The sequence below is a fragment of the Antechinus flavipes genome, chromosome 1 (genome assembly GCF_016432865.1).
Source record: "Antechinus flavipes isolate AdamAnt ecotype Samford, QLD, Australia chromosome 1, AdamAnt_v2, whole genome shotgun sequence".
Classification (NCBI taxonomy): Eukaryota; Metazoa; Chordata; class Mammalia; order Dasyuromorphia; family Dasyuridae; genus Antechinus; species Antechinus flavipes.
This window is the reverse complement of record NC_067398.1, coordinates 514,168,080-514,240,168: the sequence shown is the minus strand read 5'-3', so window position 1 is coordinate 514,240,168 and position 72,089 is coordinate 514,168,080. Positions and strand designations below refer to the sequence as shown.

At 34.5% G+C, this 72,089-nt stretch overlaps 1 long non-coding RNA gene and 1 pseudogene across 1 annotated transcript; one reads left to right on the top strand and one right to left on the bottom strand.

The window, feature by feature from the left end:
- Nucleotides 1–28,004: 28,004 nt before the first annotated feature.
- On the top strand, nucleotides 28,005–34,226 carry LOC127546984 (F-box only protein 30-like; annotated as a pseudogene).
- Nucleotides 34,227–42,028: 7,802 nt separating this feature from the next.
- Nucleotides 42,029–47,202, bottom strand: LOC127544056 (uncharacterized). Its single transcript, XR_007949365.1, has 2 exons — nucleotides 46,890–47,202; nucleotides 42,029–42,412 (listed from the first exon to the last, which is right to left on the bottom strand). It is a non-coding gene; the product is annotated as an uncharacterized LOC127544056 (long non-coding RNA).
- Nucleotides 47,203–72,089: the final 24,887 nt, after the last annotated feature.

Genomic DNA, 72,089 nt, shown 5'->3' with positions numbered 1-72,089 from the left:
AAAGAATATGCAGAATTTAGAGAATGACATAGGTGAGAGTGGACATAGGATGAGAAAATTTGACTAATCTGTGAGCTGCACCATTAGAAGGAGCACTTATATAGGTGAGATCACATATCTATTTAAAGCACAGAGGATGAAATAGTAAAAGGAAGAGAAAAGAAAATATAATTGAAGTAATTTCTTCAAGCAATAAAGCAATCTTTTGAAGGTTTTCTTTAAAAAATATTCCTCTTTTGACTAATTGGATTTTTTAATTAACCTTGGGCTTACTGAAACACATTGTAACAAACCTTTTTTCTCTCTCTCTCTTATTTTTTGTCATCTACAGGCCAGCTAAGGTCAAACCTAGCCAAAAGCATACTGATAACCTACTGGGATGATCATTAACAGTTTAATGAGTAAGTAAATATGCATGTGTCTTGAGAAAAAGAAAAAATGAATAGACTTTATTTTGTATGTGTGTGCTAAGTAAAGACCAGTTTGATCTGATATCAATAAACAAATTAAAATTAATAGAAAATTAGAGTGGCTCTAAAGTTATTTACCAGCTGTTGCCAAGACCTATTATTTCACCTTTGCAACATCTATCATTTGATACTTCTTTCCACTCTATTTTGGTACTATAGTCTTCATCAGCTCATATCTGGATTATTGCAATAGTCTGCCGATAGGTCTGTCTGCCTCAAATCTCTCCCTACTCTAATTTATCTTCCATTCTGCCACCCAAGTGATTTTCCTAAAGCCCAAGTCCAATTATGTCACTCCCTTACTCAATAAACTCCACTGGCTTTCTATTTCCTCCAGAATTGAAAATAATTTTTTTTTTTTGGAATTAAAATCCTTGTATGTCCTATCTTCCTCCACACACATTAACATACCCCTTTCCAGTTTTCTTACATCTTACTCCCTAACAAGTAGACTTTGATCCAATGATACGGGCCTCCTTACTGTCTCATAAACAATACTCCATGTCTAGGTTTAGATATTTTAGTTGGCTGTCTCCCCTGACTAGAATGCTCTCCTTCTTCTGCCCTACCTACTGACTTTCCTGGTTTCCTTTAAGTCCCAATTAAAATTCCATGTTTAATAGAAAGCCTTTCCCAACTCTTCTTAATTTCAGTACCTATCCCCTGTTTTTTTTTTCATATTTACAAGTATATAGTTCTCTCTCTCTCTCTCTCTCTCTCTCTCTCTCTCTCTCTCTCTCTCTCTCTCTCTCTTTCCATATAGATAGATAGATAGATATATGTGTGTGTATGTGTGTGTATGTATGTGTATAGACAAATATATACATGTATATATGTGTGTGTGTTGTCTACCCCATTAGACTATGTATTTCTTGGGATCTGGAGCTACCTTTTGCTTAGCACTTATGCTAGTACTAAGCGTATGATCAATGCTTCAAGATTCATGATCTTATGAATAATAAGTCTAAGGTCCTGTGACTAGATGTTTCCTTTATATCTGTTTAAAATATTGAGAAAATCAAGTTTTACTAAATATCACATATAAGACTCAATTATCTTTTTTATTTAGATATACACATTATAGTTAACTTTAAGCCTCCCGCTATATAAACAAATGAATGGTTATTGTTAACAAGAGAAATCACCAACTAATCAGTTCTTTAATGGGGTACATTGCCATGGTTCAATTGTGTCATCCATGTGTGATTCTTCCAGACTCCATTTGGGGCTCTCTTGACAAAAATAATGGAGTAGTTTGCCATCTCCTCCAGGTTTTTTTTTGTTTGTTTGTTGTTGTTTTTGTTTTTTTGTTTGTTTGTTTTTTAACAAATGATGAAACTTTGGAAAACAGGTTGAAGTAAATTGTCCAGAATCACACAGCTAGTAAATGTCTGAGTCCAGATTTGAATTCATTTCTTCCTGACTCCAGCTTTAGCACTCCATCTTCTGCACCAATTAGCTGTACCTTGGATGACATTGACCATAACAGAACTATCTTTATAATTTTTGTTTTTGTTTTCAGTTTCTGATATTTTCCCCCTCCCCAGATGTAGACTGTGTTTGTGAGTTTGGAGGGAGGAATGACTGTTCGAGGCAGCATATTTTTTTCTGCTTTATTCTATATAATTTCCTAAAAATGGAAATTTATATAATAGATAAATAATGTGAATATGTGAAAAATATGCATTGATTTTGAGATAATTTTTGCCTAATTTATTAATCAATAAACACTAAGGTACATAAATGTGCACAAGAAGGGAATTTAAATCAGTTTACATAATTTAATCTTTCAATTTACTTGATAATATGCAAAAAGCTGATAATAGTACAAGTTCATACAGCTTTTTTTTTCACTAATGAAAGCAAGATTGTACATTCTGTGTTAATCACACATGCCCTTGAGCTGTGGTTTGAAAACATTTACACCTCTGAAATGTATGTGTGAAGTGGAGAATTATACCACATTGCTACTAGTTTCCATCCTACCATATGTACAACAGACTTTATTTTTTAAAATAACTCTTTCTTTTTCTATCTGTTTTAGTCCTTACCTAGCCTTGTTTTTTAGTGCAGAAATAAACAAGTGAACATGGAGTTTGCCTCAAGCGAGTGTCAGGGTAAGTAGAGTGATTTGAGGGGCATTGAAAATGTGATTTTCCCCCAAGATATCTCTCCCCTCATGCCCCTGAAATGCTATATTCAATTCAATTATTTTGGTTCAACAACCAATTAGGTTCAAGAAACTGTTAGCTACATCAGACAAAAGAAACATGCAGTTTTGGCCTTCAAGAAGCTATTTCTCCCTTTAGATACTAGCCATTTCTAAAAGAAATGTGTGGTTCACTATTAAAGAGTCATTCCTTTGGGTGAAGAAATCCCCGTTAAAATGCCAGTACTCTTGAGATAGCAAGTACATGTGCGTGTATTGGGGAACGCATGTGATGGATTTCAAGTGACACTTGAGGTGTCGTTGGAGCAACAACTACCTGCATTAAATTAATATCTTTAATTTCTTCAAGCATAGGACAAATAAGCTGTCCAACTAATTAAGTTGCTGCTTGATAAGTGACAGTGGCTTTGCCCTTATGAAAAGTGCCCAAATGTACCAAAGCTTGGGCAAGAAAAGGTTTGGCCAAAAAAGGAAGTCTTTGTTCCATGGTTCTGCATTCTAGAGGCATGAGAAATGAAAATTTATTTTATATTGTTGGGAAAGTATAAACTCATACCTATGATTCTATAGCTCCATAACTATTTGGGATTTCATTGTTCTATTATGATCCACTATATTTACAGTATCATACTTCATTAACTTCTTTCCTTCCTCACAGTATCATTACTTTCTAAACCCTCCTTTTTGCTTTTATTTCTCTCTTTGAATGTCAATGGGAAGATAATTGATTATATATAGTTTAGATCTTTAATATAGCGAGAATGATACAAGGAAGTGGATCTTCTGCTAACTGCTAAGGTCTTATGGCAGCTTCCAGTTCAACCCCAATAAGATACTATCCTTGTTACACTTTCTGATCTTCTCTGAAGATCATAAAAATCTAAATGATAGGCCTATCAAGTCATTGTTTTCAGCTCCTTTTGCCAATACTTGTCTCAACTAAATTATAGGATAGCAAAGTGGGCTACCTTAGTAGTCACATAACATCTTTGTTCTTCATTTTACTTTCGTTTTCTTCTCCCAAACAAATGGCTATTCTTGAATAAAGATTTGAATCTCCATGGTAGAATACAGGAAGAAAACTAATAATACATTTGTGTACTAAGCATAATTTTGACTCCATTATCTTTAAGTTCTTTGGTCCTCAGATTTCACTGCATTCTGGCCATCTTCTTGCCATACTCCAACCCACCAACTCCTACTCTCCCTCTCCATGCTTTGGAAACAGCAATAAAAAGCAATTCAAATATTTCTAGAAAATATATCAATTGGAGCAACTACATGGTACAGTGGATAGAGCACTTGAGTTCAGGAGGACTAAGTTCAAATCTGACTTCAGACACTTAACACTTCCTAGCTGTGTGACCCTGGGCAAGTCACTTAATCCCAATTACCTCAGCAAAAAAAAAAAAAAAAAAAAAGAAAGAAAGAAAGAAAGAAAGATAGATAGATAGATAGATATCAATCAACTAAGTTATGACTATACATCACCTTTATAAGGCCAAAGTGCTCCTTAATGGTATCCCCTTTTCCCTATGTAGAATCTTCTTTTTTAGTAATAACATTGAGAGCAGCTACTATCTTACTTTTTGTAACTGTATTTCCAATGCTTAGCACAATATCATATATCTAGTATATGGAATAAGTTCCTTTTCATTTATTCATTCATCTATCCATTCATTGTGACTTTTGGCTCAAATTTGTATACATCTCCCCTGTTCTCTTGCTCTCTCCTATGATTTATGCCATAATAAGTGGAAGATAATGGTCACAGTCAAAGACCAAACTTCTAGAGAATGTGAGAAGTAGGTAGTGAATGATAGAGTGAGTTTTAATACCTATGTCATTTCAATTTTTTTCAAGTCATTTGTATTTTCCTCCAAGTATATGAGAAAGCAAATATTTGGGACCACTTTGCAGCTCCAAAGGGTGCCCTATGTTGAATTTAAAAATTCATAAATTTAGATCGGGAAGGGACCTGAAGTGCCTTCTAGTCTAATATTCTCATTTTACAAATAACTTGCCCAACGTCTGGTAGTTAACAACTGTTTGAGGTGAAATTTGAATTCGGAGCTACCTAATTCCAAATCTAGTCCACTTTCTATTATAGCAGAGGTTTTAGACCTACAACATCCTATGGCTGAAACAGATTAAAATGTAATTAGTAAATATTTAGTGAAAAAGTTAAATGTAATAAAACATAGATAACATTAATATGTTGTGGAGTACAGGCTAGCTCCCTGGAGGGCTTCAGAGTCAGCCAGAATCAGGATGAATTAAAGTCCTTGGTCTTTAGGGGGAGAAGTGAAGGAGACAGCCAAGCAAAATCCTGGATTCTGGAGTCCTGAGTTACCAGCCTCTCTCCTCCTTATCTTGCCACCAAGTGCTGGCCCCTCTCCTTTTGCCCTCCAATCTTTGCCTATCATTATCTTAACACCAAACATTCAGCAAGCACTAATGGTGAGGAGAGCCATTATCCAAATATATGCTAATAGAGTCATTGTCTCCCATCAAATACGTAATTAGCCTAAGTGCTTGGTTGTTTGATTCAAGCATACCTTTTTGGAGTTTCAACCTTCTACAATAAGTGGTTTTCAAAATCAACATGCAGCCCATGGATTTCCTATTTATGTTTAGTGGCCCCCATTTTAATTTTTTTGTTTTTGCTTTTATTTATTTTGAATATACATTGCTTTGTAAATTATGTGTGGAGAGGAAAATCAGAACAAAGGGGGAAAACCATAGGAGGGGAAAACAACAGAAATAAAGAAATGAACATATCATGTGTTGACTTACATTGAATCTCCTTAGTTCTTTTTCTGGATTCAGATGGCACTTCCTGTTCAAAGTATATTGGGATTATCTTGGATCACTGAACACTAAGAAGTCTTTCATAGTTGATTATCACACATTTTTGTTTTTGTTGTTGTATACAATGTATTTCTGGTTCTGCTTGTTTAATTCAGAATTAGCACTAGTAATTCTTTCCAGACTTTTCTAAAATCAGCTTGTTCATCATTTTTTAATAGAAAAATAATATTCCATTATCTTCACACACCACAACTTGTTCAAGCCATTTCCCAATTATTGGACATCTACTCATTTTCCAATTCTTTGTTACCACAGAAAGAACTGCTACAAACATTTTTGCACATGTGGGTCCTTTTCCCTCCTTTATGATTTCCTTGGAATATAAATCCACTAGTAGCATTGCTGGGTCAAAGGGATTGCACAATTTGATAATTCTTGGGGCATAGTTCCACATTGCTCTCCAGAATGGCTGAATCATTTCACAACTCCATACATTGCATTAGTCCCAGTTTTCCCACATTCCCTCCAACATTTATCATTATCATTATTATTGTCATCTTAGCCCCATTTCTATTTGAGATTGACAGCACTGCATTTCATCATGTGACCTCTCTAAATAGTGTTCCTTTTTTTGTACAGATGAGGAAAATAAGTCTCAAACAGGTAAAGTGACTTGTGTTGGCTACATAGCTAGTAAGTATCAGAACCAGGATTTGAACCAAACTCAGTGATCTTTCTCCTACACTATAATCAGAAGGGAGGGTGGGGGGGACAAGAGGGACACTGGTTTAACAAGTTTTCAAAAAAATATCATGCAGAACACATTTTTAAGCTTAATCTGCCTCATTAACATTTTATACACTACTTTATTAAGTCTAACTTCCAAGCAATCAAAAAACTGTAAAGCAAATGATGATGTGGCACCTGTGACACTGAAAATTTAACAATTGGTTTTTAAGAAGCTGTACAAGCAGGTTTATATGCTCTTCATTCATTTCTGAGTGTTAATTAACTTAATAAATCTCATCCTTCCTCCCCCCCCCAACCCAATTAGATTTGATAAAAAGAGCATGTGAACACTGAATGGATAGATAAAAGAATAAAGCTTTTATTTAGCACTTATGTGCAAAGCACTGCACTAAGTGCAAGGAGATAGACAGAAAAATAAGACAGTTTTTGGTCTGAAAGGACATAATATAATAAGGGAGTTAACATGTATGTGGGTGTAAATGAAATTGCAGGGATGTCCATCATTTGAAGAATGACTAAGTTTTGAAATATAATTGTAAGGAATACTATTGTGCTAAAAAGAAATTATGAGCTCAATCATCTTTTTAAAAAGAAGAAAGATGGAAAATCATGAATATAATGTCTTTTAATATAAATGTTTTCTTTAAATGGAAATTTTTTGTTACATATTTTGCATCCTCTCTGATGTTCTGCTTGGCACATGACAATGTTTTGTTTTATCTTTTTCCTTTTTTTCTTTCTTTTTCTTTCTTCCCCTTATTTTATATTTAGTTGTAAATAAGTAAATATTTTTAAACGGTAGAAAGACTTGCACAAAATAATGAAGAGTGGAATAAGCAGAACCAAAAGAATAGTGTATACAATAATAGCACTATCATTTTGACTATTATGAATATCCAAATTAATTATAAAAGACATATAAGGAAAGATACTATCTGCATACAAAGGAAGAATTGATAAGGAGATATTTGTATAGAATAATTGTATGTGGGTTAGTGTGCGTGTGTGTGTATGTGTATGTGTGTGTGTGTATACTGGTGTTCATCTGAAGGGGAAGGAAAAAATTATATGATAACTTTATTATATATTTAAAATAATAGCAAATTTTACATAATAGATTTGCAGTTTCATGTATAATAATCCATTTTGTTATATTGTGTTATGGAAATGCTTGTTTTATTCCATAAATTAAAACTAAAATAAATAAATGTGGGGAAACACCCCACATACAATGAAACTTTTACTATAAGTCAGATGGAAAAATTACGTGGTCCTTAGAGTACAGTGATAAAACAGATGGTTAATTCACCCTGTTCAGTTAAACTGGGTACCTGAAATGTGGTAGAAGTGGCCATGAGGGGAACATGGAAGCTAAGAATGCTACCCAGGTGGCAAATAGGGACAGGAAGAAGACAGAAGACAAACCCCACCTACTTAATACCCTGCCCCTTAGTTCTTTCTTTCTGCACTCACAAAGGAAATACTGTAAACTGTGTCTTTATCATTCCACCCTGGCAAGACCAACTATCACAGTTTAAAACATATAACTGCTAGCTGCCAATGTGGTGGATTTCTCAGTAAAAATATCCATTCTTCAATAAAGCAATAAAGAAAATTGAAGTGAGATGCAACCACTTTGTGACTGTTGGGAGGTTTGTGCACTGCCCACATCCCCTGCAGGTTCTCCTGCTGTGCCTGCCTATTGGTCTTTTCATTGCTCATTAGCACTCCTATTCAAAAAAATAATAATAAAAGGCTGGTGATTCCCTTGTCTTGTATCTTGTATTAGCCACATTATAGCAATGAATGTTTTAGGCAAGGTTCCTGACTTTGATTCCACAAAAATGTCCATATCTATTTGAAAATTTTAAATGGCATTCATGAGCACAATTCAGTACATCAAATTTAAGAACAATTAAATTCTGTTCAAATCTAGCATTTCTTAATTGTCTATTATGTACAAGGCACAGAGGTATATGATCAACAAACTGATTAAGTACTTACTATGGGACAGACATTGAATTATATGCTTGCAACAAGAAGAAAGGTAAAACCAATCCTTACCCTGGAGGAGGTCATATTCTCTCATATTCTCTCCATTAACTGGAAAGGGACTGGCTGTGCCCGGGATTTCATTGGTAGAGTAAGTGGGTATAGGAGTTTTCCCACACAATAGTGAGAAAACTAATCAATCAATACAATTAGGCACCTTCTCTGAAACTGAGTCTTAGAGAATTGTCTAGAGAATTGTGATTAAATAGTGTCCCCAAAATCTCATAATCAGTATGTGTAAAAAAAAAAAATGGACTTATCATGGCTTTAATGTCAGTTTTTTACTCATCATGCCAAACTTCTTCATCTAAGAAGACACAAAGACAATAGGTTCATAGCATAGGTATAGAGATGTATAGATATAGATATAGGTAGATAGACGATAAATGGAGAGACAGTCAGACAGGGGAGAGAGAGACAGATAGAGACACAGAGAGACAGAGAGAGACAGAAACAGGAGAGACAGAGAGATGGAGGGAGGGAGAGACAGAAAGACAGAGAGAGAGAGAGAGAGAGAGAGAGAGAGAGAGAGAGAGAGAGACAGAGACAGAGACAGAGACAGAGACAGAGACAGAGAGACAGACAGAGAGATGGAAAGCTGGGAAAGCATTAACAACCTGGTACTCTGGAAAGAATTTCTAGCTGACAAAAGAAAAATCAGTCCTGTTGCTCCTCAGTTTCAGAAGGTGAGTCTACAAGTATAAACAAATGAAAAATAATTTGAGGAGAGGGAACATTGGCAAGAAAAAGAAATCTAGGAAGGTTTCCCATAGGAGGTGGTGCCTGAATTGAACCTTAAAGAAAGCTAAGTATTTGTAACAAACACTCCAGTACATTGACATTCTGTCCCGGTTTCATCTGGTTGGTATTCTGAGATTCATTATGAGTTAGAGAAAGGCAAGCAAAAACATAATGACAGGTAACATGGAGATGAGACAGCACAGGCATTGGGAATGGTCCATATAGCTGGATATGAAAATGGAAATTGACAGGAGGCCTTCCAACTCTTGCCCTTAAGCCTCTTACATTTTCTGAGATTTTAGTAGCTTGAACATTACCCTTTGGGAGAATAAGCAAATAAGGGATGGAGTGTAACCAACTAAGAAGAAAGAAATGTGCCTGGAGGACAGTGACTAGTAGTAGAGGCAATAATTGAATGGATTAGAGACTATATTTCAGGTGGATAAGAAGCACAAGGTTCACTGAATAGAGAAACCAGAAGCAGATGATTCACAGAATTTAGTTCCTATGACAAGGCTGAAGAATTCCCAGAGCAGACAGATATGGTGTATTATGAAGTGGAGGGAGGAAGAGTGATGTCCAGGACAAGTGAATCTTCAAAATTCTGGCTGCTTGAGAGTTGAATCTGAGCAAGGTGATATGGAATTAGAGATTATAATTGTCATTGAGGGAATGAAGAAGTAATCCTCATTTATATCAAGAAAAGTCATATTTGTTACTACTATTATTATATATTTATTATTTTGATTGAAAATATATTATAACTTTGCATAGAAATAGAAAAATTAAGAAACACAAAAGGAAATGAAAGAGAGAGAAGCTAGCACATATTAAGCACTTGTATTGTTACAGCAGTTTTATGGGATGGGAGTCTTAATATATGGTTAGGTAACATATTAATTTAAACCCTATATCAACAAATTAAGCAAAAACCTTACACACACACACACACACACACACACACACACACACACACACACACACATAGAATTCATGGGATAAAAAAGCCCAATCATTGAGTTATAGAACTTGGTAGTTATGCATAAGCAATACTTGTTGGGTGGTAATTAAGGCACTTGAGGATAAACATTTGGTTATTAATAAGATCATAAATTTCTAGGTGAAGAAGAATTTAGAAGCCAAGTGCAAATCCCTTCTTTTAAAGATGAGGAAACTGAGGCTAATAGAGTTTAAATGACTTGCCCAGGATCACAAAGCTTATACGTGTCTGAAGCAGCATTTGAATTCAGGTCTTCCTGATTCTGAGTTCACCTTTCTATCTACTGTGCCACCTAGATGCTTTCTGATTCTTTCTATAAAACAGCATAAATTAGTAATTATTAGTACCACTTGACTTAAAATTATTCTCAAATAAGGAAATGAGAAGATAGTGCATTTCAGGCATATAAGGCAAGTTGCAAACACATAGAAGGCAGGAGTGCAAAAAAGCTCTTCAAACATTTTTGCACATATAGGTTTAGTTGTTATTGTTGTTTTGCTCTATGAAGCAAAGGATGGATCAATTCTCTGCTGCCTGTGTATATATGTATATGAATGTATTTGTGTAAATATGTATATTTAGCTTTAAGATTATAAATAACTTTAGTTATAATCTCATTTTTTCCTTCACAATACTCTGTAAGGATCTGCTATGACTTTTTCAATCGAAGAAACTGAGGCAGGGAAGATAAATGATTTGCTGAGGACAGACAGCTAATGAATGTCTGGGTGGATATTTGAACTCAGATCTTTCTTATTTCAAATCCATTACTTTATCCATGACTTCAGCACATTTTGAATGTATCTTCTGCATATACCTACAATACCTACAAAGTCAATCCTAATTATAAACAGAATAGGAAGACAAATATTTAGAGTAATTTTAAGTATACTGAAGTATCGATTGCCATGTCTAGAAGTACTAACAGAATAACTAAAAGTTCTTCTTAGGGTTAAAATACTATCTCCAAAATGTGTTAGCTGGGAAGTTCATATATTAATCTTAAAGTACAGGTTCAAATATCAATATGGATTAGTTTGACATATTATATAGCTGTCACTTACATTAAAATAAATGGTACATAGGGCTGGCAAACAAAGGAAAGAGCATCTGACTTTGATTCAGATGATAGTATTTCAAATTCCAGATCTGATACTATTAGACCTTCGAAAAATCATTAACCCTCCCCTAGACTTTGATTTTTCTCATCTGTAAAATGAAGGGGTAGAATTTGATGACTTCTGAAGTCCCTTCCATAATGAACTATGAAATTCGACCATAATGAGTGATAGGATAGAGAGGAAGAGAGAAAGACCAATAACATTTACTCCTCTACTAGTTGTGCTTCTTTCTTTATGGACTTAAATAATAGGAGTCAACTAAAGTCTCACTCTAGAAACTCCTTCAACACCTGAGGTCTCCTCATTCTGAAATAACTATCATTCTCTTAAGCTTTCTCATTTAGCAACATCCTTACAATTTGTTAGCCTCTTTTTCATTTTGGAAAGTTTCTTCCAATGCCTTCTTTTTGGGGAGAAGCTTAGGTCATTCCACTTTCACTCCCCGAATGGATGTGCTTTTGATTTTCTGGACTTCAGCCCCTATCTTCTTATGAATACTTTCATCCACTGCCATTTTCAGCTGCCTTTTGTGTATTGTCTTCTTGCTTTAGAATGAAAGTCTCTTGAGAGCAGAAATTATCTTTCCTTGTGTTTGTATCCACAGTACTTATTACAGTTTCCAACATGTAATAATGGCTTTGCCTTATCTTATGATGGAGAAAAGAATCCTGCAATGTGGTGTGTAGAGCAGCATAATGCAACTATCAAGGCAAAAGACATTCCTAAAACTGGAAGGAGCTAATGAAGAACTGGGACAAGGAGAGATAAAGCAACCTCTTCATTCTAACTATGTATATTCAGCTTTAAGATTATTAAAAAACTTTAGTTATAATCTCATTTTTTCCTTCACAATACTCTGTAAGGATGTTTGACTTTTTCAGTTGAAGAAACTGAGACAGGGAAGATAAATGATTTGCTGAGGACAGATAGCTAATGAATGTCTGGGTGGATATTTGAACTCAGATCTTTCTTATTTCAAATCCATCACTTTATCCATGACTTCTAACTTTCCTGAGCACTGACCAGGCCTGTGAAATTAATAGAAAGGTACAGATATAATCAAGTGTTATCAAATCCGAGCATCCTGTGAGGAGAATATTTATTTACACATCACTTCAACTTCTCACAATTATTCTTCATGTGGTCAATACTCACAGTAATTGAATCATTCATTTAGTTACTATGATTAAAGGTATAAAGCTTACTCTACTTCTGGAAGTTCATTTCTTTACACATAAGATCTCTTATTTACTTTTCTTTTGTGTCTGCCTCATGAATTTTGAGAAGAATGAAAGGATCTCTTGTAAAATTCATTGCTGCACCTTTGAAAAATGACTAAATATAAAGGTGAGAAAAGGAATTTTCACCAATAGAAAAACATAAGGTCAATTCTGTAGGAAGAATGTGAGAAGAAAAAAAATATCAAAGTGATTTTTTTCATTCCACAATAGCTGTCAGACTGGAAGTTCCACTTTTCTGATATTGAATGAAGAGTTTTTTCAAGGATTGCTAAGATTTGCAAGGTTGACCTTCAGACATCCATAATTCTCTCTTTCATAAAAGAACACAGTGTTTAATTTTCCATCAAGTGGAGGTGAATACTGATTTGAATTTTATCAGTAGATACTTGATAAATGACTGTGGAATAGATGAACTAACAAATGTGTAATGGAAACTGGTTGATAGGGGCTTAATCCTTAGAGCATCTGCTTGGTGCCAAATAATATAGAGACTTGGTGAAACTGCATCCAGAAATGTGTGATGGAAAGCCTAGAGCTCTTTCCCTGCTAGATTCAGAGCATTTAGAAGTATTCTGATTGTTTCCTTTCAAGTTACTTTAAGGAGACAAAAAAACCTTTTAATTGATTACTGAGCCAGAATTGATTTGCATACAAAAGGATCAAACAGTGAAAATTTCTCTTCCTGGTAATCCAGACAAAAAAAAAAAAAAAAAAAAAGCTGCCTTCCCCTGGATAAAGGAGGAACCTTAGTCCTTTAGCTAGGCACTAAGGAATAGTGAAGGCATGTCACTAAGTGTTTCACTGTGTTGTATTTATTCTTTCCTAAGGCATCAGAGACAGGTCTTTAAAGTTTTGACCTAGTCTTCTGTGAAAGTTTGGGAAGCTAGATATCTGAATAGAATCCATAGCAAAGTCATAGTCAAGAGCACATGAATTGTGTGACAATCCAGCCCAGAGGAAGAACTTGTCTGTACTCAGCCAGTGAATTGGCCCAGAAACTGAGACACTATATTCTGCAATCAAGGGAGCTATTCATTCAGTAGCTCTGCCACACCAAGAAGGGAACATTGTAGGGAGATTATTTATTAATAGTATTTAGTCACATTGAGTTCAAGTACACTCTGCACAGAAATCTTAGTGGTCTGAGAAGAGTGCATTCCAAGTTTCAGAGGCTTTTGTATTTTAGTCCTTGCTATATTTTCTCAAAAAAATAATGTTTTATAGCAGCTACTTGATATTTTTATTAATTGACATTTAAGGGAAATCAATTGTTCAGATTAATATTGAGGAGATATTATGTATTGCTATTAGGGAAAATATAGCAGACAGGGACTTATACTCCATAGTATTAAAGAATCCTCTAGGCCTTCAGAGTTATCCCTAGAATTCTGTGGAAAAACCTTAGTTTTTTCTAGAGATTAAATCTGCTAGTTAAAGTGTGGTTGGAAGAGTGAGCTCTGAATCAATTAATTACAAATGATTGATTAAATGAATGAAAGAAAAATGAATACAGGAAACTGTCTCATATTCACCAATCTGGAAACTTGTCATTCTAGATTCTATATAGTGAATAATATGCCAATTCACAGTTTCTTCCAGGACAATAAGTCTATTTGATTCAGCAATCTTGGGATGCTAAACTACTTGCAAAGGTGAGGGCCATCTGTGCAAGATGGATGAGGTAGATAAAAGGTATGAAGAAATGATGTGTATAGCAATCCTAATTCCATATATGTTTACCTTATGATACATTGTTTAGTGGAAGAGACAGATACTAATGGAAAATATTGTTCTTCTTCTCTATCTCTGCCCTTATGCAAACCCCATCAATAATAGATGTTATAGATTATAGGACTAATATTGTTAAATATGCATATTAGCTGAAGGTTTAAGCCTATTGATTTTATGAGGTGTTCCAGTGAAAAATTTTTTCCTCTTTCATTATGGTCATGTACCCCTGTCCATTTTTTGGGAGGTGACAACAGGGAAATTGATATTATATACTACATATTTCAATCATATTTTTTTTAAAATTAGGGTGAAAATTTTAGGCATAAAGGATGATAGCATAAGCAAATTAGGAAAGCAAGGAATAGTTTATCTGTCAGATCTATGGAGAAGGGAAAAATGTTTGGCCAAATAAGAGACAGAGAGCATCACAACAAGTAAAGTAGATAATTTTGACTATATTAAAATTTAAAAGTTTACAGCTAGATAGCACAGTGAATAGAGTACCAGCCCTGAAGTCAGGGGGACTCACGTTCAAATTTGGTCTCAGACAATTAACACTTAGCAGTTGTGTGACACTGAAGTCACACAGGGTGTAACTTAGTCACTTAACCCCAATTGCCTCAGAAAAAAAAAAAAATTAGCAAATATCTCTGATAAAGGCTTCATTTCTCAGATATATAGAGAACTGGGTCAAATTTATAAGAAAGCAAGTCATTCTTCAGTTGATAATAGATCAAAAGATATGAATAGAAGTTTTCAGCTGAAGGAATCAAAGCTATCTATGATAATATAAACGTGTTCTAAATAACTATCAATAGAGAAATTCAAATTAAAACAATTTTGAAGTACGCTTGTCATACCTATTGGATTGGCCAATATGACAAAAAAAAAAAAGAAAATAATAAATCTTGGAGAGAATTTGGGACATTTGGGACACTCCTGCACTGTTGGGGAAGTTGTGAACTAATCCAACCATTCTGGAGAGCAATTTGAAACTATGTCCAAAGGGGACTCAAACCATACAAGCCCTTTTATCCAGCAACACCAAAACTAGATTGTATCCCAAAGAAATCATAAAAAAGCTGTACATGCACAAAAATATTCATAACAGCACTTTTTGTGGTGCCAAAGAATTGGAAAATGAACAGATGTCCACCAATTGGGGAATGACTAACTAAGTTGTAATATATGAATACAATGGAATACTATTGTGCTATAAGAGATGATGAGCAGGTAGACTTCAGAAAAAAAACAGGGCAGACTTATATGAATTGATGCAAAGCAAAGTGAGTAGAATTAGGAGAACATGATATACAGTACCAGCAACCTTATGCAATGATCAACTATGAATAATTTAACTTCTCAGCAATACAATAATCCAGGGTAATTCCAAGGACCTCATGATGGACAATGCTATTCACATCCAGAGAAACAAGTGATGTCTGAATATAAATTTATACATACTTTATTTTATTTTGGGATTTTTGTCTGTTTTTTCTCACAACATGAGTAATATGGAAATATATTTTACATAGCTACAGATATATAATCTGTTTCAAATTACTTACCACTTTAGGGAGGGGAGAAGGGAAAGAGGGAGAGGTAGTAAAGATGAAAATTTGAAAACCCAAAAGTTTTTAAATGATTGTTTTAAAAAAAATCTTTATGTGTAACTGGAAAAAATTAAATGTTGATTTTTTTTTTAATTGTGAAACTTGGAATTCACATAAATAGCCATTCTGTGGGTAATGGACTAAAATGAAAGAGGCAGCTTGGAGAAAAGGGGAGAGTTCAGAAAAATGTCCAATGTTAATCAGTCTCAGATACATCTATTAGCATAGGTTCAGAAGTAAATTAAGAGGTTAATATGAAATAAAACCATATAATTGGAAAATAATAGGTTTTCAAGTAGAACGATAATGATGATGATGGCCTAATCTCACCATCTTCTATGATTCAGACTTGAAACCAATCATGTACTAAGCAAAAAATGTAACTTTATCACCAGAACATACCGACAAGGTGAATTTCCTTTAGGCTGACTTACCAAGAACAGAGAGAAGGAATAGAATATTATACACACACACACACACACATACACACACACACACACACACACACACATATATATATATGTCATACAATATCACAATCTTCTGTATAGGCAAAAGTAGACACAGGGCCCTAAGATCCAAGGGGAGATAGCTTGCAGACTAAATAGTGAAGATTTAGCCAGTGGTTAATAGATCTCAAATTAGCTAGAGAAGGAAATGGAATATTACTCCAAGATCTTTGCTGAGAATATCCCCAAATGGAGTCACAAAGAGTGAGATAAAAGACTGAACAACATTATATTTACTACATTAGTATTTCGCAACAGCCCTGAAAGACAAGTACTATTCATTTTCCCCATTTTACACATGAGAAAACTGAGGAAAACAGAGATTAAATATCTTGCCAGGGTTATACAGCTGGTAAGTGTCTGAAGTAGGATTAGGACTCAGATCTTTCCTGATTCCAAACCTAGGAGAATTGCAGTGTGAGAGAAAGGTACTAATAGATGAAATGTATAACCACTAAAAACTGAATTTAAATTACTTCTTAATTTATATCAAAATATAAATTTATTATTTTTCAGAAGACAAAGTCTTTGAGACCAGAATTCTATATGTCAAAAGCTGGCACACGGAGGATCAAACTGATCCAGCCTGGATAGAATTGTAGAGAATAGGAGATTCTGATGCTTTATCTTTACTTTGGTATAAACTGTCCTGAGAAAATTCTAAGTATAGTTTGATTATTAGTTATTTCACTATAATAATTAAGGTCTTTTTTTTTCCATTAAGAATGAGATTGCAAATGATATAATACTTATTTGAACTTGTACAGGAACTGCCAACCTGAAACTGTCTTAGAACCAATTGCTCATTTGTGTTCTTCATGAGTTCATTCTTTAAGGATAGTAAAGATAACAGGAACTTTCTTGTGTATGTTTAAATTGACAGACTCAATAAAGGTTTATCAATTTGATTGCAACTTAAAGGTAATAAAGCACTATTTGATAGTATGGTAACCAAATCTTGAGTATATAAAGACAGAAGAATTGAAATTGAAAAGCAGCACTAGGAAGAGTTTATGTTTACTAACTCTGAATGTTGAATAGTGATGTGCCTTAGGAAAAATGGAAAATTTATTTTTCTTGAAACAATGTTCTATATTATCTCAAGGATATTCAGGAAGTTTTGCTGTCAGATGGAAGATGTTTTATATCTTAGATGCATTTTATTCCTTGAGATTAATTATTATTATTTTAAATAATTTAGTGTTATTTTTATAGTCATTTCTACTTTTCTAAATTTTTTGATTCACTTATTCTAAGTGAGCCATTTAACACTGATTCCTACTAGTACTATATATCTGAAAAGTCATTTTCCCTCTATTCTCACATTTTATTCACAGTTCTCATGATTTAGAAATCAAAACCACAAGTATTTCATGTTTTTTACAAGTAGGAAGACAGTTGGTTTCAATCAGTCTTATAACTTCCAAACTCATATCACAGAGAGTCTATGATTTTCCAATGGCAATTTCAAATTCCTTTTTCTCTAATCTGTAGCTTAAAGGCTGGGATGTCAAATTCACTGATGGGGGGAAAATTTGTCCTCAAGAGGAAAGTGGCTCTCCACAGGACTGCTCTGTCAGGAAGCCAAATGAGCTATGGACCTGAAGAAAGTTCAAGGCCAAAGCTCCCATTTAGTTATTGGAACTGACTATGAAGTGTGCCAAAAAAAATGATTAAAAAAAAAAAAAAGATTTGGAGCAAGGAAAGAAAGACTTGTCTTCCAGTATTTGAAGGATTATCAAAGGTGAGAGATTTGATTCACTCTCTGTTGCTGAAGAAAGTAGCTAAGATCAATAAGCAGAAGTGAGAAAGTAGGTTACTATTCAATATAAGAAACTTCCTAAACACCTATCTATAAAAAAATGAAGTGACTTGAAATGTAGGGAATTCCCTATCACTGGTGTTTAGATAATACTTGGATGTTTTATTTTTCAAAAATGCTTTATGTATACATATTTTGATTGAGACTGAGTAAAATGACCTCAGATTATTTTCAAATTTGTTATAAGATTATAAAATCCATGGATCTAAAAGGGATCTTAAAAGTCACCTAGTAAAATTTTCATTTTATATCTGAATAAACTTGGGATCCAGAGAGATTAATTAGAGGGCCAAATTAATAAGAGAAAAAAATTGAATTTTAACTCAGTTTCTGATACAAATTGTTCAAGGCTCTTTTCATTGCACTGAAAGTTTCTGAATAGAATTATATAACTTTGTAACAGCAAAAGTGTTGATTTTTTTTCCCAGAAAGTTGAATGGTAATCTGCATATGCACTTTCTCTGTGTGTGTTTCTCTTCTCTCTCTCTCTCTCTCTCTCTCTCTCTCTCTCTCTCTCTCTCTCTCTCTCTCTTCTGTGTGTGTGTGTGTATCTGTCTTTCTATTTTTCTTGAGGTTTTTTTAAGGGGGAGATCTATATTTTCTTTCACATGATTTTTGTGGAAATGTTCTGCATAACTGCACATGTGCTTTCTTAACGGGGGCTAATAGTGGGAATAAGGGAAAGAATCTGAAACTCAAAATTTTAAAAACAAATATAAAAATGGTTTAAATATGACTGGGGAATAATAAAAATACAAATATAACAAAGACAAAAACAAAAAGATCTATCAATAAAATAAATAAAATATTATTTCCTTCCAGTTTTCCTTCCCCATTCTTAACCATCATTTAAGACACAATTCAAATGTTATCTTGGTCCCTAGATCCTCTTAAATAAAAATGGTATTTCTTCCTCTGTACTCTCATTGACTTTTACTTAAAACTTTCTTATACTTTCATATTCTACTTCAGAACTAAAATCTCCCTATCCTGATGATCAACATTTGGAGGACAGGGATAACATATCAATTATCTTTTCACTATCCTCCTCTTTAAATATAAACACACAATGTCAAGCCTAGTAGAGCAAGCCTCCCATCCAACAGGAAACCTTCTGAAAGATTTAAGGTTGGACATGAACAAGTTATATTTGGTTCAAGGGAATATTGTAAATGATTTATTATCTGCATTGTTGGAGACAATAGCCAACTCAGTCAAATTGAAGATCCACTAAAGTATCTTCTGATGTACTTAGTAGTAAATGGTTATTTAATAAATGTATGTATGTATGTATGGATGGATGGATGGATGGATGGATAGACGAATTCTCTAGTAATTCTTTAGGGAACAGAATGATTACATATTAATTGCCATTGTGCTCATAGAAAATAATCAATCATCTGTTCAAGCAAGCAATAAATATGTTAAAGTGATTCCTCTATGCCAGGTATTGTACTAAATGCTAGTAATATAAATACAAAGGATAAAACAATTCTTATTTTAAAAACGTTGCACTCAAAAAAGAAAGACTATGAAACTGATAGATATGTACTAAGTAGTTAAATGCAAGGTAGTTTAGAAAAAGGATGTTAAAAGTTGGAAAAATTAAGAGAGTCTTCATAAAGAAGATGGTCTCAGATACTTTCTGAGAAAGTTAAAGATGAAAGTGATTATAGATGTGAGGGACAGTATGGGAATGGGAAATGAAAAATACTGATTGGATGGACAAAAAAGAAGTCCACTTTGCCAGATTGTAGTGAAGTGGAGAATAGAGGAGCCAAAGGAAGTTTTTTTGTTATTGATTGAATAGGTCAAAGACTATAAAGAAATTTCCATGTTCCCACTAACCTTAGGGAAAATTAATTTCTACCTACTCATAAAGGAATGGAGCTGAACCTCACTGCCTTTAGTTAGTTAAGCGTTATTATCTCCAATTTAATAAAGGATTCCATAAATGTAGGGACTATTTAATGTACGACTTTGTATTTTCAACAATCTCAACAGTAACAGTATGTAGAATGCTTTGAAAAATTCTTGTAAAGAGGATATGGGAAAACTGGAACACTAACACATTGTTGTTGAAATTGTGAATTGATCCAACTATTCTGGAGAGCCATGTGGAACTATACCCAAAGTGCTATCAAACTGTGCTTTGATCTAGCAGTTTCTCTACTGGATCTGCATCCCAAAATGATTATTAAAAAGGGCAAAGGACGCACATGTGCAAAAATGTTTGTGGCAGCCCCTTTTGTAGTGGCAAGGAACTGGAAACTAAGTGGATGTCCATCAGTTAGCAAATGGCTGAATAAGTTATGATATATGAATGTTATGGAATATTATTGTTTTCTAAGAAACAACCAGCAGGATGATTTCAGAAAGGCCTGGAGAGACTTACATGAACTACAAGAGAATATTGTAGAATATTGATAACAACAAGATTATATGATGATCAATTCTGATGGTCATGGTTCTTTTCAACAATGAGGTGATTCAGGCCATGATCAATGATTTTGAGGTGGAGAAGAACCATCTGCACTCAGAGAGGACTGTGAGAACTGAGTGTGGATCACAACATAGTATTTTCATTTATTTTGGTGGTTTTTGCTTGGTTTTTGTTTTCTTCCTCATTTCTTCCTTTTTAATCTGATTTTTCTTGTGTAGCATGATTATTGTGGAAATGTATATATTTTGTTTTTAAATACATATTTTGAATTATTTGGCATCTAGGGGAGGGGTGAGAAGGAAAGGAGAAAAAATTTGAAGCATAGGCTTTTTGCAAAGGGGAATGTTGAAAACCATCTTATGCATGTTTTGAAAATAAAGTTTTAAAATAAAAAATTACTACAAAGAAAAAAATCATAAATGTTGGAGGAGATGTGGGGAAAGTAGGACACTAATGCATTTATTGGTAGAGTTATGAACATATCCAGTCATTCTGGAGAGCATTTTGGAACTATGCCCAAAGGAGTATAAAACTGTGCATACCCTTTGATGTATCAGTATTATTACTGTATCTATATCTCAAAGATATCATAAAAAAAGGAAAAGGACTCCTGTGAAAAAAATGTTTATGGCAGCTCTTTTGTGATGGCAAGGAAGTGAAAATTGAATGGATGCTCATCAATTGGGGGATGGCTGAATAAGTTATGGTATATGAATATAATTGAATATTATTGTTCTGTAAGAAATGATGAGCAAGCTGATTTCAGAAAAGCCTGGAAAGACTTAATGTGGACTGATGTTAAGTGAAGCGAACAGAACCAGGAGAACATTGTACCCAGTAACAGCAAGATTATGTTCTGATCAATTATGAAGGTCTTAGCTCTTCTCAGCAATGACATGATCTAAAGCAGCTCCAATAGATTTGGAATAGAAAATGCTCTCTGCACCCAGATAGAATTATAAAGACTAAATACGGATCAAAGCATATTATTTTCACCTTTTTGTTGTTGTTGTTGACTCTTTCTTTTTCATGGCGAAGTGAGTTGCGAGGGGAGGAATGGACAGGATGATATTGTTTCTCTTTTACCATTATATCTATAGTCTAGAGAAAAGTATTTTAGGTTTAGGTTGAAGCCTTCTTCAAATCTTGGAAGCTATTTTAGGTGTTGTCCAATGTCCTTATTAAAGGTAATGTTACGGTAGTAGTTCAAATAAAAATTTAGACCATACAGTAATTATATTGACTCTCATTCAATTTCTATATGGTGATATGGTGAAAATTATTGGGAGAGATTGCTAGGTTTTCTCAGGAAAAAAAAATTAGTTACTTCACAAAATATAATAGATTTTAAAATATGTTTTGTGGCAGAAATTTTGGATATGCCCACCTTAAAGAAAAAAATACATATTATCTTTAGGAAAAAATAGCATGATTCAGAAGAAATAGCTTTCAAAGCCCATGAAGTTTTTTTAAATAACAGAGACTTCCTACTGTTCATGTTATATTTGTGATCACTGAGACAGATTTTTTCTTCACCTTAGCCAGTTTGTTGCTGCTATTTGTGTTAGCAAAGACATACAGGGCACAAAAACTAATGGCTGACTTTCCAGTATAATTTATTAGAGGTGCACACTTCTCTCAATTTGCTATATAAAGTTTGACTTTTGTTGAGGGTTTGTTTTCTGTTGATGATGTTGGGTTTTTTTTTATTGTAGGTTTTTATTTTTTTTAACCATTAGCAAAAAATACAGAAAAGCCCCAGGACCCAGAAGCATAGAAAAAGGGTTGTTTCTGGTAGTTTTAAAAATAAAGTCATTTTTACTGCAAGACAAAATGCCTTGGGCCACTTTTACATATTTTTCACTCTATCTGTTTCATTTCCTTTCTGGGATTGTTTATTTTTTGACATTGCCTAGGAGCCTTTTCTATTCATAAGACTCTGGGTTTTTCAAACAATCCCTTCTGCATCTTTTTCTGCATTTATGTAATCCATGACAGCTAATATTATTCTAGTGTTTGATTTTACTTCACTAAGCATATAAAACTATTTGCATAGCTTTTGAACTTTAAGTATCATTTTCCTTTTTTATTATGGTTTCTGTATAGAGTTTTATAAAATTTAATTTTGAAAAAAACATTATTTTAGCAGATGTACTTTAAAATTTTAAATTAATTATATGTTATTGTGATTTTTAAGGAATAAAAAAATAAATTTGATATTATGATGTTCACAAAAACCTCCAATTTTCATCGAATATATCATTGTTAAGTTTGACTTTAATGACTAACATGGTGCTTGGTATTCAGCAGTGACTTAATAAATTTTTCTTGAATAAATAACTTTTCTTTTTTGCCATTTATTTTATTTTATTTTTATTTACAAAACATATGCATGGGTAACTTTTCAACATTGACCCTTGCAAAACCTTTTGTTCCAAATTTTCTCCTCCTTCCCTCCACCCTTTCCCCTAGCTGGCAGGTAGTCCAATACATGTTAAATATGCTAAAATATATGTTAAATCCAATATATGTATACATATTTATACAGTTATCTTGCTGCACAAAAAAATCAGATCAAGAAGGAAGAAAAAACTGAGAAAGAAAACAAAATGCAAGCAAACAACAGAGAGAGTAAGAATGCTGTGTTGTGATCCACACTCATTTCTCACGTTCCTCTCTCTGGATGTAGATGTCTCTCTTCATCACTAAACAAGTGGCACTGATTTGAATCATCTCATTGTTGAAGAGAACCATGTCCATGAATGAATAACTTTTCTTCTTTAAAATATATTGTATACTTTTCTGATGTTCTTAAAATATAGAGGTCAATAGCCTTGTTTTTCTAATAATATCTTCCCAATACATTATGTATTAAGTATAAAGAGGATAATTAAATTCTAATGTTGATTTTGATAGTAACAAATTAAATATTCAACATCTACCATCTATTGAATGCCAAATACTGTCTTAGGTGCTAGAGATAAAAAGATTTTAAAAAGGAAAACATAGCAGTGTCTGCCTATAGGAAATTGGCTAAAATATACATTTAAAAGCACCTCTGGGTAGGGAAGAATCAGGAAAGGATTTATATAGGAAGTAACACAGGGCTGAATTTTCAAAGTACCTGGTGATTCTAAGAAATGGAAATGAGAAAGAAGAACATTCATTCCGTATTGTGGAACAGCCTGTGCAAAGGTACACAGATAGAAAATGAAACATTTTGTATAAAAATCCAAGTGGACTGATTTAGCTTGACTATAATGTGGGAAAATAGGCAAGGAAAGATATTGTGTTACACTATTAATAGAGCATTGGATCTGGATTCTGGGGACCTTGAGTTCAAATCTGGCCTCAAATTCTTACTAACTGCACTCCTTACTCAAGTAACTTAACCTTGGTCTGCCTCAGTTTCCTGAACTGTTAAACAAGGACAATAGTAGCATTTACTTTTGAGGGTTATTGTCTGGATCAAATAGTTGTAAACTGGTGAATACAGTGCCAGGTATATAGATGTTTAATAAATGCTTGTTCTCTTCCCTTCCCCAGCTTCTCTTTATTTCAGTTTCCTCATCTGTTAAATATAAATGATATTAAATATAAATAATACCTATCTCATAGATTTATTCCAAAGATAAAGAGAGATGATGAATATGAACCAAAATCTCTGAAAACAAAAGCTAAATGTCTTCTTCAGAAAAGGCATCCTTGGTCCTATCAACCATTATGTCTATTTATGAAGGGTAAGTATTCAATACATAAAAATCTGAAGTAATAGGAATGAGAAAAGGAGAGACTATTTTATAAATAATATTGGGACCACTTACAGTTGATTGACATATTAGTTTAGTACAATAGATGATGGAAAAGTTCCAGAATGATTGGAAAAATCCCTGAGTAAGAAAGGCAGTCAAAAACCAAAGTCCATATTTCTATTTCCTCATCTCCATAAAATCTTTGTGAATATCACAAACATAAATATGAAAGATTTCTTACAAAATAATTTGCCAAGAGACTGGCAGGTTTTAGATTTGGTAACTGGTATTTCTGCAGCAGACATCACGTCTGTTTATCCTGTTTATTGTTTTTGTATTGTGATATCTGTAAGAAACACTCCAAGACATTTGTTAGTCTAGAGACTTTTATCTTGCAAAGTAAGCGAGATATAGCCAAGAAATGTATTTGTAAAATAATTTTATAAAATATATTTATTCAAAACCCCATTTTATTCAAGCCCCTTCCTCAGCAAAAAAAAAAAAAAAATCAAATACTTATTCAGTTCTTATTGGTTACATAAAGAGAATATAGAAAAATAAATTCTGAGTTTAAAAAAATCCCCCAAACACCAGTTTTAAAAAGATAGCAATGATATATATGTTATAGACTATTACATGCAACTAACAGAGACATCTGCACAGACAGGATATAGGTAATTATGGTGTAGATAACTACATATAAAGTATCTTTTGAACAGAAAAACATAAGTTCAGGTATTTCTTCATGTATGGTAGCTTTTTTTTATTATTCATATGTAAATTGGATTTAAGTGAGATAGAGTTGCATGAAATCATCAGACTCACTTTTTTTTCTAAAGCCATCATTGTCCAGTGGCAGGACAAAATCAAGATCACTTATGACTCAAGATGCAGTGAATGACCTTGGTGTTTAACCAAGCTCTGAGCGCTCTACAACACTTGCTTTACTTGCCTTCCTGATCATTGGAGCAAATTGTTCTCATCTTCCCACCAGATTCCACCGGGGAAGTCTTTACATGCCTGGAGTAGACGTCTCCCCGCAATTCACCATAAGGTTTGAGTGTAGGATGTGTTCAGAGAAGACTAGTAGCTCTGGTGTGAAGGCTGCCAAGCCCTTTACAAGACTACTTTCCACCTTTCCACCTGATCCCATCTAACTCTCACCTGTGGCTCCAAGAAGCAGTAACATTCTCAGTGGCCACACTTTGGTAAACCATTTCAGCAGATAAGCTAAATCAGGCTGAGGGTAACCAAAGAGTCTCAAACTTTAGGATCATTACAATAACTACACACTGCCAAAACTGTCTTAGGTGCTAGAGATAAAAAGATTTTAAAAAGGAAAACATAGCAGTGTCTGCCTATAGGAAATTGGCTAAAATATACATTTAAAAGCACCTCTGGGTAGGGAAGAATCAGGAAAGGATTTATATAGGAAGTAACACAGGGCTGAATTTTCAAAGTACCTGGTGATTCTAAGAAATGGAAATGAGAAAGAAGAACATTCATTCCGTATTGTGGAACAGCCTGTGCAAAGGTACACAGATAGAAAATGAAACATTTTGTATAAAAATCCAAGTGGACTGATTTAGCTTGACTATAATGTGGGAAAATAGGCAAGGAAAGATATTGTGTTACACTATTAATAGAGCATTGGATCTGGATTCTGGGGACCTTGAGTTCAAATCTGGCCTCAAATTCTTACTAACTGCACTCCTTACTCAAGTAACTTAACCTTGGTCTGCCTCAGTTTCCTGAACTGTTAAACAAGGACAATAGTAGCATTTACTTTTGAGGGTTATTGTCTGGATCAAATAGTTGTAAACTGGTGAATACAGTGCCAGGTATATAGATGTTTAATAAATGCTTGTTCTCTTCCCTTCCCCAGCTTCTCTTTATTTCAGTTTCCTCATCTGTTAAATATAAATGATATTAAATATAAATAATACCTATCTCATAGATTTATTCCAAAGATAAAGAGAGATGATGAATATGAACCAAAATCTCTGAAAACAAAAGCTAAATGTCTTCTTCAGAAAAGGCATCCTTGGTCCTATCAACCATTATGTCTATTTATGAAGGGTAAGTATTCAATACATAAAAATCTGAAGTAATAGGAATGAGAAAAGGAGAGACTATTTTATAAATAATATTGGGACCACTTACAGTTGATTGACATATTAGTTTAGTACAATAGATGATGGAAAAGTTCCAGAATGATTGGAAAAATCCCTGAGTAAGAAAGGCAGTCAAAAACCAAAGTCCATATTTCTATTTCCTCATCTCCATAAAATCTTTGTGAATATCACAAACATAAATATGAAAGATTTCTTACAAAATAATTTGCCAAGAGACTGGCAGGTTTTAGATTTGGTAACTGGTATTTCTGCAGCAGACATCACGTCTGTTTATCCTGTTTATTGTTTTTGTATTGTGATATCTGTAAGAAACACTCCAAGACATTTGTTAGTCTAGAGACTTTTATCTTGCAAAGTAAGCGAGATATAGCCAAGAAATGTATTTGTAAAATAATTTTATAAAATATATTTATTCAAAACCCCATTTTATTCAAGCCCCTTCCTCAGCAAAAAAAAAAAAAAAAAAATCAAATACTTATTCAGTTCTTATTGGTTACATAAAGAGAATATAGAAAAATAAATTCTGAGTTTAAAAAAATCCCCCAAACACCAGTTTTAAAAAGATAGCAATGATATATATGTTATAGACTATTACATGCAACTAACAGATACATCTGCACAGACAGGATATAGGTAATTATGGTGTAGATAACTACATATAAAGTATCTTTTGAACAGAAAAACATAAGTTCAAGTATTTCTTCATGTATGGTAGCTTTTTTTTATTATTCATATGTAAATTGGATTTAAGTGAGATAGAGTTGCATGAAATCATCAGACTCACTTTTTCTTCTAAAGCCATCATTGTCCAGTGGCAGGACAAAATCAAGATCACTTATGACTCAAGATGCAGTGAATGACCTTGGTGTTTAACCAAGCTCTGAGCGCTCTACAACATTTGCTTTACTTGCCTTCCTGATCATTGGAGCAAATTGTTCTCATCTTCCCACCAGATTCCACCGGGGAACTCTTTACATGCTTGGAGTAGACGTCTCCCCGCAATTCACCATAAGGTTTGAGTGTAGGATGTGTTCAGAGAAGACTAGTAGCTCTGGTGTGAAGGCTGCCAAGCCCTTTACAAGACTACTTTCCACCTTTCCACCTGATCCCATCTAACTCTCACCTGTGGCTCCAAGAAGCAGTAACATTCTCAGTGGCCACACTTTGGTAAACCATTTCAGCAGATAAGCTAAATCAGGCTGAGGGTAACCAAAGAGTCTCAAACTTTAGGATCATTACAATAACTACACACTGCCAAAACTGTCTAAGTAGATGGGCTTTAAAACAAGTTCAGGGTAAATGAAAAGCTTCAAGCCTGTCAGGGAGCTAGAGGGATACCCCAAGCATGTGAAAATTTCCCCTAGCAAATCAACTAAAGGAGAGCAATTTGTTCCAGTAGGAAGTGGCTGTGGAGTACTTAGGATTTGGTCAGACATTAAAAATGCTAAGATCATCCATTGCATCCTATGCCATTGCCAGTCATCTTTGCTTTTTTATTGCTACTCAACTTTGATGATTTTTGAAGTGAGGTTGATGACTTTGTGCAATGCTGCTTCATTTAAATTCAATTTCTACAAGTCAAGATACCACCCCATAATCTCATTGATTCTCTTCAAAAGGAAAGATGAACAACAACTAATAACATGGAATTCACTTGTTGGTTTCCCTCACTCTATCTTTATGTGGATAAATGGTGTGCCCGGTTAGTAGAATCTAAATTCATGATGACCAGGGACTGTGTTATTTTTGTCTTTAATATCCTCAGTGGATTTTTTAGACAAAAGGAACTTACTAAAGGTTTGTTAAATCAAATTACTTGATTTTTTCTTATTTTATCTTTTGATAAGAAAGAAGATCATGGAATCACCATGATTAATGATCTGTCATTGCAAATATTTCTACTGTATCTAAACTCTTTCCTGACTTGTCTTTTCTGGGTATTTATGTTCATTCCTTCTAATTCTGAGTTTCTAATATTCAAGGATTGTGGTTAAGCAAATGTATAGAATAACATGCCAATTTGTCTTAAAGAAATATTTCTATTCATCACATTATTAAAATAGTTATTGTGTCTTGAGAGGTAAATGTTAGCAAATATCATTTCCCTAATATGCAATAGAATTTTATCAGACAGCAGATAATTCAAGCATCTGTACCTAAATAGATCTGTTTGTTTTATATTCATACATGCACAGCATTTACTATGTTTGCTTTGTCCTTTTGTTGTACTCTTTCATTAATTACTCTTTTTTTCCATTAAATCAGAATTAGGAAGGGATTCTAAAGGGAAAAACATAGTATCAGGAATTTTAAAGCCAAGAATGAGTCAATGTGGATTTAGGGCAAGGATGTTCTGGAAAGAATACCAACAAGGACATATTATAGGACAGTGAAAAGTCTTTAGTACATTCCATAGGAAATTGTTTTGAAGGAAACTTCAGAAGTTTAGCCTGAAGAAAAGATTACTAAGTAGGAATGATAACTATATTTTAGTATTTAAGTCTGTTATGTCCAGCAGGACATATTTATTCTGCTTATCCCCAAAGGATAAAAGCAGGAGCATTGAGTTGAAGTTGTAAAAAAAAAAAAAAAAAAAAGCTTGATATAGTGAAAAATATCCTAATAATTAGAATTGTAAAAAAAAAAAAAAAAAGTACAATGGATTAACCTAAGAGGAAAAGGGTTTTCCCCTTCTTGAAGGGCTCTAAGCAGAAGTTAAATTATCACTTGCCTGGTATCTTGTAGTGAGGTTTTCTTTTGGATATACACTGGACTAAATGGCCATTAGAATCACTTCCAAATCTCAAAATTTGCAATGCAGTAACATTTTTTTTTCCTTTTATAAGGAAGAAATAGAGCTACACCTCTTTGTTCTACCTGAGATAGCTTTAGGGTCTGCTGCAGCTATATAGGGACTCACTAGGAGTAACTTGCCCTTGAGATGAAAAAGTCCCCTTATTGTCTGTTGTGTTAGAAGAACTTATAATTCAGGGCATGTACAAAAGGATTCAACCAGTCCCCCTCTACTCCTTTATTTTACATTTACAAAACATGTTAGGACTATTTCAATCTATTTCCTGAAACAGAAGTAGGGGAAGAGATGCCTGTGAGCAAATATCCAACTAGTGAAATCTGCTTTTGTCCAGCTTAGGAAAGCTTTCCTAAGGATTGGTTGGTTGTGGTCCTTGAAGAGGACCAAAATCACATCAATATGTTACAGTCAAGTTATAATGTGTCCAACTCTGGCTAATCAGAACAATTCAATTTCAAAATGCTCCATTTTTACAGGTAGGTAAGATGTCTCTAAATTGCACATCTCACTTTTGAGCTACTGCAATTCTGTTTTGCTCATAGAGCACAGAACTTTCTTTGATGTGGGCACCCCACGGGAGGGAGCAGTCCTTTGCCAGCATCTCCCATATCACCCAATCAATTTTCTGAAGCTGTTCAGAGAGAACTTGGGAGGGTTCTTGTATCGTTTCTTCTGACTACCATGTGAGTGCCTTCTTTGCATGAGATCTGCATTGAATCATATTTGGGGCAAGTGTATTTTTGGCATTGGAGTTTCTTTCTCTGCAGTAGAGATTGAATGCTCAAGAAAGGACCTCAGTGTCCTGTATCTTATCCTGCCAAATGACCTTCAAAATTTTCCTAAGACAATTCAAATGGAAATGACTCGGTTTTCTGGCATGGTGTTGGAATACTGTTCACAAGCATACAACAATGAGGTTAACAAATTGGCACTCTAGTTTGGTAGTCAGCCCAATACCTCTTCAAGCTCACACTTTCTTTTTCAGTCTTCAAAACACACTGAGCTAGTTTTGGCAATGAGTGTGTCGAACTCATTTTGTTTCAGTCACGTTCCATTCTTTGTGACCCCATTTGGGATTTTCTTGGCAAAGATAATAGAGAAGTTTACACTTTCTCTCTCCAGTTCAATTTACAAATTAGGAACAGAGGCAAATAGGTTCAAGTGACTTGCCCAGTCACACAGGTAGCACACATCTGAAGCCAAATTTGAACCAAGATGTTTTCCTTATTTGAGGAGCCACACTCTATCAACTGCTGCCACCTAGTAGTTCTGAAAAAGTACTACAAGGGAATATAATTCTGATTAGCTAAAAGACTGGTGTACAGTAATGCTATGAGTTATAAAGAAACCTACATTAATTTTCTGAACATTCTAAAAGAGAGTCTTGAAGAGACGTGTCAAGAGAGAGGCAAAGTTAAAACTCTGAATAGTGGACTGAGGCACAGAAGTCAGATTTCATCATGTTCCTTGACTTTTAGTGCCTTCAGGACTAGGAATTACTGAGATTGAACTCTCTCTTTGGTGAGATCATTCTTTTGTTTTGAGCTGGATGCTTATCTGACTCCAAGTTGAAGAGTTCATTTACTCTTGTGTATTTCTTGTGTATGATCTAATCCATATAGCTTCTCAAACTTCTTTTTTGCTGCTCTATTTAATAAAAAAATTTACTATCTATTCTTGACAATCTTTTAAAAAATTAATAGATTTTATTGATATCTTTTGTTCTTTTATCATCTAGCTTTCCTGCCCCATTCCTTTCCTTATTCACCATCTTGCTCCAAGACAGCCAGACCTTATTCAAAAAAAAAAAATTATATAAGAAAAAAAGAAAAAGAGGAAGTTTGAATCTGGCTGGCAGAAAAGGATTCTTCTGCTTTAGAAAGATCAGCTATATCAACAGCAAAGTTATCAGTACAGTGCTAAATTGATTCAAAATATAAAATGCCTAATTAGCCACCTTGCAAAACTGTGATATATTGCTGAGTTATAAATATTAATCTTTGGCATATCATAATGGTAGTTTTACATTACAGTATCTGAAATCTGTCAATGCACAATATGCCTTTACCATCCCTTACCTGTTTCATAATGTAAATTAAGAATCTCTTTTAGTTTTATTTCCCTTTTGGGGAGACCTAGACACCAGCTGTATACTTAATCACATTTTTTTTTTCACCAGAATATCATGAATGGATGCTTATAGAACAAAAGATTTTGAAAAACGGAAGCCTAATCTTCCAATTTGAGGCAGATTATTCCAGGTTTGAACTTAGTTGAAAATGAATACCCCCTCTGGACCCAGGAGTGATCTTTCAATGATAAATTTGCATTCATTTTGGCCCCAAAGCATTTCTTGAGATGCAAAAGTGCATGAATTGTCTTTCCTTTTTCAACTGGTCACCAAGGGCTATAATGCAGTTTCAATGACAGTGGAAAGGGCGGAGTATAAATCCTCATTGGCTATTTCTCCTCCCGTCTCAGCACAGGAATTCTAATTGGTACATAAGGAATCAGGCTGACCATAATTTCCCAGTTTGCTATTGATTTTGCTAGAATCAGTATTTCCCAGTAGAGCTATTGCTCAGAAACTTTTGGATTATGGTTTCTGAGGGACTGAGCAAGAGAAAGAAGAGAAGAAGGGTAATGGGCGGGTGTCACTGGAGGTTGGGCACCTTGGTTGGCAATCAAGGGACAAGAAGTTAAGGCAGAGGGGTCCTTCCTGGCCATGCCCAATGAGCCCAAGCCCTTACTTTGAGGAAAGATAATTGCAAAAGCAATATTCAAACTGTGAATTGTTTCAGCAGCTGATGCATGGCTAAACCAGAAACTAGGATTTCCTGAGATTTGATTTACAATCTATTAGTTTGTGGAACAGTTTTCAACTTGTGCAAAGCTGATGAACATCACATATTATATCCACTTGGATGTGTGCTCTGTTTTATTAGGGGCTTAGGGTGTCCTTTTACACTCAGGTGAAGTCAAATTGCTGAATATCTAGAAACATGTCCTGCAAGTGTGGTGAGCTGTACTACAAAGTGGAATAGATGGCATGCAGACTGAAAATCTTATAAAAATCTAAGTAGAGATCTTAATGAAATGGGACAAGTAGGCAGGACACTGGCCCTTCTGGACAAAAGAATGCTCTTGAAATCTCTCAAACTTGACACTAGGATGTCAAAAGCAACTGATAAAATATCAGACACCAGAGAACAAATTCCAGTTAAATCAAGTGTCTCTGATGTACCATACTCTAATGGTTTAGTGTCTGTTGATGGAGAGTCTGTCTTATGGTGCTCTTTATCAAGCTACTGTAGAAATCACTAGAGTCTTGGCTACTGTATTTGATATCCTGAACATTGCTACATGAGTTATCAGTATGTTAAATACAAAACAAGTGCTTCTCCAAGTGAAATGGAAGAACAAAATTCTGTAGATTGAAGATTACGAACTCAAAAGACTGTGAACATCCGAATAAATATGAGATGAGAGCAGCTGTTGTATTTGACCATAATATCTCTGGTCAGAATCTTTGGTCTAAACAAAATGACTCAAATGATTTTTGCTGTGACTTGAAGGAAAGTTTTGATAGCACTTCTACATTCTGTAATGATTTTTATTTGGATGATATACATACAATGGTAAAGAACTATAATGGGGATTTTAGTAGTGAATCAAATCTATATAATTTAATAAATAGTGAATGTGTATCCTATGACAGAGCTTTGCCTACTGATTCATTTTCAGTAGCAGCATAACTTGGAGAAGGAAAATAATCTAGTACTTTGCCAAATAGAACATTTCAACATATGCTCTTACCAGATGAGTGCAATGAAGGGGAAATATTAGACTGGAGAAAATCACAACAAGAAGGATTGAGAAATATGGATGTCCTTTCTTTAATTCTACCCCAGTCATTTAAATTGACTAGTTCCTATTGGTTCAAAGCAAAGAAATATAAATCAGAAGAGAATACAAACTTGGAAGTTACTGAGGACTCCATGGATCTTGAGGAATTAAATCTAAACACAGCTGCTTTGCATTTTTGTCTAAGAGATTCTCCTAGTAGAAGAAATGTATTCAATAATTGTTTTTGTTGATGTGTGTCATGATGACTTTGGGATTCAAACTTTTTCACTTCCTTCTGCAATTTTATCCTCAAATAAAATGGTAAAAAAAAAAAAAAAAAAAAAAAAAAAAAAAAAAAAAAAAGCTTCTGCTTCAGGTTGTAATCCCACACTTTTCAAATCCACAGCCTTTTCAGACACTTGGACTGGATTCATTATTACAATGTGTGACAAGATACCAAATCAAGCAATATTCAAGGTTTACATTTGTCTGTGGACAATTATTTAGAAGAAAATAATTTTCTTCTCATTCTAAGACTGTTCATGGTAACATTTATGCTGAATTCAAAGGCTAGATGGAACAGAGGTGTCCTTTAGCTTATTATTGGTATAAGTATTAGAGGTATAGATTTTGTTCTTTGACTCCAGGGGCAAAGATTGTGCATAATGACCATCAGATATGATTTGGGATTCGCTCATATATATCTACAGTATCAGTAGAGTCTGCTAAAAATGACTTGCTTTGCCTTACATAATGACCATCTAAGTAGTTTTCCTTTTAAGGTCCTACAACATATTACTGGATTTTTAGATGGTTTTAGTTATGTCAATTTTCAAATATATCCTGGCTAATGAGGTATGTGGGTAGCAGTCTGCTTCAGGGCCATAGAATGATCATATTTGTGTGGGAATAAAGGAAACACCCTAATGGACATTCATCATGACAGATAGGGGGAAAAATATGGCAGTTCAGGACTACATTTTGTTCTGTGAATGAGGGTAAATATGTGTCTGACCACTTAGAGAAATGTAATTATAACATTGTAGAGAAAAGGGAAGAAGTTATTCCATTACCATATATGTGTGTAATACAGGAACTCAGTGCAAAAAAAAAAAAAAATCACATCTACTATCATCTCTGTGTAATATATGACACTTTGTTAATGCATAAAAAGATGTCTAACAAAATATTCTGCAACTATGTATAGAATATTTGGATATGACTTTTTATGAAATAAATACAATTTAATTGGAAGAAATAATTTGCCTTAATGTTTGAAACTTTTGAAGCTGGAGAGGATAGTTATTTCCTAACTTCTACTGTTAATATTTATGTTGAATAGACATTTAGAATTAGTATTTTTAATATGTAAACATTACAAATCACAATTTTTTAAAAGTTTAACACACTAACAAGATTCTGAACAGATGATTTTGAACTTCTTTTCTGCAAGTGTGACCTTTTACATTCAAAAACTGAAACAACTAAGTTTGCAGTATATATTTTAGAATTTAAAAATAATTAAGCTATTTTAGTAATCCCATAAAAGCTCTGTGGCACTCTTCTTAGTATCTTCCTTTTATAATTGTTTACACAAAGCTGACCTAGAATATATAGTTTAGAAAGATATAAAACAGTGTGATTGAAACATTTGTTGTATCTTTAAAATATCCAAAAGTTAATTTTAGTGTATTTATAAGAGTCACACAGAAATCAAAACTATATCTTCCTATATAAATAACACTAAACTTCATGGAAATATAGTAACAAGTTAAAATAAAATCATTAAAGTTGAATGGGTAAAAATCTTTGACTATGCATTTTCCTTAATTTTGCTAGATTTTTGATAGGGTTTTAAGAAAGCTGGGTATATTATTTCTCAGATTAATTGGACTAAGATTAAGTGAAGAGAAGGAACACAAATCACATTTTAGGTTTGTGAATTAGGAAAATCAGATGTACAAAATTTAAATATTCAAAGGACTTAACTCATTCATATTATATAGCTCTTCCTGGAGTATTCTATTTTTTTAACTTTGGTCAAAAAATGGCCCTATATGTTCTAAGGGTGATCTGTATATATCATTAATATATATTAATATTGGTTATTAATAATATGTATTATTATTAGTATGTTGTCTTCATGAGATATTTTCATAAGTTTAACTACATAAATACATCTTAAGTCATTCTTATCCACCTTTGAAAACACTACCAGAGTTTCTATAGTTTCCCATAACAGGAAATGTGTAGAATATTTTTTGATAGAAATGAAGTAGTGTTAAGAAAATCTACCATGAACAGCATATTTAAAGTATTTTATTAGTTTTCATTTTTCTGTAGACTGTTATTGACTTGATGACTACATGAATGAATGGATCAGCATTTGAGAATATTAAAATAGAATAATGGTGACACATTTACTCTAATTTTGGGGGGTGGAGGGGAGGACATAATTTCTGGCATTTGATATCTTGCAATAGTGATAATTTGCCATCTTTACATCTATAAATTCTGAAGCATTAATGTGCCCTTTCCTAAGTAGGACCCCAAATGAGCTATATTATTACTAAATTCTTTATTTCCATGTATGTCAATCAGGCTGGGTAGAAGCATTCCTTAGCCATTGGAAAGGAGTTCTGAAACAGTTAAGAATTGTTTTTGCTGAATTGGGCCTTTATTGCAATTGGAAATATCATACAGCTGAAGAATAATCAACTCTTTCTTTGCCCATCATTTAAAATAGTATAATTATTCTCATTTCTCAGTGACTATACCTGATTTGTTATATGTGAGATATTGTTGCATAAGCAACTATTGCTTTCATAAGAAATTAGAAATGAAAATAATAAAATTCTGCTCTGTAAAATATTGCAAATGTGAATAGGAAAGTATGTATATAATCAGGATACAGAAACATTTCAATTTCCTTTGATTCTGTTCTGGTATGAATTTAATCTGTTGAGGTTATAGTCATAAACCTCTTGTATTGACATAGATTCCCAAGGTACATTTTCTATTTCTTTTCTCACGTATCTCTAGTAACATTTTTTAGTTTGTGTTATACACTATATTTCCATGTTATAATTTTGTTTTATTATATTATCCAATAAAAGTCTAATAAAATTAATGTTTGTTTAAAAAAAAAACTTTGAATCAAAATAATTAGATAAAATACTAAGAAACCATAACTGACTACCCAAACTGCTCTCTGATTGTAGGTGTCCTTTTAACTTCTGTTCGTGGTTACTTGTCACAACATCCTACATTTAAATAAAAACATCCTTAAAATAATATTTTTCTCCTCTCTGTTGTTATAAATTGAAAGGGAAAGATAAATTTAAAATTTTTTTATACTTTGCCATTTCTCTATCATATGACATTTTTAAAAAATTTAAACAAATGTCTATTCAGCTTGATGATTTTATTAACCTTAATCCAAAAGAAAATCATCGCCCTATTGCCCATGTCCTTGCTGAAAAACACATTATTAAGATGAATTATTCACATATCTCTAAATTGGTCATATTCACTCATTCATGCATTTGTAATTTGCCCCAGTTACCACAGTCCTGAGAAGGATACCATTTTAAATATTCACCAGGGACTTTCTCCGTTTGGTTATCTCATATTGCTATATTTTGTAATGAAACATAACCACATCAGGCATGTAAATAATGAAGTGCCAGCTTCTGGCCAAAAATGTAAATAAAATAAAAATGAATCTTCCTTCAGATAGGAAGTGTCTATCATGTTGTTACTGCAAAAATATTCTTTAAAAACCCAAGTTATTTTTCTGGGCATATTTGTCTTGCTATTTTGTAAATGAAATATGACTTTAAAAGGATAATGACCATAATTTTGTTTCCATCATTTACTTCTCAGCCTTGTTTTAATATCCTTTAGACATTTAAATTCAATATTCACCACAATTGTGTTGGCTGCTTCTCTCTGTACCCTAGCACTTTTTTTTTCTTTTGCTTCTTTATTTTAACCTTTTACAATGCCCTACTTAATTGTTTCTTATCCTGAGAATGGACCTTTCAGGTATATACATAGCTTTTTCCTTTCATTCATTTTTTTCCCTTATAACATTTGTTCTCATTTTAACAGATGGAATTCGGAATTGTAAAGTAGTTAAGTTCATGGCATAATTCAAAATAATAGAGCTTAGATTCAACCTCAGGGTTCTGGATTTCTTTTTTCATTGGCTTTTCAAGAATCTACTGTTTCTATTTGAAATTAGCCTTTGTTGTTGTTACTGCTGCTACAGCCCAATACCTAAAACTATTTAGTTTTGTTGATTTCGACTGACATCTAAATCTGACTGACCACAGCACAATGGGAACCTTAATAAACTCTTCTCATGTAATTTCTTTCAAATTTTAAGTAAAAAACTTCACCTACAACCTAGCAACTCACTCATATCTCTCCATCTATAGTTTATAATAAATTTCTAGCATAGACTTCCTACTGAAGAATTTATTTATTCCACTATGGTCTTAAAAATATTTCAAATTTAGTAGTGAGGTAGAAAATTTCAATGAACTTGAAAACAATGTCACTAAACTAAATTGGTCAAAACATTGTTTTACAAATATAGATTCACTGAAGCTGTTCCTATTATTATACCCATTTCTCTTATTCCCCAACCATACTTTTTCAGTTTCTAGGCTTGTTGTATAGAGACAGAGCAACATCTGCTGACAATTGTAACTCATGAGCTCCCTCTAATGGATGAATATATGTTTGCATTTATTCATCAGAGGATACATTGGTTAAATGAAAGTATATTTCATTAAATAGCATAGGTGATAAGAAAGAATTCCCCCATCTCTTTGTAGTGACCAAACTGAAAACTGAGTGGACGCCCATCAATTGGAGAATGGCTGAATAAATGGTGGTATATGAATAATATGGATATTATTGTTCGGTAAGAAATGACCAATAGGATGATTTCAGAAAGACCTGGAGAGACTTACACGAACTGATGTTGAAGGAAACGAGCAGGGCCAGGAGATCATTATATACTTCAACAACAATACTATATGATGATCAATTCTGACGGACCTGGCCATCCTCAGCAATGAGATGAACCAAACCAGTTCCAATGAGCAGTAATGAACTGAACCAGCTACGCCCAGCAAAAGAACTCTGGGAGATGACTAAGAACCATTACACTGAATACCCAATCCCTATATTTTTGCCCACCTGCATTTTTGATTTCCTTCATAGGCTAATTGTATAATGTTTCAGAGTCCGATTCTTTTTGTACAGCAAAATAACAGTTTGGTCATGTATACTTATTGTGTATCTAATTTATATTTTAATATATTTAATATCTACTGGTCATCCTGCCATCTGGGAGAGGGGGTGGAGGGAAGGAGGGGAAAAATTGGAACAAGAGGTTTGGCAATTGTCAATGCTGTAAAGTTACCCATACATATAACCTGTAAATAAAAGGCTATTAAAATAAAAATGAATAAATAAAAAGGAAAGAATTCCCCCATTCCCACAAAAATACTACATCCCACAGGTTATCATACAGCCAGTGGAAAAGAGGACAGATCCTAACACATGTGAAGTGGAAAAATAAGTATCCAAGGCAACTCCAGCATTTGACACTGAAGAATTCCAATGGACTCTGGTGGTACTCCATATGTTGCTCTGTCCTATCTTTTGCTTGGTGCTGGACTCATCTACTGAACTGTATTTTAGCTACTCTCTAAATTCCAGGAATTCTACTGCTGCTGTCTCCATGGATCTCTGCTAAAATCTGCTAGGTTTTTGACTTCTGTACAGTTTCTTTCCCATAGAAAAAGGCGTTTTCAGGTCCTTTTGTTATATAAATGTAACCTAGCCACATCCAATAAATAAGTTAAAAAGACCTCAAGACTTTCTTTTGAACTTTATTTTTCTCCCCTATCACTCAAGTTTAATTCTTATCAGAGAAATGGACAGAAAATTCCTTTATTCCCCTGAACTGAACAAATCATTCACAGATGCTCTCAACTTAAAAACTTGAAAGGAGCTAGGTTAAAATGTTTTAAGAAGATTTTTCTCATTCATCACTACCCATCCCTGCTCTCCCTTTATGCCCTCAGAGTCCATGAAAATAATGGAAATTGGGCTAAATGGAAAAGACCAAAAGAGCTGGTAAAGTTTTCCCTATTTTTCAAGTGGGGAATCCTTTATATTTATTTATTTATTGAAAATGTTCAAAAACAAAGTTATGTATTAATAATAGTGTGTCTACAAACACGTTGTGAAGTGTATTTGATAAAACATTGGTGATTAACAAAGTAGCCTTGGCTAAATATGAATACTTTCCTTTTCTTAAAGACCACATGGTAGTGCTTGATCATTTGTATTTTCCTAGTCAAACTGAATTCTAAGAAAAAAAGTAATAATTTCTTTCTTCCTTCAAAATTTGTGTCATAAATTGTTGATTGAAATTTAATGACTTTCACATCTCTGATTTTTGTTTCAGCACCAGTTTCTTTGAGGATTTATTGATGTTGAGCAAATTATTCAACTCTTTGAATGTGCTTCAACAGAGTATGTGTAATTTCTAGTTCACTGAAGCAGAAATGAGTTCAAATATATAGATTGATGTTTTTATCTATAGGCAGGGGAGTGCCTTCACTTTGAAGTTTCAGTAAGATGAGCATTTTGCCCACTTAGATATAGTTCTAATAAACTCAAGAAATAAATTAAATGTGTGTATTTACTCCAGTTCTTTGAATAGCTTTTCAACTCTTCTTCTGGGAGTTGGCAAACTTAGAAGGAATCACCTTAAGTATTTGGAAGTCTTGTTTCTGCCTCTAGAGGGAAAGGAGGATGGGGAAGAATACAGGTCAGTGATGATAGGAAATAAGCTTCATGTTGAGACTTAAAACACTAATATGATTTAAAAAAAAACACCAAAGCAAGCAGGTACTTGTTACAAACAGACTGAAAATGGACCCAAGAAAAAGAAGATTTGAAAAAGAAATGGCAGATATTTTGCAAGAAAGAAGAGAAGATATTTTCTTAACTAAATGATGATGCTAAATATGTCTCTCCAAATACAACTCAGATGGGATACACTGTTGGTTATGGGATAAATTCAAAGAAAAGATAAGAAAGATTTGTGTATTTGCTTCTAGAAAAAAAAAAGAAAGAAAGAGAGAAGGAAAGAATCCTTAATGGAAAAAAAAAGTGTTTCTAAGAAGTTTCATCTATTACAATTGCCAAAGGTTTTCACATAGTTCATAATTATCATGTTCTCCTAGAATGATTTGGGGAACTTTGGTATCCATGTCTGGCTATTTGGATTTCCACTCAAGATCACAGAAAATCTAAAATAACAAAAAGCAAAGATCTCTTGACAATCTCCCCTGCTCTGTTTCAACCCTGTCTGAACTTTCCCCAGTTCTTTTTTTTTTTTAACTTTACATATTACCCTAGTTATATAGCATATATATGCATAGATTTGTACCACCCCTTCTAAATGAAGAATGTTTTTGTTTTTGTTTTTTTTTTTTTTCATTACAAAAGATATCAATGGGCCAGATTTTGGTCCACTGGCCACAACATGGCAACCCTTAGTTTAGAAATTTAAAAAGGAATATCCTGTATCTAGGATATACTATAACATATTTAATATGTATAAAACTACTTGCCATCTAGGGGAGGGGGTGAAAGGAGGAAAGGGAAAAGTCAAAACAGAAGTGAGTGCAAGGGATAATGTAAAAAATTACCTAGGCATATGTTCTGTCAATAAAAAGTTACAATTTTAAAAATAATAAAAATTTAAAAAATAAAAATAAAAACGAATATCCCATTTAAGAAGACTGGTTGGAGTTCAATTCAAAATATTACTCTACAATTACAAATATCTTTAGTAATCTATGCAAAGTAATTTTTGCAATACCTCTAAACCTCAGAGACATGGACTAAAACTACACAGTGAGTGACTTAGCAACTTTTTTTCCCTTTTTTTCTTTGTGGCCAAGAAGCTAAGACCAAACCTAAAATGCTAAGAGACTTTGAAGAGGGAAATTGCAAAAAGCAGCAGCTCAAGTGCAGTGAGAAATGGGGAGTTTTATTTGGAAGAACTGAATAGGTATTCAGAAAAGAAGGGCTTCAGAGCTGATTGGGAGTGCTAAGGTGGTAAATTTATGCTGTCACTCAGAGAAAGTACTGTACCAGGACAATTAGAAGAAGCAGGTAATTAAAGATTCTAGTCTTCTGAAAGAAGGCAGGACTAGGGACAGCCAGAAGCAGCAAACTTGACTAAGAAGAGTCAGGAGCCTGTGAAATCCAAATCATAGACAGCCCACTGCAAGGGAGGGAAGCAGATCCAGGAAGCCTCGGACACTAAGAAAAGATGGAGGATTAAGATGGCTTACTTCTGATGAGGTCTTGGGTTACTGGAGTTGGCAAAGAAAGTCTGAAGTACTGATTAAATTACTTTTTTAGGCAAGCTGGGAAGATTCCTGATAGGAATCAGTTCAACCTTATAGTTTCACCCTCTGTGGAGGTCATGGATAACTCCACCTTGCTATGTCCTGTCAGAAATCCAAATTATGTCATACCCCTAAGCTACATTTCCCCTACAAATCTTCCCACAGCTCACATCACCTTTGCTGAATTCCTTTGGGGTTAAACCCACCACTGCATTCTGCCACATGGTGTCTTTCTCCTTCTTATAGCTAAACTCTTTAAGGGTGCTAAATTCCTCCATGGATTTAGTCTGCCATTTAATGGTATACTCCCACCTCATTAAGTATTTCTTTTCTTTTTATTAATTGTGAGTTCTACTAAGGAACTTGTCTTTTCCATTATCATTTCTTAAAACCTCTTTCTTTGGTAACCCTATTGCCCTCCCTGTTGTGTTCTTTTTCTTCTTTTAAAATATAGTAAGGTGATTCTCTCTAGGAAAAAGCAGGTTGGTTTCTCGGGGAGGTTTTCTGGAGGCAACCTTAGTATCAGTTCAGATCAATAATTACCCAAACTGCAGCCAGGTGATAAAAGTTCAGATCTTTTATTGTCTCCAATATAGCCCGGTTAGCTTAGAGGCCTATCTCTCTGCTTGGTTCCAAGAGCTCCCTCCAAATGTCTCCAAATCCAAAGGTTTGTCCTTCAGCCTCTGCCTCTGCTTTCTTCAGCCTCCAGCCAGCACAAAGATGGAATGAATCTCGTCTCCTTCACTTGGGGCTCGGCTAGCTTTCTGGAGAGTCTTTCAGACCAGCTTGGTCTCAGTGGGGGAAGTGCAGGAGTCCAGCCACCACAGTGGTGTGAGATGAAAATGAATCTGGGAGCCCTCCGAGAGAGTGCTTCTCCTCAACTGAAGTGATGCTCCCTTCTCAATCTTCTGCTGAACTCTGTCTGAGAGCCTCTGTCTGTTTTCTTATATATAAGAGATAGGAATTGTGGGATACGAGAGAAAGGGATTATGGGTTTTCTCCCAGTGTGCTCTCTGGCCCTAAGAGCTTCAAGGGAGGTGTGAATTCAGATATCTCATACTAAACCCTGAAATCTCCCAAACGTGTGAACTCCAATGAGTAAAGGTGCAAACACAAGCATTGTATCAATTAGTTCTACTTAGTACCTTGTTTCAGGTTCTGGCCCAAAACATCAACTCTAATGAGTTAGCAGTTTGTAAGGATTCCAACACCTCCCAAATCTTTTTTCATATTTCTCATTCATAGTGTCTATTGTATCTCTAACCTCTTCTCCTAAAATACTAAAATACAAAATACTACCATTTACCCAAGAGATTGGCCATTGCAAATTCTTCACATGACTGAATCACAATCTTTGGTGTCTACAATAATCTCAACATTTAGTGCTGTACCCCATACACATCACTCCCTCTACATTAAATTAAAGAAAATCATATTTAAGTTAAACAATTGAAAGTATCTGAAGTTTAGCCAAAATAGTCATTCTGTATTTGGATATTTGTTGAATTATTCATGCCACAAACATTATATCATATTTTATGTGTAGAATACTGAGATAAGCATGAGAGAGAGACAAACTTGAAGCAAATCATAGCTGTTGCTTTCATGTAACTTACAGTTCAGGGAGGAGTTGAGACAAAAAGACACAAAATTTTATGATGTCTATTAGGGAGTTGGAAAACCAAATGCTATGTGAGGAATTTTACAAATATTTATTATAGATTTGAAAGGCAATTGATTATCAGCTGACTAAAGTTGACCCTATCACAGTTCCCAGAACCAAAAATGCTTGAGGTTGACCAGATATTAGAGCTCCCAGTCTCTATTTCTAAATGTCCTAAACTCCCCCTTCAGGATTCCCAAGCTTCAACTTTCAGTTGTTGTGGAATACAATTTAATTTATAAAAGCTGGGAATGTCCCTCACCCTCTGCTCAAATAAATTATAAGAACCCAATGTCCTGCCCCCTCTTTAGATTCCACAGCATTTGCTGCCACATGATAGAACACCTATAACTTCCTTCCCTTGGATAAAGATCTTAATTTTTGCTATTTTGTCCACCTTCTCTTTAATTTAGGTTATTGGGTATTGTTGTGCCACAGTTTCCTTTGATTATTCTATCTCAATTTCCCTAATTGTTCTACCTCAATTTCCCTGAATTGTTCTGCCTGGTTGCAACATCCCCCCTCCTAACCATTAATACTGATATAACTTAGGGCTAGCTACTCTAAGGTTATAAACTGTGAATGTTTAATCCAGATAAGGATGTTTTAGACATCATGACTCCAGATCTTCCCAGTTTATCAGAATATGTGGTGCTCACTCTGCTTCCCCGATCCTGTCATAGTTCTCCTAATCACTAAACCCTATAAAGAATCTCTGGGACTGTAACCTATTTAACATATAAAGGACTGCTTGCCATCTGGGGGAGGGGGTAGAGGGAAGGAGGGGAAAAATCGAAACACCCTGGCATAGGTTCTGTCAATAAAAAGTTTTAAAAAATAAAAACAAATTTTAAAAATTAAAAAATTTTTAAAAAGAATCTCTTTTATGAAAAATCTATTAAATTGTCACCCAGCTTCTGCTTGAAGACATCCAGTGATGGAGAACCAAGGCAGCCCATTCCTTATGTATAGCCATCATTATCAGGAAGTTTGTTTTCTTGCTAATTTCCTTATATGAAAAATAAATTTTCCACTTTGCAAAAAAAAGAAAAAGAATCTCTGGGACCCCACATTCGGAACTGAATACTTAGAGACGAGAATCCAATCCAGTCAATTAATTAAACTCTCCAATAAATTAATTATTGCAACTCTCTAATCTCTATCCTGCCTCAGTTTCTTTGGCATTGCAGTATGAAGAAACTTGAGTCAGAAAGACCTAAATTTCAAATTCAGCCTATCAAGTTCTGAAATAAATGCACGAATAAGACAACTTTAATTGAGATAAAACAATAGTAAACTTGCCTCCCCAAAGGATGTGCCATTAGGAGATTTAGATTTTTAGAGATTAGGAGATTTTAGATTTTTAGAAACAAAAAGAGGGAGGAGCTTGTGCGAGTTAAAACCTGATCATAAGATGCCAGCTGCCCTCAGCTATCAAAACAAGGAAAACCACTTGATTTTGACTGTTTTACCTTTCACATCATGAAACCCAACAGATAGAATAAGGACATCAAAAGCTACTTTGGAAACTAGTTTAGCTCCAGCTGGCTTTGTTTACAAGGAAAGGATCCAGAGTGTAGACTTGTTATGAGGTTGAGCTCAGTTTATTCTAGAGTAGTAGGAAAACAAGGGATTTTTTTTATTTTTTTTTATTGGGATTTTTTTTTTAATTTTTGGAATTTTGGAATTTTTATTTTATATATATTATATATAATACATAATATATAATATAATATTGGAATTTTTATTTCATTGGGATCATTATGAAGGAGTGGCAAGTAATATTACATTTGATATTAACAATTTATGTGATGAGCCTTAGGTTTTTACTAGCTGTGTGATCCTGGTCAAGTCAATTAGTCTCCATTTGTGTCAGTTTTTTTTTTTTTTAACTTTACAATGGAGATAATAATAGCACCTGCCTCTGTGGGTTATTGAAAGGATCAAATTAAATATTTGGAAAGTATTTAGAACAGTATCTTAGGCACATAGTAGGCACTTAATAAATGGTTATTCCCTTTCTTCTTCCCTCTTTTCCACTTTACCCCTAACTAGTTTATTTCAAGACTCAAATAAAGTATTTGTTAAAGCATCATCTCCTGTTATGCCACAGTTCCCTTTTATTGTCCTGCCTCAGTCCCTAATTGTCCTGCCTCAGTTTCCCCAAATTGTCCCACCTCAGTTTTCCTGAATTGTTCTGCCTCAGTTGCCCCGGTTGCAACTCTCCTTTTCTGCCCATTAGGACTGTGGAGATATGGCAATCCAGAAAATAAGATCCAGATGTCCTATTTCAAATACCTAATTGGCATTGTTTATAAATCTAATATTCAGACTTCCTGGCTCCTTAACTCCCAGTTTGTTAGAATTTATGGTCTTACCCCCCAGCCTGCCAGAACCAGATTAATGGTTTCTTCCTGGAGATTCCTGCTCACCAGAGTTTGGACTCCATACCCCTACCACCCACCCTCCCCAACCTCACTCCCACCTTTGTTTAGCTACTATGTATAAATATATAATTGAGAACTCACATTCTCTGCTGGATGCTGGATTCTTGGAGACGATAGTCTCATTCAGCCCTGGGACTAAACCATGGATCCATTTGGTCCCAGTAAATCTCTCCCTTTCAAATAAAATATTAAAAACTCTCTAGTCTTTATCTTGCCTCAGTTTCTCTGGCATTATACTCCTGCATCAGGCTATTCCTGCTTCTTCAGTTATTAATACTTTCCCCAGTGTTGATGAAATTATTTGGTATTTAGTTGTTTTCAGTCATGTCCAAAATGTTCATGATCCTATTGGGAGTTTTCTTGGCAAAGATATTGGAATGGTTTGCTATTTCCTTGTCCAACTAATTTTATAGATGAGGAAACTGAAGCCAACAGGGTTAAGTGACTTGCTCCGGATCATATAGCACTAAGTGTCTGAAGCCAGATTTCAACTCAGGGAAAGGAGTCTTTCTGACCTCAGATTTGCTGCTCTATTCACTGGGCTACCTACCTTCTGAAAATAGCATATTTGCATTTACTTTTCTGTGTTCATACTCTTCTTTCCCTTGCCGAGTAAAACATAAATCCCAAGAGAGAGCACAGAGCTTCATGAAAGTATACACACAGAGTCAGAAAGGACCTTATATAGCATTTAAAATAAATTTCTCATTTTACAGAAGAAGTAGGACCGGAAAGTTTAAGTGACTTAACTAGCATCAACAGATAATGAGTAGCTTAGTGGAGATTCAAACTCAAGTATGACATGTTTTTTATTTTTATATTCCCTCACATAAGTCTTATACCTACAACTTTTTGTTTATTTTGGATGAAAATTGGGATTTCATTGCTATAGGAAACTACCAATGACAAAACTCTTTCTATTTGTATACATAGATATCTACTCCTCAACTGAAACTTTAAGAGTTGTTTAAAATCAACATATCAGTCACTTAGTAGATTTAACGGAATTGAAGAATGAAATTATTATTAAGGGATGTGAAAATAATATATACATATATAGGTACATATATGTGTATATACATATATTATAAATATTTATCATGTATTACACATAATAATTATATATAATTGTCCAAAAAACTGAAATCTCCCTTTACAACTTTATTAATATCAAACTTCTGATTTAATTCCTTATTGTATCATCTATTATTTCCTTTCAGTCTAGTGATCTAAAATATATTCTGATGACAATACCACATCTATTTTAGCCTTTGTTGATTATTACCCCAATGATTTACATCATGTCTTACCTTCTTGTGTTTTCTTCTTATGCTGTTTAATCTTCTATGTTTATATTTTTACTGTTTTTTCTATGTTTATATTTTTACTCTAAGACTCTAAATATCTAGGCAAATAAATAAAATCTTACCACCCCTTGTTATGTGCATTTCCTCTCTGTTCAGAATCACCTCATTCCTATATTTTAAGCTGTGACCAAAAATCCAACTGCTATTCTCAAACAGCATTTTCTTAACTACCTATTCAATTCCTGAATATGCCTTTCTTTTCGGAAGCCCTTGACTTCCATCATCAACTGTGATCAAATCACTACCTGTGCTCTCAAGGTCTTCAATTTCTTGCTTTTCAGAATACTTAGCAATGGTCTCTAAATTACTTCTGGCAAGATGCTTTGTCCCTGCATGAATCATCAGAAGTAGGTTTTAGTCATCAGGCTTGGCAAGACACGAGAGGATCTGTGACATTCTGCCTCAGGAACATAGCAGACAAGTCTCCTACAAGGGTAGGAGTCCTACAGACTCCCAGTAGGGAGGCACCAATTACCACTGATAGTTTATTCCTCTGGGTATTACTTTGTCTGGAAGTACCAGTTATTATTCAACACACATTTTTAAGTGCCTATTTTGTGTCAGAAACTGTTAGGCAGGCACTAAGCAAGCACAAAGATAACAAAAGTTCCCCAATAGTTTTCCTTGGATGGCAACAGCCTCCCTTCCTCATATTTGTTACTTGTTTTACAATCCTTCTTACCTTTCTCTTCTGCAGCATATTCTAACCTCTAATTTTCAGAAGCAATCAGAACTTCCCTTAGCTTTTTACATTATTTCTAACTTGCTTTCACATTGAAGTCCTGATCCCTCATAACTTGGAAAAAGAATAAATGCAAATTTTTTTACCTTTCTTTCCTGGATTGTAGAGGGGGCTGGCCTGCAAGCCAGAAATAATCTGATTTCAAGCCCCACCTTTGACATTTACTGGCTATGTGACCCCAGATAGGTCATCTAATTTTCTATTTCTCTAGGCAACTTTCATAAAGGTATAAATTACAGAAAAAGGTACCAATTTGCCTTTTTAAAAAAAGGAGTTTCATAACCTGAGTCCTCTATATCAATGGCTTGTTTCTATCCCCTATTCTTCTAGCCTGAACTTAGAATACTGATATTAAAGATCACGCACTCTATAAAAGTCATTGCTTAATTAAGTCTGCTTTTCATCTTTCCTTACTATTCCCAATGTAGGCAAGGTCTTGATAATTTCTCCTACTATTTAAAAAGTAAGGCCATTTGGTTTAGTTTGGTTTCCAGGAACTTCTATACTGTAAGCCCCATTGTCCTGATTAGTGAATGCCTCACCTGGTCCACTATTTCAGTTCAGTTCTAGCCAAGCTTCAGTCACTCCATACTTCCTGACCATCATTCTGTCAGTTGCCTTGCCATAGTCCACCAGTACCCTTACTATTTCTCTCATTGTCAGACTTTTCTTTCCAGTTTCTCATTTTTTGAATCATGATCAAAACAATTCTGCCATTGCTCCTGGAAGGAGCATCTTACTGCTTCACTCACGATATCACACCAAAGTTTCCTTCCCTGGTCAACATTCCCCAGGATGAGTTATCTCTCTCTTTCTAATAGAATGTAAGCTCCTTGAGGGAAAAGATCTTTGACTTTCTATTTGCATCCCCAGTGTTTAGTATACTGCTTGTCACTTGGGAAAGCAATTATATTCAAGCAAGTTGAAAGTCCAGAATTGTCCCAAAACTGCCCTCCTAGATGTTTACTAAATACCTTGAAGTACTTATCCTAACCCCTCTGGACCTCACAGCCAGAAAGCTCCTAAACTTGTGATGTTCTATTTTTATACTTATATAAAAACATATATTAAGATAAAAATATTACAGTCTTTCCTTCAAACCTAGAAAAAATACTGCTATAATTTTTCTTCTTTTATGTTTTACTTTACCTTAATGGTAAGCCATAGGACTGATGACCAAAGTATTGGATAACCTGCTACACTTTGAATTTTTATTTACTTTTGAAATACTTAAGAAGAGAGAAGAGATTACTTTTGGAGGCTATAATTTTCACTTTTGGATACCTCAAACTGTTAAGAAGGGTTTTCCTTACATCAAAACATAAATCTGCCTCTTTGTAACTTCCTCCAATGATTCCTAATTCTTTTCTTTGGTGTCAAGCAGGAGAAATCGAATAAAAATAAACAATCATTTAGCAAGCATTTATCAAATACAAAAATAACTATGAAACAGCCGATGCTCTAAAGGACCTTATGTTCTATCAAAGGAAAAAACTATACATAGTATAGATATATACAGAATAAATACATAGGGTAACAAGGTATTAGAAACTGGAGGAATCACTTAAGACTCCATGTAGAAAATAGGTATATATTGAGTATAGAAAGAGGCAAGGTATTCTATAAGCCAGAGCTAAAAAGGGAGTACATTCTGTTGTGCCAGATTCCTTTTCTTGTCCTGCCTCAGTTTCCCTAAATTTTTCTGCCTCAGTTCCTTGAATTGTTCTGCCTCAATCCCCCAGTTTCAAACCCCTTTTCCTGACCACTAGGACTGAGATAATTAGGGCTGTAGAGAACTGGCCACTCTGCCATTCCAAAAGAAAAGATTCCAGATGTCCTAGCTCAGATATTTAATTACCATCCCCTACCTCTATTTCTCCAGACTTCCTGGCTCTAGTTTGACTACCTCCTTAACTCTCAATTCATAAGAATTTATAGTTCTCACCCCCCAATCTGTCAGAACCAAATTTATGGTCAGTCCCTAAAAATTCCCGCTCTCTACCTTCTGCCTTTGTTTCTCTTCTCACTGAAGTCCTATAAAAATCATTGGAATCTCATATGAGATGCTGGATTCTTTGAGATGAAAGTCCAATTCAGTCCTGGAGTCAGAATGGATTATCTCTCCCTCTTAGAAATCCAAATAAAATATTTAAAACTCTCTAATCTCTATCTTGTCTCAGTTTCTCCGGCATTACAATTCTAAACATAGAAGGTCATCAGCCCAAAGATTTAGAGAAAGATGAAATATCTTGTTTGAGGAAGATATAAAGTCCAATGTAGCTGGATACTAAAGTACAAAGAAGTAATACTATGTAAAAAGGTAGGAAAGGGAATTTGGGACCAGGAAGTAAAGGGCTTTAAAAGCTAAACATAATAGTTGATATTTTATCCAATGTGTATTACAGTTCCTGGCACAAAAAAAGATGCCTAATAATTGCTGGTTAATTTAACTTGACTTAAAATCCTAGATATAATAGATAACCATTGGGTTTTAAAGATCTATATAGTGAAATGCATAGATATCCCTTTGGCAATTATGTGAAATGTAGATTAGAGTAAGGACAAACTTCAGTTGAGAGGTGAGAAGGATCTGAACTAGGATATGTGAATGAAGAAATGTCACAAGAATTAAAACTATAAGATTTAGTTACTGATGTAAAATGAGGGAAAGTAAGGAGTGAGATACAAAACTAAGAGGCTAGAAGTATATGGATATTGTCAACAGAAATAAGTAAGTTTAGAAATGAAAGAAAAAGTGATGAGATAAAAAGTAAGTGATGGGAGAAATAATAAATAAAACTTTTGAGCATATGAGTTTGTTTCAGTTTGAAACATTTAGTGACCTTCTACTTCTTCTATAACTACCTCAAGAATTATGATGCTGGGCTCCAAAACAGTTATATGTGTTAGCTAATATTCTTATTGTTTTTACCTCTCCAAATGAACCTAAAAACTACTTAGATACTAATTCCTTCTTTCTTCTGGTCTTGTTTATATAACAAAAAAGTCAAATTGTCTATGATTCAGTTGCTGAGCAATACAATTATCCCTTCTACATAGCAGGAGTTAGAAACACAATGCCCCCACTATCTGAAATATTCTTGTAAAAAATGTTGGCATTCTCTTCATATGAGAAAAGTCTGAATATTTTCTTTTCCTTTTATGGAGTTTACAGTAACTTAATGTAAAATTTGGGTTATTTGTTCATAGGTTCTATCTCATACACTTGCTTTCACATACCATATGCAGCTTCTGAAAAACTCTCAAAAAAGTCCCATTTAATTTCTTATGCTGACCTGTAATATATCAAAATAGTGATGGGAAAAGTAGCCATGTGAAGGGATAACTATATAACCCTGTTGGTCATTGGAAAGGATTTCACATTTAAATAAATCTATAGTCAAATAAGTTTATTGATGATCTAACAGCTGTAGGATTATTAGCACCCAGTGCCCACATCCCACCATTTTGTCACCATCACTATAGGAGCAGAAGGCACTTTATAGAACTGAGGATCATTTTTTAAAAGTTTCCTTACTTTGTGGTTGCTATGGAAGAAAAAATATTTTTCATCACTTGGCCAGCCTATTAGTAATGTTCTTTTCTTACATAATTAGTTAAATGCTTGAAAAACTAACTTGCTTTGTTTTCTATATCATACTGGAAGTCTTTCTAACATGGCAGGACCTTGTAGAGTTTGTGGTCTAACTCATATAGCCTTCTAGAATTCATTTCTCCATCACAAAGAAAGGCATTACAGTAGGACTTTTGTGGATGGTTTTTATAAGGTTCAAATGAAACAGAGTATGCAAGTGATGCAGGATGATCATCGCTCCTACAGACAGAGCAGTAGCAGTCAAATATAATTAGTGAATTCATGGAGTAAAGCCACACAATCCAAAAAAAATTAGCCTGACAATAGAAAGTCCTTTTCTAATAATTCCCACTTGGTATATTGATATAACCACTTAAAGTATTGTTGACTCAGGTTCATGACACTTAGAAGTATGTCAATTTTTCTTAGTGTACCTTCTCTGGGCTATTAGACCCTATATGAACTTTTAGCATACCTGGCCATTATTATAAATGACCTGCCCCTCCATATCCTATAATCAGAACTTAATATCAGGGATTAGCAATGGTGGAAAATAGCATATATATTATAAATAGTTCAGGGAGTACATAAAATACTCTATAAATATCCACTATTAATATTAGTTCCATTTTTTGAAATTACAGATGCAGAGACTATAATTCATGAAGTATGAGTAACTTCTCTAGTTGATAATAGCAGATAAGGTATCATATTTAAAATCAGAAAGACCTAAATTTGCCTTAGATACTTACTGTGTGACTGAACAATTTACCTACCCTTTCTCAGTCTCAATTTGCTTATCTATAAAATTGGAATAATGATAAAAGCACCAACCTTAGGGTTATTGTGAGGATCAAATGAGGTAACATATGTAGAGCTCTTTGCAAAGATTAGAGCACTATATAAATGCTAGCTACTATCTGACATTATATCATTAGCTAGTCACAGAGAACTCTCGTCCTGCCTTCCATTTTAGTACCATTTATTGCTATCGAGGATATATTCAGCTGCTCCTATGGTCAAATTTCATTTTCTTATTGACTTACATGGGGAACTTTTATTTCTAAGGCAATCATCAGGAAGCTAACTAAATAAAAACCAAGATGTTTATGATACTTTGAAGTAAATGTTTATTCTGTTATATGCCAGCTGTCCAAGAAGATATTTGCCTCAAATTAATTTCACTCACAATGTTAGGTTTGGAGTTGCTATGCTATTTGTACTAGAAACAACTTACATAATTCATGCTTTATTAAATATGAAGAAGTGGTCAGGGTATATAAACTGCCTCTTTCTAACATGGCAGGACCTTGTAGAGTTTGTGGTCTAACTCATATAGCCTTCTAGAATTCATTTCTCCATCACAAAGAAAGGCATTACAGTAGGACTTTTGTGGATGGTTTTTATAAGGTTCAAATGAAACAGAGTATGCAAGTGATGCAGGATGATCATCGCTCCTACAGACAGAGCAGTAGCAGTCAAATATAATTAGTGAATTCATGGAGTAAAGCCACACAATCCAAAAAAAATTAGCCTGACAATAGAAAGTCCTTTTCTAATAATTCCCACTTGGTATATTGATATAACCACTTAAAGTATTGTTGACTCAGGTTCATGACACTTAGAAGTATGTCAATTTTTCTTTGTGTACCTTCTCTGGGCTATTAGACCCTATATGAACTTTTAACATACCTGGCCATTATTATAAATGACCTGCCCCTCCATATCCTATAACCAGAACTTAATATCAGGGATTAGCAATGGTGGAAAATAGCATATATATTATAAATAGTTCAGGGAGTACATAAAATACTCTATAAATATCCACTATTAATATTAGTTCCATTTTTTGAAATTACAGATGCAGAGACTATAATTCATGAAGTATGAGTAACTTCTCTAGTTGATAATAGCAGATAAGGTATCATATTTAAAATCAGAAAGACCTAAATTTGCCTTAGATACTTACTGTGTGACTGAACAATTTACCTACCCTTTCTCAGTCTCAATTTGCTTATCTATAAAATTGGAATAATGATAAAAGCACCAACCTTAGGGTTATTGTGAGGATCAAATGAGGTAACATATGTAGAGCTCTTTGCAAAGATTAGAGCACTATATAAATGCTAGCTACTATCTGACATTATATCATTAGCTAGTCACAGAGAACTCTCGTCCTGCCTTCCATTTTAGTACCATTTATTGCTATCGAGGATATATTCAGCTGCTCCTATGGTCAAATTTCATTTTCTTATTGACTTACATGGGGAACTTTTATTTCTAAGGCAATCATCAGGAAGCTAACTAAATAAAAACCAAGATGTTTATGATACTTTGAAGTAAATGTTTATTCTGTTATATGCCAGCTGTCCAAGAAGATATTTGCCTCAAATTAATTTCACTCACAATGTTAGGTTTGGAGTTGCTATGCTATTTGTACTAGAAACAACTTACATAATTCATGCTTTATTAAATATGAAGAAGTGGTCAGGGTATATAAACTGCCTCTTTCTTACATGGGAAGTTTGTTGGTCACCTTGAGGAGTAGATATGTTTTCTTTTCAATAAGGACTAAGTTCCCTATAGCAATTCTAGTTCAAATATTGATTTGTAAGAAATCTTCCCATGCAGTTTTCTTGCCACTTTTAGTCTTGACATTTGAAATTGAGGATGTTATTCAGTCAATGAATTTTGTCTCTGAATGATGGAGGTTTTCTTGCAATTCCTTGTTTGTTTGTATCATACATATAGCACACCCACAAAGGAAGCATATGTGGAAGTATGAACTTTAATCTATAAGACACTTTATCACAACTTACTATGGAATCTTAGGAAATTGATTTGACCTCTATAACTCTCAGTGGTCTCATTTGTGACATTAGTATAATAAATAATACCTGCTTGAAAAAATGAAAAAATAAAATGATTGTGAGTTGAAACCAAGTATACAAATATTTATTAAGACAGTGTAGTATCACTTAGAAGAGGGTACAAGGGCAGGACATGCAAAGATATATAAAGCATAGTTCTTTCTCTCTAGGAACTTACAATCTAGTCAAGAAAAATTAATAAGTATGAAAAACATTAACAATAAAAGGCAAAAAAAAATTTTAATTCAATAAAAGGTTTGGTAAAACAGCATTTGATTGCCTGCTATATGACATTTAGTTCCCAACTTTTTCAAACAAGCAAACCCTTTATCACATTTAAACACTTTTAGACACCCACATTCTAGCAGTTAAAATATTTTATGCATTTATTCAGAAAATTCATAATGACAAATACTATGAATTCAATGACATTTTAATGAATTTGTATTGTATCAACCAAGAGTATCTGCATGCATTTGAAAAATAGCAATGTGTATATGTGTAAGACATGATTTATTCCATCTATAGTAGGTATGTGTTCTTATTTATCATTCTGAGTCACTTAATAAGATAGTTGCTGGTGCTGTCTTGTAGCTTTCAGAGATTAGGAGGAATGAAATTTTCAGCCTTAGACCTAGTTCTACATAAAGATTTCTGCATTCCCTTAAGAGGTCAGGAAAAGTATTTATTGATCTCCAGGGAAAGCTTAAGGAGATGAGACATGTGATGAATATTGAAGTATGGGTAGGAGTTAGAAATTTGAAAAAGAAGAGATGTGGAAAGGAATAGGTAAAAGTGAGAGTCATTCCAAGTAATATGGAAATCTGGGAGAGAGAAATTGAATAGTCAGGAAATAAAAATGTATTTCCTACAGAAAGTGAATAAATTACATAGATTGATGTGGAAAGCTAATGGACAAAATTTTCTATTCCAGAAATAATCTAATCTGCCATCCTTAAACCTCATGAATCTCCACTGATCTTTCACTATAGACTCTCAGATCTGCCAAATGACCACCCCAGATTTTTTACCTAGGCTTGAGCTGTCCCCCAATTTCCAGGAACCTAATAGCCCATTACCTTATCTTTTGCACATTTTTACTTTCTCTTGGTATTAATCCATTGACTTTTCCAAATGTTTGTTGTTTCTCCTTGCTATGCTTGGAGGTCGGAGGTTATAAACTATACCCAATTACAAAGAGCTCACCTTAAAACTATCCATGAAGCAAGGAAGAAGAAAGTCAGCATGTGTTGTAGATGGGCCCCAAGGTCTTCCCATGAATCATGTAGCTCATTTCCTATCTAGCCTCACCCTGTTCCAAGCCATGATGGTATCTTGGCAGAAGATTTGAGACTCTTTGAAGTTCCATATGGTTTTCTCTCTTCCTTTTATGGTTGACCTAGATGACAGAATTCCTATTTATGGTTCTGTTCACAAAAGACAATAATGACATAAAATAATATATAATGTGTCAATATTTCAGTTTTTTATCTGGTTATTCCCTTTATCTGTGAAGATAATGACCTATCTATTTTCTTATTATTTGGTGAGTTTTAAATAAAATTTCTTTATAATGACCTCCACTGAGCATGCAAATGCTTTCTTTATAATTTAATTTTTTTAAATTCATATTTAGCTTCAAAGTTTGATCTTATAATGTTTTCACTGTGAGAAGAAAATTAAGAAAATAATTTCTTCTCTCTCAGATTGTTGTTTTCTTGTTTGTTTTCATTTTCTCTTGCTCTTAAATAACAACCAGAGAGATTTCCAGAAGAGCCCCTCATTCTTGAAAAACATGTATCTATTTCACAGCTGGAAGCAAAGAGAATACTTTTTTTCATGAAATCACATTTTCCTGGCCAAAATAAATAAAAGGAGCAATATCTCAGCTGTATGGTCCTCATTACTATAGTCCATCCATTCTCAATTAAACAATCAACATTTATTAAGTGCTTGTTATATGCCAGGAACCTGGTGAGGCTCTGGGGATACAAGTACAAGAAATGAAATAGTCTCTTCTTTGATATCATATGACCTAGGTTCAAAACTTGACTTTGATATGTATCACTTATAATGTAATAATTTGCAAATCACTTAAACTATTTGGGCCTCAGTATCCTTATTTTAAAAAGGAGATAATAGGGCAGCTAGACTTTAAGTGGATAGAGCACTAGCCTGAACTCAGGAGGACCTAGTTTAAATCTGGCCTCAGATATTTAATATTTATTAGCTGTGTGACCCTGGACAAATCACTTAACCTCAACTGCCTCACCAAAAAAAAAAAAGATAGTATTACCCTTTCTCCAGAGTTTAGTCTAAAAAAGACAAGCAGAGTCAGGTTATATCCATGTTTTTTTTTTTTTTTCCTAATAAGCAGACATATATAAGAGCACAATTAGAATTGCACTGAGGGCATAGGTATCAGGAGTTATAAAGACAAAAATCACAAATTAGGCAGTGGGGAGTAATAATCACAGAGTTTTCATACTAGATTTGGCCTTTGTCCTTCTGGACTTGGATATTTCTTAGAAGACATATCATGGCTTTATCAGGTTTATTCATTGGGCTGAGCTGCTCTTCATGACATGTCTAGCTTAAGGAATGCTCAGTTTCCTCCTTACTTGGCTGATTCTGATTCCAAAGGCAGTCTGGCTTCTTTTGGATAGCAGGAGAACTTGAACAAATGAAGATGACTAGTAAAAAATTATTAACTGTCTCAGTTCCACAATGATTAAGTATCAGAAGTTCCTTGTGACTCTAGATTTCTGATTCTATGAATTTGATATGGACTAACACTCCCAAAAGACACAATTCTTTTTCTCAATTTAAAATCAAAATATCAGCAAAAAGGAAAATGTAATTATATGGATCATTGGAAAAAATGTTCAAATTCTTCATCTGATGCTATTGTGCTATAAGAAATAAGGATAAAGTTGGAGACTGAGAAAAATACACTGCTCTGTCTTCTTTAATATAGACTAGACATAGTAGAGATATTTTGTTATAGGGGATAATTGTATTTTAGCCTACTCCTCCCATCCAAACCCTCCAAAAATGATGACTAGCATTTATATAGAGATTTAAGATTTGCGAATTTGCAAATTGCTTTACAAATGTTATCTCATTTTATACTGGAATATAGGTGCAATTGTTGTTGTTGAGTCTTGTCTAACTCTTCATGACCTCATTTGGGTTTTTCTTGACAAAGATCCTAGTTAGCTCTTTCCTTTTTCAGCTCATTGAATATATAAGAAATTCAGGCAAATAGAGTTAAGTGACTTGCCTAGAATCCTACAGCAAGTAAGACCCTGAGGCTAAATTTGAACTCAGATCTTTCTTGCTCTATCCACTGAACCACTTAGTTGCCATAGATGCCATTAATATCCTCTATTTATATATGAGTAACTTGTCCAGGACCACATATTTAGGAAGTGTTTGAGACTCATATTTGAACTCATATCTTCCTGTTTCAGCTCTCCATTCACTGTACCACATGGATATCACAAAGCATTCATTGTACAGTATGTTTCTTATGATAGAACTTGTTTGAATCAGTTCAACAAAGAATTATTTCTATGGATCATTGACAGAGATGTATTCTATATTATAATATATATTATATTGTACTATTTTTAGTAATTATATTAATTGGCAGTATTTACAGTCTGTTTCTTTTCAACAAAGTTCAGAAACATACATATTGACAGCTGAGAAAAAACACCAAAAGTGTCAATAGAACAAGAAAAAAATATGTTGGAGATGGAGAAGATTCTATATGCAGATTAAAAAAAAATCATTATCCTTCAAAATATGAAAGGTTGTAAGATGAGGCCATAGAAGATTTTTAGGTATCCCTCAATAATAATGCAGCCAAGTCTTTTTTTTTTTTTTTTTTCCCAAGACTCTGATCTACAGATTGATATGCAGCCATGGCTCATGATGAGAGTGTATCTGCTATGGTATTTACTTTGTAGATTCTTATGAATCCACATAATAATTGCACTGAACCTGTTGGTCATACCAAAATGGGAAAACCTAGTGGAAAATATTTAGTTAAAAATAAGAATAGGCAAAAACAGAAGCAATACCATTATTCGGTATATGTTATAGACAACCTAAAAAAGAATAGTTGGATTAGATAAAAAGTTTGGGGAGAGAATCAGAGAGGGAAGTGTGTCACCCTCCATCTCTACTGAATAAATTCCAATGGCTCGCTCTTTCTTTCTTTCTTTCTTTCTTTCTTTCTTTCTTTCTTTCTTTCTTTCTTTCTGCTAAGGTAATTGGGTTTAAGTGATTTGCCTAGGGTCACATAGCTAGGAAGTGTTAAGTGTCTGAGGTCATATTTGAACTTGGGTTCTCCTGACTTCAGGGCTGGTGCTCTACCCACTAAGCAATCTAGCTGCCCCTCAGTGTCTATTTCTTCCAGGATCAAATACAACATGTTATCCCTTTGTAACCCAGATACATCTTACCTTTCTAGTCTTTTTAGATCTTTCTATATCCCTATTCTTTAATCCAATAACACTGACCTATTGGTCATTCTACAAATAGATAAGACATTTTACAATATTCCATCTACAGCATACACTTTCTCTGGCTGTCCCTCATGTCTTCAACTTTCCCTCCTGTACTCTATCTACTGAAATTGCTAGTTTCCTTTAAGTCCCAACTAAAATCCCTTTTACTGAAGCTTTTCTCAACCACTTTTAATTCTACTGTCTTCTCTCTTTTACGTATCCTGTATTTAGCTTGCTATGTATATATTTATTTGCTTGTAGTCTCTCTCATTATTTTTTTTTTCTTCTGAGGCAATTGGAGTTAAATGACTTGCCCAGGGTCACACACCTAGGAAGTGTTAAGTGTCTGTGACCAGATTTGAACTTGGGTCCTCCTGACTTCAGGATTAGTGTTCTATCCACCATGCTACCCTAGCGCAAATTGAAGACAGGGACTATTTTTTCCTCTTTTTGTATCCCTACAACTTAACATTGACTGGTACATAATAGACAATAAATGTTTATTGATTGATTCCTTGATATGGTAAGGATGGATTTTTCCCCCTATATTGTGAAAAGAAGAAAAAGAAAGAATAAGCCTATTTCTTGGAGTAGCTAAAATGATAACAATAATCAAGGAAGAAAAGCTGGGATGATCAATTTTTATGTTGTTGTCATTTAATTCTTCAAGAGGAACTTCTAGTCTTAGAGCCAAGATATGGAGCGAAACCAGGAAGCTTCTCGGGTTTTCTCAGTTTCCCTCCAAAACCACATGAAACCAAGCCTCTGAACTGAGTCTGAGGGAATGAAAGCCCTCTCCAGCTCAAGATAGAAAGGAAAAACTTCAAGAAAGCTCAGTTTCACAGGGGTGAAAAGCATGATCAGACCAAGTCTTTGGGAAAGCCAGTGAGAGAGTCTTAATTGCCTCAGATCAGTAACTGAAACCCTCTTTCCTGGCTCAGTTACATAATAGACCAGTGGGGTAGCCTCCTGCCCCAACTCGAAAGGCAAATTCTGGGAAACCAGGTATTTCCTGGAAAGAACAGGCAAAGCTACCCCTTGCAAACACCCACTGTGTTCAGAATCAAAGCTCAGAGCTACCAAGAAGCTTGTGACAGCATCCTCCTTCCCCGGAATAGAGAGATTGACCACAAAAGTCCCAAAAGGAGAAATACAAAAAGAGAAAGAAAGAAAATAAGCAAGAAACAGAAAAAAGTCTTAACCATAGAAAACTACTATGGTAACAGGGAAGCCCACAACACCAATTCAGACAAGGACAAAGCATCCACAGAAGAGATCTTAAAGAGTGATATGAATTGGTCTCAAGCCCAAAGGGTTTCTTGGACATGCTCATAAAAGATTTAGAAGACAAATAAGAGAGGTCAAAGAAAAAAATGAGAAAAGAAACAAGGTGTAGCAAGTGAGAGTCAACAGCTTAGAAAAGGAAGGAAAAAAAAATGACTGAAAAAACAATTTCTTAAAAACATAATTGGCCCAATGCAAAAAAGAAAAAATCCACTGAACAAAATACCTTGAAAAGTAGAATTAATTAAATGGAAAAGGAGATATAAAAGCCAATTGAAGAAAATCACACATTATTCACCAAAATAGTGCAAATGGAAGCTAATGACTATGTAAAACATTAAGAATCAGTCAAACTAAAAAGAATGAAAAAACAGAAGAAAATGTAAAATACCTCATTGGAAAAACAGCCAACCTGGAAAATAAATCCAGGAAAGAATATTTTTAAAATATTGGTCTACCTGAAGGCCATGACCATCCAAAAAAAAAAAAAAAAAAATAGACCTGGATAGCATTCTTCAAGAGATCATCAAGGAAAAATGCACTGATAAACTAGAACCAGAGGGGTAAATGGTCATTGAAAGAGTCCATTAAGCACCTCCAGAAAGAGATTCCACAAAGAGAACCCCAAGGAACATTGTTGTAAAACTTCAAAACCATAATCTCAAGGAATCCTTGAAGGGAGAAAGGAGAATAATAACTAGCAGAGCGTTTAAAAGATGGAAAGTATCAAAATTGAGAAAGTTGTTTGTGAATTATATTTAAAATGGTATTGAAAGAACTGATGGACATAATTGCTTAGTAACCTTCTCAGATTTCTTTAAAACATAATGGAAGATGGTAAATGTATTGTAGTTTTGGAGAAGGACAGATTCTAATTTTCCAAAAAAAAATAATAGAATAGGAAATGAAAATGATAGGCTAGTAAGTTTGACAAACTTTCTGAAAAAACTTTATATGTATAATAATTAAGAGCCTAGCTGCTCAATATGTAGAAAAAAGAGCAATGATCTCAAATTGTAAAGGGCTGAAACTGAGTAGATGTACTGGAATCAGACAACTGAGCACTTAAGGCTAATTACTTATTGAACAATACTCTTTTAGCATATGCTTGGAAAATGGCCTTTCCCACTATTCTGTGCTGGCTCGATCTTTTGGTGTATACAGAGAATTGTAGGAAGGATTAGGGGGTGGAATAAGACAAGCCAGAGTCACTTTGGTAGTAGAGGAGGAGAAGGGAGGTCCTGGAGAGCTTTTGTCCATTCCCTTCACTTTTATCCCTAAAGACCAAGAATAAAGACTAAGGACTTTTGCTTATCCTGACTCCAGCTGACTCTAAGGCATCCGGGGTGCTAATTCTGTCTTCACATCAAATAACCAAATTGACTTCATCAAGAATAGGTCTTTTTTTTTTTTTTATTACAGATTTCCTAGATGTACATCAAGGTAATGATATAAATGTAATTTGCTTAGATTTTCACTTACTTAACAAATTATTTCACCTTCTTACAGAAAAAAGACAGAAATTAGGACAAGAAAATGATATAATTAAGTGGATTTGGAACTGGTTGAATGATCAGATGCAAAGAATAGTAATTAATTATTTTATGGAAACTTAAAAGAAAGTTTCAATGGAATGCCCTAAGTATCTGTGCTGAACTCTCAACTTCTTAACATTTTTATCAATGACTCAAGTAAGGCATAACTACATATTGATAAAATTTTAGCTGACATAAAGAGAGGAGTTTACTAAAACATTGAATGATGGTGTAATCTAGCATTCAATGTGTTTTGCATAAGGCTTTCCTCATTGATAGAAAATGATTATTTGGTTTTGGGGTGCTACACAAGGGGAGACATAGGCAAAGGTTTGGAAAGGAGAGATTCTAGTTCTTCTAGGTTCTAAGTTCAAAAGAAGATACATGTTCTCATTTAAGGGAGATTACCTGAGAGAGAAAATTCAGAAAGAAGCCATTATATAGACAAGTTAGTGCTTTGATCATAGTATTGTTTCCAGTTTTCCTTTCTAGAAACTGTGGATAATTTATTCTTGGTTAAGATCTTTTTTGGTTGAGACATTAAGCATCTAATGGGTGGTAATAGGGTAGGGGTAAACAAGTGCTAACTCCCCAAAATATATTGGGGTTTGGAGTAATGTGTCTCAAAAGAAATGTGTAAGCTTAGACCATTTCTAAATCAAGAGAAAAAGATTTTATTACTAAGCTATTAACAGCAAGTCAACTTTCAAAAGTGATTTTCAGTCATTAACAAGGGGAAAGATTTAGGCTAAGCTCCCTAGTAAAATTTAGCATTAAGAAGAGGAAGATACTATTAGATATAGCTAAGTTCTTGGAAAACTAGCAACACCGTGAGGCAAGCTAAATTCCTAAAGAAGTTGGAGGGGATTGTACCATTGATTGGTGGCCTAACCTTAAAAGAAATTAGCCTCCTAAAAGTTAATTATAACAAGGAGAAAGATACCATAAAGCAAGCAAAGTCCCTAGAGAACTTACTGCCATAAGGTGGGTGATTCCTAATGTAGCTTCCGACATAAGGTGGGCTAAATTCCCAACAATGAATTTAGTGGAGGGATACACCCTTGACTGGGAGACTAACCCTAAAAAGGAATTAACAAGGAAGAGTAGCACAGATAGTCTCTTTTATAGGAGAAAAAATAACCTCAAGGATTGTCATTATAACTTGGCCTTCTGATTGGATATGGAGTAATTTTGTCAATGCAAGGAACAAAAGGCCTGCTTGAGAACATTAAAGCTGAAATAATCTTGTCAGAGGTCCTCCCTGCTGCTTCAAGGAATAGCTTCCAGAATTCAACTAGGACCCACTGAAACTCACTTAAGGGCAAGATAACCTTGTCAATCCCCTCCCTATCACTTTTCTAGGCAGGGACTTGGCCTTTTACTGGATACTTATTCACCTCATCAATAAATTAATTCCCTTTCTGTATTTTTCTGATATATCATAATCTATATAAATTCTCTGATTTCTGTTTGCTATCAGCTCACATATTCATTATAGAGATCAAGAAACTAATTTCCAGAGCTTGTCATTTCCCAGAGAAATTATTTAGACAAGTATATGGAGAAGAACTGAGATATGAATTCAGGTCTTCTTGCCATCAATGCAGCTCTTTTTTCAAAAAAAAAAATCTATTCTGCTTTTTCAGTCATGACCCTATTTTTCTACCTATCAACAAATGCATATGCACCTTAAATCTAATATTACTTTTTAAATCTATTTTTTTACTTGTTATATTAGGTACTCTGAATCTGAATGCAAACAAATTTGATACACTATGGAACTAAATTACAAGCAGCTGCAGGGAAAAACCAGATGAATTTCTAGAGAAAATGTCTTTTCAAATCCATTTTAAAACAATATTATTTCTTTATCTGTCATTTCTGTCTGTCCTAGGCCCATCCCTCTCACCACTATTAAGGAGATTTGTATGTAAATTCACTCTTTATTCCAAAAGAGTTCACTAGCCCCAGGCTGCTTAGTCTCACCTGAAGCCCTAATCCTTGCTTTTTACATCACAATTGGTAGCTGTGGAAATGATTATGTTGTCACAGCCAGAGGATTAAGGCTTCTGTGGGAAATAAACAAAATGAGTAGATGAACTCTAGATAAATAGATACTCTGTTCTCATGCAAATATATCCTAAAAATGGATTGGCAATTGTGAGGAAAAGAAAGAAGAAATCAGAAGACTATCCCCACTATATGTAAGCTTGTCTCTAAATTGAAGGATTTTCGGGATTTGCTAAAGAGAAGTCAATCTCTTTTTCAAATCACACCTGGGGGTTAAACTAATTTTATACAAAACACTCCAAAGGGCTGCAGGAAAGGTTTTAGTTTTTTTTTGGCTTTGATATATTCCCTGTTAAAAAAAGGTCAAAGAGAAGAGATAGTGTTGAAATGGGCCAGAAATTAGAAGCATAGGTAGTGAAACAAGAATATAATACAATAATGTAAATAATTTCTTAATAATAATATTAGTAATAGTAAAAGCAGTGTGTTATTGTGGGAAGAGAGCTCAATTTTGAGTAAAAGGAAATGGGTTCAAATGTTTGGTCAAGTCATTTAATTTCTCCAAGACTTCTTCCTGCAACCACAAAACACGATCTCTAAGATTTCTATCAGCTTTAAAACTTATGAACTGTCATTGCCAGGAACATGACCGCTAACCTCAAACAATATCATTTAGAAAAGAAATACTTAAGATCACTGAGAGCTGAACTGTAGCAGTTTGGTAAAGAAAGGTCAGTCATTCCCCAGAGAAAAGGTACATATTTAGAACTAAACCTTCAGAGTAGGGGAAAGTGAGAGGAAAGGGTTTCTTCATTCTAATAAGAGACCAACCAAGCAAAGAGACAGGAAAAGAATGCATGCAGGGAGTTCACTTGACTGCTGAATGGGATGGGGTCACTCAGACAAGCTGACTGGAGAATTGTAAAGTTGGAGATGCCCTCAATCTGAGTTTGAGGTCATACATGACTCTCTCAAAGTGATTGAGGGCAGTATATAGCCTTCAATGTTCCTTTTCCCTCCACACCAGTCCCTATTACTTCTCCCTATTCTCTTTCTAGTCAATGATATCTTCTCCTATTTTCTCCTGAGTCTCTGAAGATTATGAATACCTCCAAGGTTTAATTGCTTTTGTATTTTATGCAGGAGACCTTCCCAGGGAAAAAACTGTTTGTACTTTATTCCATGGTGGATACAATAATCTCTCTAGTGCACATTTCACTCTGTTTGCATGCAATATTCATCTCTCTCTAGAAAAGCAATATAAAAAGACTCCTGTTTGCTCCCATTTGAATAAAACTATAACACTGTCAGCTATTCGAAGATAAATAGTCAATACTTACAGGAATGTTCAACAGCAGCCACTAGGCTATATCTAAAGCTATAAAATGACATTTGAAGCCATCGGATGATATTGGCAATCAGAGATCTAGGGAATAGAAAATGACTGTAATTATTGGCCCTTGTGTTTGAAAATATCAATTTTCTTCCCTCTTCTTCCAGGTAGTATGATCTCCTTATAGTTGTGCCTTAAAATGTTCAAAAATGTATATTTTCTGAGCTATCAGATCATATCACCTTAGAAAGGACTTTCATTAGTTTTCAAAGAAAATATCATTTCCCTTTAGGGTGGTGCCCTCCAAAATCTAGGTATAATAGCAAGCATGCAGTGTGCAAGAGATGTATTCATTGTCTGTTCTATCAATGCCCCTGGAGCTAATGTAGCCCCTAACTTTAAGCACCTCCTACTGTGACAGCCTAGATGTTCCATTGAGAGAAAACTGTCAAAGAGGAATATTGAATTATACCACACTCCTGGGTAGGGAAAAAGAATGATTGTTCCTTATGTCAATGGCTTCTGCATCCCAGTCACCGGCTTCCCCCATTCCCTTGTGACTTATGTCAGGAGTGTGTCCTTCCTTTAGCATTTCTATGTCTTGGATTTGAATGAGCTATTGTTTCTCTCTCCCCATCCCTGGTGGCCTGCAGACTTGGAGGTTAGCTATCACACTGGGGAGTAGACAAGTAGTACTGGAGAAACCAGTCTCCAGACTTACTTTAAGAAATTAAAGCTATTTGAAAGGAAAAGTTGAATAGTATCTGACCTTGGCAGAGAGCTAAAGGCGAGGGGGTGAGGAGTCAGAAGAGTTTGGTCTGGTGTCCATCAGAGCTGAATATTTCTAAGGAAATAAAAAGGTCTTCTACAAAGTTCTGTGAAATAAGAGAAGAGAAAAACATTACTTGACACATAAAGCATGGAGAGTTATTCAAGGCCAGCTGAGATGACAGGCAGTTCCAGTTTAAAGAAATAAGTTCTGAGCTTCCCCATGACAGTTTCTATCCATATGAAAAAAGCAAGTGAAACTCATTTGCAAGGGTCAGCCAACCTGCTTTCAAGCCCATTTGGTAATAGCATCAAGGACTCAGTACTCCTCAGATGGCTCATTAGCACATACATGTTAGCAGGGAGCATTGGTCAAATTGTAGAACAGTTCCTTCTGTTTGCACATTAGCCTGCTTCATTTTCATTTTCAATATCTTTTCTTTTCAAAAGGAGTTTAAAATAGTGCTCCTTTCAATAGATTCCTTTGAAAGAAACTAGCTTAAAATTATTGCCTCAAATTTGCCCACCTTCCACTTCCTGATTCCACTTCAACCTTTCCACTCCAAAGTTTCAACCTAACACTACCCAAACTTTCCAAGATATCCCACAGAATGCCTGTTGTTCAGGGAACAAATTTCCCTTCATCCTACATCTGTTTGTCTCTCAATCGTTCTGTTGGCTATTACTGAGATCTGGCTTTGCTTAAATAACCCAGCTTCCTGGCCTTCCTTTCAGTACTGGCCATACCTTAACACTTTGCTCACTGGTTGAGTAGGGAGATTTGGTATACTTTTTGGTCTCCATTGCCCTCTCCATCACTCAGTAACCTCTCTTCCTTTGAGGTATATGCCATACATTTATATCACCAAATCAAAATACCGGTAGCTCTTGTATATAACTTTCCCAGGTCACTTTCCTTTCTTGATGAGCTTGATATATGTATTTTTGCCTGACTTCCTTTTATTGACTCTCCTTCAAATACCCTAACCTTTTACTTTCTTATCTACTCATTTACCCTTAGCTACTTCTCCACTCTCTCAGTTACATACAAAGATGGTCATACTCTGATCTTATCATCTCTTACAAACACAGCTATTTGTTCCTGGGCAAATCGTTTATACTTAGGCTGTGTCAGTTTCCTGACATGTAAAATAGAGAGTTAAATGCCTAATTCAGAATTTGAAATCAGATTCTAATTTCTACATGGCTTGAGGTGCAAAGCAATTTTTCCCAAAACTGATTCTCTTTGTGGGTCATAAAATAAAGTCAATCAGCTTTCCATAGGATTAAGATTAAAAAAAAATAATAATAATTCTTCTATTCATTTCTTTTCCTTTCCTTTTTGGCAATGTTCTCCCAGCTAGAAATATTTCCTTATTTTGGAGAGAGACACACACAGACAGACACAGAGAAACAGAGAGGGAAGGAGGGAAAGAGGGCGAGAAAGATGAATGGATAGATATATAATTTATATAACTTGGAAATTAGCTATCACACTGGGGAGTAGACAAGTAGCCCTGGAGAAACTAGTCTCCAGATTTACTTTAAGAAATTAAAGTTATTTGAAAAGAAAAGTTGAATAGTATCTGACCTTGTCAGAGAGCTAAAGGCGAGGGGATGAGGAGTCAGAGAGTTTGGTCTGGTGTCCACCAGAGCTGAATATTTCTAAGGAAATATAAGTGCTTACCAGACTTTGGGCTAAGAAAGATAGAGTTAGCTAGGATCTGTGGTTTTATTCCTCCCAAAAAAGCAGACATGTAGATATGGGAGCACAGTTAGAAATGAATTCAGGGTGGGCAGAGGCAGCTGGAATTATAAAGAAAAAATCACAAGGGTGGGTATAATCATAGAGTGGTTTGATCAGATTACAGATAGGTCAGGGGGAATGGATAATCCCATAGTGTTTTCTATGTAGCATATCAGGTTATCTCTGGGCTGGGCTGTTTTTCAGAAAGCATACTGTGGCCTTTGAGGTTTGGCCACTGGTCTGGGTGGTCAACATGAGCCATTGGGTTGGTTCTGTGGTGTAGCAGGGGAGTTTCTGGTTCAGCATGCAAAAGCTACAAGGAATTTCTGATGTCCCTAGCTTAAGGAATACCCAGGCTCCTGCTTCTGATTCCTAGGACAGTCTGGTCTCCTCAGAATAGTAATGGAGATCAAGCAAATCAAGTTGGTTAATAAATATCATTAACTGCCTCAGTTTTACACAGGCTATGTATTAGGCACCAGGAATACAAATATTAGCAATAAAAAAGTTCTTCAACTCAAGAAACTTACATTCTAATGAAGTAAAAGAGCATTTACGAGGATCCAGCAGGGCAGGGGGATCGATCATATGGAGATAGAAATGGTGGATTGGTATGGAGATGACAAGGAAGTTAGAATTAGGTTTGGTTTAGATGAAGATGAGTCTTTAAAAAAATGGAGAAGTCAATTAGCAGGACCTTTAATTTCATTCAGGATTTTTTTGTTTGTTTTTCCAGAATAAAAATTAAAATGGTTCATTTTAAAAGGTAGCCCTCTTATCCTTCACCAAAATAAAGTCCTATGTGCAATTCAGAGCCTGAAAAAAAACTTATCAGATCACCATGTTCTCTGAGAACTCTTCAAGTTAATGAATCCACTGAGAACCTGATTAAATTGGAGGGAGATGCAGGGAGAGGAGTGAAAGGGATGTCAGTGGGAAATCTCCAGGGAAAACAGCACAGAAATTTCACTGTTTTGCCTCACTTTCATGCTGGACAATCATGCTTTCCCAACTTTTCCCAATGTTTACCACTTTTGGGGGATTGGTCTGCCACTCAGAAAAACAAAACAAAACGAAACAAAAAAATTCCCCAAATGAAAAACAATAACCAACTCATCAGTGTTGAGACATACAAATATTGGCAGCTGGTGCTATTCTCATCCTCCTGTGCTCAATAGGTAAGCATCAAGGAGTTCAGCAGCTTTTCCAAGTGAGCCCAGGAGGGCTTCTTTGCTGATTTTTCAATCTCCATCTGTGCTACCACATCTCTCTTTTTGCAGAGTGGGAGAGTGAGAGTGGGAGTGGGAATGGGAGAGGAGACTTTTTACATTTCACCAACAATAAATTTTAGGGACTCATTAGTCCTTACCAAACCTCCTCACCCTCATTCAATTATGAAGTGTCTTCTTCCCCTTTTTTCTTCAAGCATCTGAAACTTCTGTAAAGTTTTTTTTTTTCCTTGATAGAGTGCAACCTTCTCTATTTTACAAGATATTATGATACACCAGACAAAGAAAACCACAAAGGAATAAGATTTCACTGACATTTATCATTTTCCTCCAAACATGAATGGCAGCTGACAACTAGAAGGATACTGAGTAAACTTTCCATTTGGAAACAATGGGAAAAATCCATTCAATTAAAAAATTCTCTATTTCTTTTCTTTATTCTTTATTCAAAAATAATAAGCTCATATACATGAAAAGGAAATTTTGGCTTTCTAGCAGTTTATCTGATTTGGCTTTGAATCTCCTCTTTAAAGCAGAGATTTATGATTGTGGCAGACTGAGTTCTTTGTTAAGAGTTCATGCAAATTGAAAAATTGTTTTGTTTTTGCTTGGGAACATTTGAGTTTCAGAACCTCGAGTTCTGGAACCTTGAAAAAGAGAGCTAGCTAACTATGTAGGCCCCTTACTTTTAAATGTGAAAGGACTGATTGAATAGAAATATATTCATATATGTTTTATATATGTATACATACACACTTATTGTACATACTATTCACAAATAATATCTGAAGATCTTGGCTGTAATAAATCTACTTAATTCAACAAATCATTATTAAATGCCTACTACATTCAAAGCCCTTTACTGGGTGCTGGAAAAAGAAAGGCAAAATTTAAATAGTGTTTGACCTAATAGAGACTAAACTTGAGGGTCCCTCAAGACTCAATCCTGGACACTCTTCTCTTTTCCCTTTATATTATCTCAATTCATCTCACTAGCTCGCCTAGCTTCAATTATCATCTCTATGCAAATGATTCCCTGATCTTTGTTTATAGTCATAAGGTATCCCCTCAGCTGCAGTAATGAATCACTAACTGCTATTTAAATACCTTGAACTGGATGTCCTTTAAAGCATCATAAACTCTTAAATGTCCAAGGCTAAACTTCCCTATTTCTGTACTAGTATCCTCTTAGACACCTAGATTCACAGCCACATGACAGCTACCTCTTGTCCAACCCACATGTCTAATCCATTTCCGTTTGTCATTTCTACTTTCATTAATGTCTCCTCTACATTCACATAATCACCATGTTAGTGATTTTTCTAAAGTTTAGTTCTGTCAATATGATAAACTATTCAATAAATTTGAATGATTCCCTATTACATAGGCCTCAAAAATATATTTTCTGTTTACCATTTAAAGGTCTTTATAGTGTTGTCCCTTCTTTCCTTTCCTATCTTTCACATTTTATTCCCTTCACTCACTCTATAAACCAGCTATTTTTGTAGTTCTTCTCACACAGTACTTAGTTTCCTAACCCCTACACCTAATATGCTATACCCCTCTCCCCCATCTTTAGTTTTCCTGTCTTCTTCACACTTCCTTCTCTGAGACTTCCTAATCTGTCCTCAAATTTCCCCCCAAGTTGCTATATTCTTCACCTATAAGATCTAGATTTACTTGTCATCTCTCCTATTGAAATATAAATTCCTTGAGCCCAGGAATTATATTTATCTTTCTTTTTATCCTTAGAGCTTGATACAATGTATGAAATATTTTTTGTTGTTCCATCATTCAGTTATATCTGACTTTTCATGACCTCAGAGACCATAGCACACCAGCACCTTCTAACATCAGAAGACTCTCTAAGCTTATGTCCATTGCTTCTGGAACACTATCTACACATTTCATCTGCTGCCATCCTCTTTTTCCCAATGAGTACTGCCTTCTGTTATACAACCAAAGTATATAAGCTTTAGCTTCAATATTTAACCTTCCAATTGTTAGTCTGAATTAATTTAAGTATTGATTGTTTTGACCTCCTTTCTGTCCAAGGGACTCTCAAAGGTCTTCTCTAGTACCACAATTTGAAAATGTTGATTCTGCGGTACTCAGCTTTCCTTATAGATGCTCAAAGGCATCCGTTGTTATTGGAAAAGCCATAGCTTTGACTATACACACCTTTGTCAATATTCTGCTTTTTTAGAATATTGGCCACATTTGTCATAGCTTTCCTTCTAAGGGACAAGAATTTTAATTTCATTGCTACAGTGCCAATCTGATCTTTGAGCCCAAGAATATAAAAATCTGACACTGCTCCCATTTCTTCCTCCTTTTAACCAGTTACAACATCTTAGGGTTTTTGTTGTTTTGCCTGGAGAATAGTAAGTGCTTAATAACTGCTTACTGACTGACTAAATGATAGGAAAACAAAGAAAGGGAAAAAATATCTCCTATCATCAGTGATCTCACATTCTCTTGAGAAAGCATATAAATCAATAATATATACAAGTTAGGTACAGAGTAACTAGAAGAGCAACTGAGAACAAAAGTAACTGAGTGGACCAATAAAGGACTCCTTCAGAAAGTGAGGTTTGAACTGAGTTTTAAAGGAAGCCAGGGAAGCTAAGAGACAGCTTCAAGGAAGGAGAGTATTCTGGATATAGGAGACAGTTAACTCAAAGTCTCAGAGATAAGAGAATATAGGATGAATATATTAACTAATTCAAAATGATTTCAAGGAACACAGCATTAACAGTTATAGAAATTAGGGAAGTCCTTGTGGAGATGGTGATACATGATGTACTTAAAAGGAAACTAGGACTCATACAAAAATAAGGCATTCATTCTAGGCAAGGACAACATAGGGAATAGATTGTATTATTTGTTTTTAAATGTGTGTGTGTATCTATGTTTATACACACACATAGAGAGAGAGGGACACACACACACACACACACACACACACACACACATATATATATATGGAAAAAAACAGAGTGTGAGGAAAATGGAATTATGAGAAGATAATAATTGTAGGAAACAGGAAAGTCTCCATGGAGGAGATGATGCTTTATTTCTATTCTGAAGGAAGACATACACTTTATCCCACATTCCTTTTAACGAAACATTAAATGACTTTTAGAGAAATTACTTAGTTTTCAAAAGATTCATAGCTAGTTAACACCAATGCCAAAACTGAGACCAAGGCCCTGTTCTAAGTTCAATATTCTTTCTATTGTCTGCCAGAGATAGAGTAGAATTTAATTTTAATATGGATAGTACAGGGAATTTTTGGCTTTCTGGATTTTCATGTTAAGTATAGTCCTCTTGTATTTAATCCTTGCTTTACCTCCTTCTTACTTGTGTGACCTCATATGAATGGTATCACTTCTCTGAACTTCAGTTGCTTCATCTATAAAATGGGGGTGATGAATTATCTTTGGGCTCCTCACCCAATAAGTAGCTAGAAATTTATCAAGAATTTTAAAAGCACTGTAGTAATGTAATCTA